Source organism: Zea mays, chromosome 8, assembly GCF_902167145.1.
Source record: "Zea mays cultivar B73 chromosome 8, Zm-B73-REFERENCE-NAM-5.0, whole genome shotgun sequence".
NCBI lineage: Eukaryota > Viridiplantae > Streptophyta > Magnoliopsida > Poales > Poaceae > Zea > Zea mays.
Genome location: NC_050103.1, coordinates 180324482 through 180395825, shown reverse-complemented (window position 1 = coordinate 180395825; position 71344 = coordinate 180324482). Strand labels below are relative to the sequence as shown.

General features: G+C 46.1%; 4 protein-coding genes, 2 long non-coding RNA genes and 1 pseudogene across 7 annotated transcripts; 5 read left to right on the top strand and 2 right to left on the bottom strand.

Annotated features, from left to right (window-relative positions):
- The first annotated feature begins 18144 nt into the window (after positions 1-18144).
- On the top strand, positions 18145-21727 carry LOC100276367 (uncharacterized). Its single transcript, NM_001150173.1, is given in 4 exon segments — positions 18145-18434; positions 20112-20279; positions 20358-20693; positions 20836-21727. Coding segments are annotated over 4 exon segments (1194 nt in total). The 5' UTR covers positions 18145-18337; the 3' UTR covers positions 21429-21727.
- Positions 21728-29158: 7431 nt separating this feature from the next.
- On the top strand, positions 29159-32073 carry LOC103636639 (potassium channel KAT3). The gene is made up of 9 exons (XM_008658995.3): positions 29159-29393; positions 29504-29719; positions 29805-29960; positions 30053-30110; positions 30242-30559; positions 30700-31038; positions 31149-31181; positions 31342-31527; positions 31623-32073. The coding sequence occupies exons 1-9, from the start codon at positions 29197-29199 to the stop codon at positions 31704-31706; spliced, it is 1587 nt and encodes a 528-aa protein (XP_008657217.1). The 5' UTR covers positions 29159-29196; the 3' UTR covers positions 31707-32073.
- Positions 32074-32295: 222 nt separating this feature from the next.
- LOC103636638 (protein kinase pseudogene) lies at positions 32296-35363 on the top strand (annotated as a pseudogene). Its single transcript, NR_161171.1, has 4 exons — positions 32296-33527; positions 33700-33836; positions 33942-34346; positions 34433-35363. The product of NR_161171.1 is annotated as a protein kinase pseudogene (transcript).
- A 5587-nt stretch (positions 35364-40950) lies between these two features.
- On the top strand, positions 40951-41565 carry LOC100278850 (uncharacterized). The gene has a single exon (NR_156751.1). It is a non-coding gene; the product is annotated as an uncharacterized lncRNA (long non-coding RNA).
- Positions 41566-43414: 1849 nt separating this feature from the next.
- LOC109941684 (uncharacterized) lies at positions 43415-44155 on the bottom strand. Its single transcript, XR_002264418.1, has 3 exons — positions 44058-44155; positions 43893-43974; positions 43415-43523 (listed from the first exon to the last, which is right to left on the bottom strand). It is a non-coding gene; the product is annotated as an uncharacterized lncRNA (long non-coding RNA).
- A 6589-nt stretch (positions 44156-50744) lies between these two features.
- LOC103636636 (gibberellin 2-beta-dioxygenase 3) lies at positions 50745-55512 on the top strand. Its single transcript, XM_008658994.4, has 3 exons — positions 50745-53718; positions 53814-54177; positions 54655-55512. Exons 1-3 carry the CDS (start codon positions 52937-52939, stop codon positions 54901-54903), a joined length of 1395 nt encoding a protein of 464 aa, XP_008657216.3. The 5' UTR covers positions 50745-52936; the 3' UTR covers positions 54904-55512.
- Positions 55513-65614: 10102 nt separating this feature from the next.
- LOC100193968 (uncharacterized) lies at positions 65615-68871 on the bottom strand. The gene is given in 5 exon segments (NM_001139036.1): positions 65615-65907; positions 65991-66050; positions 67445-67684; positions 68336-68467; positions 68614-68871. Coding segments are annotated over 5 exon segments (654 nt in total). The 5' UTR covers positions 68731-68871; the 3' UTR covers positions 65615-65802.
- Positions 68872-71344: the final 2473 nt, after the last annotated feature.

Sequence of the window (71344 nt, the reverse complement as noted above, 5' to 3'; positions counted from 1 at the left end):
AGCTCACTACGCAGCCTGCAAAAGGTCTTCTCATCTAGAGGCTTGGTAAAGATATCGGCTAGCTGGTTCTCGGTGCTAACATGAAACACTTCGATATCTCCCTTTTGCTGGTGGTCTCTCAAAAAGTGATGCCAGATGTCAATGTGCTTTGTGCGGCTGTGTTCAACAGGATTTTCCGCCATGCGGATAGCACTCTCATTGTCACATAGGAGTGGGACTTTGCTCAGATTGTAGCCAAAGTCCCGAAGGGTTTGCCTCATCCAAAGTAGTTGCGCGCAACACTGCCCTGCGGCAACATACTCGGCCTCAGCGATGGATAGGGCAACGGAGGTTTGTTTCTTAGAGTTCCACGACACCAGGGACCTTCCTAAGAATTGGCACATCCCTGATGTACTCTTTCTATCGACCTTACATCCAGCATAGTCGGAATCTGAGTATCCAACCAAGTCAAAGGTAGACCCCTTTGGATACCAGAGCCCGAAGCAAGGTGTAGCAACCAAATATCTAAGAATTCGCTTCACCGCCACTAAGTGACACTCCTTAGGATCGGATTGAAATCTAGCACACATGCATACGCTAAGCATAATATCCGGTCTACTAGCACATAAATAAAGTAAAGACCCTATCATTGACCGGTATGCTTTTTGATCAACGTACTTACCTCCTTTGTTGAGGTCGGTGTGTCCGTCGGTCCCCATCGGAGTCTTTGCGGGCTTGGCGTCCTTCATCCCAAACCGCTTCAGCAAGTCTTGCGTGTACTTTGTTTGGGAGATGAAGGTGCCGTCCTTGAGTTGCTTCACTTGAAACCGAAGGAAGTAGTTCAACTCGCCCATCATCGACATCTCGAATTTCTGCATCATAACCCTGCTAAACTCTTCACAAGACTTTTGGTTAGTAGAACCAAATATTATGTCATCGACATAAATTTGGCACACAAAAAGATCACCGTCGCAAGTCTTAGTAAAAAGAGTTGGATCGGCTTTCCCAACCTTGAAAGCATTAGCAATTAAGAAGTCTCTAAGGCATTCATACCATGCTCTTGGGGCTTGCTTAAGTCCATAGAGCGCCTTAGAGAGCTTACACACGTGGTTGGGGTACCGTTCGTCCTCGAAGCCAAGGGGTTGCTCCACGTACACCTCCTCCTTGATTGGCCCATTGAGGAAAGCGCTCTTCACATCCATTTGGTACAACCTGAAAGAATGGTGAGCGGCATATGCTAGCAAGATACGAATTGATTCTAGCCTAGCCACAGGAGCAAACGTCTCCTCAAAGTCCAAACCTGCGACTTGGGCATAACCTTTTGCCACAAGTCGAGCCTTGTTCCTCGTCACCACCCCGTGCTTGTCCTGTTTGTTGCGGAACACTCACTTGGTTCCCACAACATTTTGCTTGGGACGAGGCACCAGTGTCCAAACTTCATTGCGCTTGAAGTTGTTGAGTTCCTCCTGCATGGCCAATACCCAATCCGGATCTAGCAAGGCCTCCTCTACCCTGAAAGGCTCAATAGAAGAGACAAAGGAGTAATGCTCACAAAAATTAACTAATCGAGATCGAGTAGTTACTCCCTTGCTAATGTCACCCAAAATTTGGTCGACGGGATGATCCCTTTGAATCATCGCTCGAACTTGGGTTGGAGGTGCCGGTTGCGCTTCTTCCTCCATCACGTGATCATCTTGTGCTCCCCCTTGATCACACGCCTCCTTTTGATGAACCTGTTCATCGTCTTGAGTTAGGGGATGCACCGTTGTTGAGGAAGAAGGTTGATCTCGTTCATCTTGTTCCTGTGGCCGCACTTCTCCAATCGCCATGGTTCGTATAGCGGCCGTCGGAACATCTTCTTCATCTACATCATCACAATCAACAACTTGCTCTCTTGGAGAGCCATTAGTCTCATCAAATACAACGTCGCTAGAGACTTCAACCAAACCCGATGATTTGTTGAAGACTCTATACGCCTTTGTATTTGAGTCATAACCTAACAAAAACCCTTCTACAGCTTTGGTAGCAAATTTAGAATTTCTACCCTTCTTCACTAGAATGTAGCACCTGCTCCCAAATACACGAAAGTAAGATACATTGGGTTTGTTACCGGTTAGTAGCTCATACGAAGTCTTCTTGAGGAGGCGATGAAGGTAGACTCTGTTGATGGCGTGGCAAGCCGTGTTCACGGCTTCCGACCAAAAACGCTCGGGGGTCTTGAATTCTCCAAGCATCGTCCTCGCCATATCGATTAGCGTCCTGTTCTTCCTCTCTACCACACCATTTTGTTGTGGTGTGTAGGGAGCGGAGAACTCGTGCTTGATCCCTTCCTCCTCAAGGAACTCCTCCACTTGAAGGTTCTTGAACTCGGACCTGTTGTCGTCCTTATCTTCTTCACCTTGAGTTCAAACTCATTTTGAGCTCTCCTGAGGAAGCGCTTGAGGGTCCCTTGGGTTTCAGACTTATCCTGCAAAAAGAACACCCAAGTGAAGCGGGAAAAGTCATCAACAATAACTAAACCATACTTACTTCCTCCTATGTTTAGATAGGCGACGGGTCCGAAGAGGTCCATATGTAGCAGCTCGAGGGGTCTTGATGTGGTCATCACATTCTTGCTGTGATGCGCTCCTCCCACCTGTTTACCTGCCTGACAAGCTGCACAAGGTCTATCTTTTTCGAATTGTACGTTAGTCAAACCTATCACGTGTTCTCCCTTTAGAAGCTTGTGAAGGTTCTTCATCCCCACATGTGCTAAGCGGCGATGCCACAACCAGCCCATGCTAGTCTTAGCAATTAAGCATGCATCTAGACCGGCCTCTTCTTTTGCAAAATCAACTAAGTAAAGCTTGCTGTCTAATACACCCTTAAAGGCTAGTGAACCATCACTTCTTCTAAAGACAGACACATCTACATTTGTAAAAAGACAATTATATCCCATATTGCATAGTTGACTAACAGATAGCAAATTGTAACCAAGAGACTCAACTAAAAACACATTGGAGATAAAGTGCTCATTAGAAATTGCAATTTTACCTAACCCTTTTACCTTGCCTTGATTCCCATCACCGAATATAATTGAATCTTGGGAATCCTTATTCTTGACGTAGGAGGTGAACATCTTCTTCTCCCCCGTCATATGGTTTGTGCATCCGCTGTCGATAATCCAGCTTGAACCCCCGGATGCATAAACCTGCAAGGCAAATTTAGGCTTGGGTCTTAGGTACCCAACTCATGTTGGGTCCTACAAGGTTAGTGCAAATATCCTTAGGGACCCAAATGCAAGTTTTGTCTCCCTTGCATTTTGCCTCTAACTTCCTAGCAACTATTTTCCTATCCTTTCTACAAATAGCAAAGGAAGCATTTAAAGCATGATAAATTGTAGAGGGTTCATTCATTACTTTCCTAGGAACATTAACAACATTTCTCCTAGGCATATTATGAACAACATTTCTCCTACCAACATTTCTATCATGCACATAAGAAGAACTAGAAGCAAACATGTCATGAGAATCAAAAGCATCATATGCGTTACATCTCCTATAAGCATTTCTAGATTGTCTCCTATCATGGTACATAAAGGCATGGTTCTTTTGCACACTACTAGCCATAGGGGCCTTCCCTTTCTCCTTGGCGGAGATGGGAGCCTTATGGCTTGTCAAGTTCTTGGCTTCCTTCTTGTAGCCAAGTCCATCCTTAATTGAGGGGTGTCTACCAATTGTGTAGGCATCCCTTGCAAATTTTAGCTTATCAAAATTACTCTTGCTAGTCTTAAGTTGAGCATTAAGACTAGCCAATTCATCATTAAGTTTGGAAATTGAAACTAGGTGTTCACTACAAGCATCAATGTCAAAATCTTTACACTTATTGCAAGTTTCAACAATTTCTACACAAGATGTTGATTTACTAGCTATTTCTAACTTAGCATTCAAATCATCATTAACACTTTTTAATTTAGATATGGATTCATGACAAGTAAATAATTCACTAGAGAGCATTTCATTCCTTTTGATTTCTAGAGCAAGAGAATTTTGTGCACTAACAAATTTACCATGCTCCTCATATAAAAGATCCTCTTGTTCTTCTAGTAATCTATTCTTGTCATTCAAAGCATCAATCAACTCATTAATCTTATTAATTTTAGATCTATCTAATCCCTTGAATAAGCATGAGTAATCTATCTCATCATCATCACTAGACTCATCCTCACTTGAAGAAGCATAAGTACTAGTATCATGAGTGCTTACTTTCTTCTCCCTTGCCATGAGGCAAGTGTGACGCTCGTTGGGGAAGAGGGATGACTTGTTGAAGGCGGTGGCGGCGAGTCCTTCATTGTGTGAGTCGGAGGAGGAGCAATCCGAATCCCACTCCTTTCCGATATGTGCCTCGCCCTTGGCCTTCTTGTAATGCTTCTTCTTCTCCCTTTTGTTCCCCTTTTCCTGGTCACTTTCATTATCGGGACAGTTAGCAATGAAATGACCAATCTTACCACATTTGAAGCACGAGCGCTTCTCCTTTGTCTTGGTCTTGCTTGGCTGTCCCTTGCGACCTTTAAGCGCCGTCTTGAAGCGCTTAATGATGAGGGCCATCTCCTCATTATTTAGCCCGGCCGCCTCAACTTGCGCCACCTTGCTCGGTAGCGCCTCCTTGCTCCTCGTTGCCTTGAGAGCAATGGGTTGAGGCTCATGAATAGGACCGTTCAACGCGTCGTACACATATCTTGCCTCCTTGATCATCATTCGCCCGCTTACGAACTTCCCCAGAACTTCTTCGGGCGACATCTTGGTGTACCTAGGATTTTCACGAATATTGTTCACCAAATGAGGATCAAGAACAGTAAAGGACCTTAGCATTAGGCGGACGACGTCGTGATCCGTCCATCGCGTGCTTCCGTAGCTCCTTATTTTGTTGATAAGGGTCTTGAGCCGGTTGTATGTTTGAGTTGGCTCCTCGCCCCTTATCATTGCGAACCGTCCAAGCTCGCCCTCCACCAACTCCATCTTGGTGAGCAAGGTGACATCATTCCCCTCATTAGAGATCTTGAGGGTGTCCCAGATCTGCTTGGCATTGTCCAAGCCGCTCACCTTATGGTACTCGTCCCTGCACAAAGAGGCTAGCAACACAGTAGTAGCTTGTGCATTTTTATGAATCTGTTCATTAATAAACATGGGACTATCCGTACTATCAAAGTGCATTCCACTTTCTACAATCTCTCATATGCTAGGATGGAGAGAGAACAAGTGACTACGCATTTTGTGACTCCAAAATCCGTAGTCCTCTCCATCAAAATGAGGAGGTTTACCAAGTGGAATAGATAATAAATGAGCATTAGTACTTTGAGGAATACGAGAGTAATCAAAAGAAAAGTTCGAATTGACCGGTTTCTTTCTCTCGTATTCGTTGTGGTCGTCGTCCTTTTGGGAGAAAGTAGACTCATCGCTGTCGTAGTAGACGATCTCCTTGATGCGTCTTGTCTTCTTCTTCTTCCCATCTTTGCGTCTGTGGCCCGAGCCCGAGTCGTTGGACTTGTCATCCCTTGGCTCGTTGACGAAGAACTCCTTCTCCTTGTCGTTGATCACGATTCCCTTCCCTTTAGGATCCATCTCTTCGGGCGGTTAGTCCCTTTGTGAAGAGAACGGCTCCGATACCAATTGAGAGCACCTAGAGGGGGGGGTGAATAGGTGATCCTGTGAAACTTAAACTTATAACCACAAAAACTTGTTAAGTGTTAGCACAATAATCGCCAAGTGGCTAGAGAGGAGTCTCAACAAAACACAATACCACAAGAGATCAAACACAGAGATGACACAGTGGTTTATCCCGTGGTTTGGCCAAGACCAACGCTTGCCTACTCCACGTTGTGGCGTCCCAACGGACGAGGGTTGCAATCAACCCCTCTCAAGCGGTCCAAAGACCAACTTGAATACCACGGTGTTTTGCTTTGCCTTTCAATATTCCGTTTGCGATGAATCTCCACAACTTGGAGCCTCTCGCCCTTACACTTGAGATTCACAAAGAAATACAGAGTAAGGGAGGAACTAGCAACGCACACAAGACTCAAAATCAGAGCAACAGCACGCACACAAGTCGCAACAAGAGCTCGCAACACCACTCAATGAGTTCACAACTCAACAAGAGCTCTAGATGCTATCACAATGAACCAAATGCGCGAAATCGATGTCTTGGTGCTTAAGAATGTTGTAGGAATGCTTGGTATACTCCTCCATGCGCCTAGGGGTCCCTTTTATAGCCCCAAGGCAGCTAGGAGCCGTTGAGAGCAAATCTGGAAGGCTGATCTTGCCTTCTGTCGACTGGTGCACCGGACAGTCCGTTGCACACCGGACACTGTCCGGTGCCCGATTTCTTTCCTTAAACGGCACAGCCGACCGTTGGCCGCCAGAGAGCCGTTGGCGCACCGGACATGTCCGGTGCACACCGGACAGTCCGGTGCCCCCTTCTAGCCGTTGGCTCGGCCACGTGTCCCGCGCAGATCGCGCGGCCGATCGTTGGCCCGGTCGACCGTTGGCTCACCGGACAGTCCGGTGCACACCGGACAGTCCGGTGAATTATAGTCGTACGTCTCCGGTAAATTCCCGAGAGCGGCCAGTTCGCCCGAGTCAGTCTGGCGCACCGGACACTGTCCAGTGCACCACCGGACAGTCCGGTGCTCCAGACCGAACAGCCTTTTGGCTGTACACAGCCAACTTTTCTCTGACTCGATTTCTCCTCTTTCAAGCACTTAGACACAATACATTAGTCTTCAAAACAATGTACTAAGGCTTAGAAACATACCTTTACTCTTGATTTGCACTTTGTCCATCCATGGGTATAGATCACATTTAAGCACTTGTGTTGGCACTCAATCACCAAAATACTTAGAAATGGCCTAAGGGCACATTTCCCTTTCAACCCCACCACAAGGGCGGGGTTAGGAACACCGTGTGACAAGAGGAGATAAAACTCCCCAGGATGCATCGATAGGTCCTGACCTCCGCAGAGGAGCTCCGGACCTCTGTGCTAACGGGACCAGGGCTCGCAAAAGGGCATATCGGGTCCCTCGAATAGGTCTCAGGTCCCTCAGGGTAGGGACCAGGCCCTGGCAGGGCTCCGAGACCTAGGAGACCCCTTTGTGAATGGGGTCCAGTGCCGGCACGTGTCCACCTCTCGAGGGGGACTTTCTGCTCAGACGGAGCCCCTTGGCCTGAGGCCCGTGATGAGAGCCAATGGGCCAAGCCTGACGTAAGGCTGAAAGTTCCCTTTGACCCGGGAACAGGATCTGGATGTCGCCTAGAGGGGGGGGTGAATAGGCGAATAAAACTTATTACTTTAAAACTTAAATTCTTACTCTACTCGAAGACTTAGTACGCAGTGGAGTGAGAAGACTCTTCGAGTAGGTTGCAGCGGAATAGAAGATCCTGTCTAAAAATGTCCTGCACTTCAAATAAAGCTTATACCACAGATAAGTATTGAAGTGCAGATATAAAGACGAGTAAGACAGAGAGTCAGGATACAATACAGAACAGAGCACACAGACACAAGGATTTATCCCGAGGTTCGGCCAAGCTTGAAATGCTTGCCTAGTCCTCGTTGGAGTTAGCCACACCTGGGCTTGGAGTCTATTTCAACTCCTTCCTCCGTTTGCTCAGATCTGTCAGTATGACAGATAGAGCCTTTCACTATTGAGATAGGTTACAACAACACCGTGGCTGCTTACAACATCTTGGCAGCACCTCGGCAGAGTAACGATACGCTCAAGACTTTGCTCTAGCTCTTAGCAGCACTTCTCCTCTCTCTAAAGGCTTATAGTTGTGCCTTCTACACAAACTATAGAGTTACACACAAGAGGGAGAGTGAGAATTGATTCGAGTGAAGTCTACACTTGTTGGCTACGCTTGTATATTGCTTGAGGCGCCTAGGGGTCCCTTTTATAGGCACAAGGGGCCTAGGAGCCGTTGGAAGCAATCCAGGAAGGCAAATCTTGCCTTCTGTCGGGTGGCGCACCGGACAGTCCGGTGCACACCGGACGCTGTCCGGTGCCCGATTTCTTTCCTTCTATGACGAAGTCGACCGTTGGCCGACTTGGAGCCGTTGGCGCACCGGACATGTCCGGTGCACACCGGACAGTCCGGTGCACACCGAACAGTCCGGTGCCTCCATCTAGCCGTTGGCTCGACCACGTGTCCCGCGCAGATCGCGCGGCCGACCGTTGGCCTGGCCGACCGTTGGCTCACCGGACAGTCCGGTGAATTATAGCCGTACGTCGCCGGTGAATTCCCGAGAGCGGCTAGTTCGCTCGAGCTAGCCTGGCGCACCGGACACTGTCCGGTGCACCACCGGACAGTCCGGTGTGCCAGACTGAGCTGAGCCTTGGCTGTACACGGCCAAGCCTTTTGCACCTCTTTCCTTTTCTTCTTCTTTCTGTTTCTAACACTTAGACAAGTATATTAGTACACTAAACCCAATGTACTAAGTCTAGAAACATACCTTCTCTTAATTATTACATCTATAGCATTTCACACGCTTGAGCTTTGATGTTGGACTCATAAATCATCAAGTCGGCTTGACTTGATCTAGATTGACATTTCTTGGCTCCAACATCCTGCAAAGGTCACATAGAACATCTCCAAACATAGGAACAACCCAAACTAAAGATCAAGGTGAACTTAGCTCTTTTGGGTTGCTTCCAGTTCTGGTTTTGACACTTGTTCTCCTTCTAGTGACCTTGATCTCCTTCTTAGAGCTTGGTCTTGAGCCTTATGACTTACACCACATAACTGTAGCTGTTACCTCATTGGTTGTAAGTCACGTCCTTATGTAGTGATCCTTGATGTGCCGTAGCTGTTCTCAAATCGATCACCCTTGACTTTGCAAGCCTTCTTCTTCACCCTTGGCTTTGGGTTCCTCAGCCTCCTTGACCTTCTCCCGTGCACTTGGTACCTCGAAGCTTTTCTTGCCTCCGTCCTTGGCTTGATCAGTTGTCTTCGAGCTACGCACCCGAGTATCACTTTTGCAATGTCCATCTTACTTGTGATGTCCATTATGTATCCATAATCCAGTTTTTGGACCATCACACTTGTTCACTTGTGTTGAACCCTGTAGGCTTTACCTTAAGCACCTGTTCAATAATTAGTACACTTGTTAGTCCTTTAATTGAGTTGTCATCCAAACACCAAAACTCACAAGAGAGCTTTCAATCTCCCCCTTTTTGGTGATTGATGGCAACACAATTAAAGCTTACATAAGAATAAGATTTGAAGCACAAATTTTGAATTCTAAGTTTATAGAATGCTCCCCCTAAATATGTGCTTACTTCAAAAACATAATTTTGGCCTCAGATGCCAATTTGCACATACTTAGGCAATTTGAAGCATTTCTACACCTTAGCACTTTTAGGATGCATTGTGTCAAGAATCAAACCATGATGCTATAACACACAAATGCACATAATCAGAGTTAAACACCATTCAAATTAGTGGATATATCACAGGAATATCAACCTACCACTATTCACTTTTAAGATACCAATTTAAACTAAGATACCAATTTCCAATTTAAAGCAATCTTAAAGCACCATTAACCACATGACTATCTATTACACTATAGAAGCCAGTTAATTTATCGCAGCAGAAACACTAGTCCATATGATGCAACACATATAATACTGCAGGAAGCATATGAATACCACACTAGCAAAGCTTAAAACTAACACATCACCCCTTAGGATAAGCTTTCCTCTCAGGTTGAGATAAGCTTTAATACACAAATTCTCCCCCTTTGACATCAAACACCAAAAACCATACTCAAGCAAGAACATAGGATGATGTCAAGGGACAGCAGGGTGTTAAGGAGGAAAAACGACTATCAAAAACTCCCCCTTATTTATTGAACATATGCACTATCAACATTTAGGTAAGATACATATATGCAAAAAGATTAATACTTCCTTTTGTACCTTTACCATGTTGTAGTGTACTTCCCATCTTGAAAGTATTTAATCTCTCGAGAGCTTCTCCACACTTGTGCCTGATTCTTTCTCCTAACTTTTTCTTGTTGCTAAGACACCAAACTTATAACAAGTTATAGTATTGGGCACAAGAAGAAACTTCTATTCTAATGATTATCAAAAGATGTCAATTGAAGCAGACTATCACGGCTACCAATTGAAAGATACCAATTGCAAAAGTTCATTTATTATCATAGCTCCATGATATTTAAGAATAAGCATCTATTATCACCAGATATTATAGAGCATGAGCAATCTAAAAATATGTACTTACTCATGACTTGAAATACCAATTTCTTGACTTACAGAGGTACCCAAGTCCTGATTGCTCCATTTCTTGCTTATCTTCTCTTTTCCACCTAGAGACTATACAAGATTGCTCAAGAAACAGTTAGTCTCAAAAGACACAAGTTATGTGTGCTCCCCCTCAAGTTGTGCATCAAGTATTTGAATGACTTGCACTTTGCACATTCTAGCTTCCTTAGAACTAGAGGGAATCACAACATACCTTGGTCAAGGCATACTCTATCATTTTCATCACAAAAGATACCAATTTGAATATCAAATGAAAAACCACTTAATACCAATTGAAGGCTAAATGAAAGGTTGACTAAATACAACAATGCATGCCTCAGTGGCACCTAAGCCAATTGAATACTCACAGGAAGTATAACATTTACACGCAACTTAGACATGCTTCATAATTAGCTATCATTGCATCACATATACTAATTGAAAAACAACACGATCATGTCTAAGCACGTCATAGTTAAGAAGGTTCTTTAGGTACACCAAAAGAAACAACATTTTAAGGCATAAGTCTTCTAAGCCACGATGCTACCAATGAAATGCAAGAACACAGCTATGATCACTATCAATGGAACTTCAAGATATTCAATAAAATTGCACAGTTCCATTTTCCATACCTTTGCCTTTATGAGAGTACTTGTTATCACCAATTCAGGGCTCCTTTTGCTCATGCACCTCATAGCTCAAAAGGGCACGACATGGATTTGAAATTCACACAGTACCAAACTAGGGTAATCATGTGAACATGGACTAAACAAAATGTCATAATAGCACATAGCATGACTTACAAAAAGTTACAGGTTGATCCATATGCATCAAGAGAGTTAATCGTTGTGGATATAACAAATGAAAGAGCTACCCATGAATGATTCAAAAGATATACCCTATATAGCACCAGTCATGATTAAGCAAACATCATTATGATTCATTTAACACAGGCAATCATAAATCATAACTACTCCAAAGACAGGTAGCACAACAAGCCAACTTAAGAGCAATACTAAATTGCAATTATGTAATTAAAATACACGGGGTACCGTCCTTTGGAGAGCAAGTTGTAGATTCTCATCAAAGTCCTTTACTTGATTCACCAATAATGATTAAGGACCTATACACCTTATTTCACTTGAGATGAACATGGGATTAGTGTCTCACAATAATTCAACCTTGGGTCAATAAACATCACAACCATTAACAGCTTCAGCATATAGTTTTAGATAACCGTCTTAAGCTCTCCCATGGTCTCCAGTCTATCTCAAGGCACCTGCATGGTCTAGTTAGCACAGTTTGGTACCCATCTCGGGATGGGTCCATAATGATCATCTAAATTTGCCTTTGGTACCCAAATTGCCTTTGTGCTAGTTCTAGGTGATCTCGTCATAGATCTAGCACAAGTGTATGATTTGGGTCTCCTACGCGAATAAGATTGACACAAATTCACTTGCTTAGGATTCTTACCTTTATAACATACCTTGGATAGATGACCCTGCTCACCACACTTGTAGCAGAAGCGTCGCTCTACCTGACATGACGCTTGTTGTGTGTCTTTTTCCTTGGTGAGGGTCACTTTGGAGGATGCACATCCTTGATTCTTCATGACCGGACATGAAGTGATCGTGTGGTCCTTATTGTTGCATCCAAAGCAACTCCTTGTCCCTTCATTCTTGTCTTTGTACGGACAAGACGCGATGAGGTGGCCTAACTTCTTGCACTTGAAACACCTCCTTTTTTCTTTTCCCTTTTTGTACTTGAATGACATGGAGAGAAGGTCAGTGCAAACAACATGATTAATTGAATCTTTACCTTTTTCTAAGCTCATGTTGATTTCTTCATCTTTAGGAACATTTTTCTTATTGAGCTTGACACTTGCTGCAGTTTTTCCTTTCTCAAGCTTCTTCACCACGCGCCCGTGGATATCTTGAGAGAGTTGAGCAATGTGTCTTCTCCTCAGTTGTCTTTGCTTTTTGTTCCCACACAATTTCTTTTGTGACCCTGCAGCTTGATGCTTATTCAAACATTGGCTTTCTTTTGAACAACAGGGGTTAGCACATGGTGATGAATTATCTAAATGTGTACTTGTGCAAGAATGAAGTTCACATGAATTTAAGTTCGTAATTACGACCTCATGAGCAACTTCAAGCATGATATGTCTATCCAAGAGATTATCATGATAACAAGACAATAAGTCATATTTTTCAGTAAGAGCAAGGTTATCATGACTTAACAATTCTACTTGATTCCTAAGCATAGAATCTTCAATTTTAAGTTGAGCAACATTAGATAATACATCATGATTATTTCTTTGCTCAATTAAAATCGATTCATACCGTTGGACCAAATTCCCATGAGAGTACTTTAGCTCCTCATGTTCTTTGGTCATCTTCATCAGGCTGTCGTTGGTTTTGATGAGAGTCTCCTCTAGCCTGAGAAGCGTCTCGCCTTGTTCCTTGTTTCTTCTCAACAACTTAACCAAGAGAGCTTTGTCCGCTTTGTTGAGATGGTTGTAGAAACAACGAATCTCCTCTTCTTCCACATCATTGGTCTCATTTTCCCTGTCATTAAAGTCAGTGGAAGCAATACAGGAAAATGCACCTTGTGGTGATGGAGATTCATCCTTGCTATATTCCTCCTCATCATGGCTTTCATCTCCACCGTCATTGTTAGCAACAAAACATTTATTACTAGTGAAGGACAAACCTGTCGACGAGGTGGATTCATCGTTTGGTTGCCATTGTTCTTGTTCTTCTCCCTTTGAAAGGTTAGCATCACAAGCAATATAGGGAGTAGGAGCAGTACAATTTGCCACAAAATATTTTACCTTAATTTTATTCCATAAATCATGAGCATCAACAAATAAATCATTATCACTACTCATGATGGCAAAATAGGCATCTCTAGAAAGAGAATCAACTAAGATGTTGCAAGCATGGTGATTGAGAGATAAACATCTTAGTTCTTCATTAGAAGGATTTTTACTAAAATCAGAGGGAAAAATACTTCTACTAAAGATCTGTCTCAAATCAGAATCAACATTCATGAAAGCTTTGTAAATAGAGACAAACCAGGATTTGTAATTAGAACCATCGCCTAAAAGAAGTTCTACAGTTACCTCTTGTGACGACATCGTTATCTCCGGACGGCTAAGCCCACACTGGAGAGGCCTAGCTTTGATACCAATTGAAAGTTCCCTTTGACCCGGGAACAGGATCTGGATGTCGCCTAGAGGGGGGGTGAATAGGCGAATAAAACTTATTACTTTAAAACTTAAATTCTTACTCTACTCGAAGACTTAGTACGCAGTGGAGTGAGAAGACTCTTCGAGTAGGTTGCAGCGGAATAGAAAATCCTGTCTAAAAATGTCCTGCACTTCAAATAAAGCTTATACCACAGATAAGTATTGAAGTGCAGATATAAAGACGAGTAAGACAGAGAGTCAGGATACAATACAGAACAGAGCACACAGACGCAAGGATTTATCCCGAGGTTCGGCCAAGCCTGAAATGCTTGCCTAGTCCTCGTTGGAGTTAGCCACACCTGGGCTTGGAGTCTATTTCAACTCCTTCCTCCGTTTGCTCAGATCTGTCAATATGACAGATAGAGCCTTTCACTATTGAGATAGGTTACAACAACACCGTGACTGCTTACAACTTCTTGGCAACACCTCGGCAGAGTAACAATACGCTCAAGACTTTGCTCTAGCTCTTAGCAGCACTTCTCCTCTCTCTAAAGGCTTATAGTTGTGCCTTCTACACAAACTATAGAGTTACACACAAGAGGGAGAGTGAGAATTGATTCGAGTGAAGTCTACACTTGTTGGCTGCGCTTGTATATTGCTTGAGGCGCCTAGGGGTCCCTTTTATAGGCACAAGGGGCCTAGGAGCCGTTGGAAGCAATCTAGGAAGGCAAATCTTGCCTTCTGTCGGGTGGCGCACCGGACAGTCCGGTGCACACCGGACACTGTCCGGTGCCCGATTTCTTTCCTTCTATGACGAAGTCGACCGTTGGCCGACTTGGAGCCGTTGGCGCACCGGACATGTCCGGTGCACACCGGACAGTCCGGTGCCTCCATCTAGTCGTTGGCTCGGCCACGTGTCCCGCGCAGATCGCGCGGCCGACCGTTGGCTCACCGGACAGTCCGATGCACACCGGACAGTCCGGTGAATTATAGTCGTACGTCGTTAGTGAATTCCCGAGAGCGGCCAGTTCGCTCGAGCCAGCCTGGCGCACCGAACACTGTCCGGTGCACCACCGGACAGTCCGGTGTGCCAGACTGAGCTGAGCCTTGGCTGTACACGGCCAAGCCTTTTGCACCTCTTTCCTTTTCTTCTTCTTTCTGTTTCTAACACTTAGACAAGTATATTAGTACACTAAACCCAATGTACTAAGTCTAGAAACATACCTTCTCTTAATTATTACATCTATAGCATTTCACACGCTTGAGCTTTGATGTTGGACTCATAAATCATCAAGTCGGCTTGACTTGATCTAGATTGACATTTCTTGGCTCCAACATCCTGCAAAGGTCACATAGAACATCTCCAAACATAGGAACAACCCAAACTAAAGATCAAGGTGAACTTAGCTCTTTTGGGTTGCTTCCAGTTCTGGTTTTGACACTTGTTCTCCTTCTAGTGACCTTGATCTCCTTCTTAGAGCTTGGTCTTGAGCCTTATGACTTACACCACATAACTGTAGCTGTTACCTCATTGGTTGTAAGTCACGTCCTTATGTAGTGATCCTTGATGTGCCGTAGCTGTTCTCAAATCGATCACCGTTGACTTTGCAAGCCTTCTTCTTCACCCTTGGCTTTGGGTTCCTCAGCCTCCTTGACCTTCTCCCGTGCACTTGGTACCTCGAAGCTTTTCTTGCCTCCGTCCTTGGCTTGATCAGTTGTCTTCGAGCTACGCACCCGAGTATCACTTTTGCAATGTCCATCTTACTTGTGATGTCCATTATGTATCCATAATCCAGTTTTTGGACCATCACACTTGTTCACCTGTGTTGAACCATGTAGGCTTTACCTTAAGCACCTGTTCAACACTTAGTACACTTGTTAGTCCTTTAATTGAGTTGTCATCCAAACACCAAAACTCACAAGAGAGCTTTCAATCTCCCCCTTTTTGGTGATTGATGGCAACACAATTAAAGCTTACATAAGAATAAGATTTGAAGCACAAATTTTGAATCCTAAGTTTATAGAATGCTCCCCCTAAATATGTGCTTACTTCAAAAACATAATTTTGGCCTCAGATGCCAATTTGCACATACTTAGGCAATTCGAAGCATTTCTACACCTTAGCACTTTTAGGATGCATTGTGTCAAGAATCAAACCATGATGCTATAACACACAAATGCACATAATCAGAGTTTTGGAGATAGAATTGTACAGAGTTTTGGAGAAACTATGGGCACCATCATGCATGGACCCTTTATTAACCTGTTTGTGCACATATGCCTAGAGATGGCAACGGGTACAAACCCGCTGGGTTTTACCGTCCCAAACCCGTACCCATGAAAAATATCTATGCCCATTAAAAAACCCGTACCCATGACGGGTTTGAGATTTTGCCCAAACCCGTACCCATCGGGTTAACGGGTACCCATGGATTACCCGCGGGTTTCATCTCCAATATACTTGTTCTTCTCATAATCAATAAGTATCGTAATGATTAATGATATCATGATCCAAAATCTATGTAATGAACAACGAGTTCATGATTTGGTATAAAAATTATTAGTAGAGAGAATGAAATACAAATAATAAGTTGTATAATTAAGTGACCTTGCACTAAGTTATCCATCCACCACATATATAACGCTAGTAAAAACTATAATATCAAGCAAGCAACACTCTCACCGACTACTGATACATTCACCAATTGATAAAAAATATGAAATAAATAAGGAATAACAAGTTTGTTGTTCGTTTATAAAATAAAATGACAATATGCACTAGGTTTGGTCGGGTTTAAAAAACCCACGGGTTCACGGGTTTGGGTACTATAGGAACAAACCCGTACCCATAAACCCGCTGGGTACAGATTTATGCCCGTTAACAAACCCATGGGTATGAAAATTGACCCAAACCCGTACCCTAATGGGGTAAAAACCCATCGAGTTTTGGGTTTCGGGTACCCATTGCCATCTCTACATATGCCCCCGAAAGAAAGAAAAAAATGTTACTGTACGTAGTCCCGGGACTGAACAGTGAGTTTTGGAGATAGAATTGTACAGAGTAGTCACCTTTGGCAGCGGCTCTTTACGACTCCACACACTGGGGATAGAATAGAACCGTAGAAGTCAATACAACGCATGTGGTGTGGGGCGTCTCTGGCTCGCGTACGCCATGTCCTGGGATTCTGGGATCCATGATCAACGAATGCGAATCCTTGAGGCCGTAGAGCGAGTAGTACGCGCTTTCACCCTAAAACGCAGTGGCGCGGAGAGGTTTTTTTAGGGTGTGAACAGCAGGAAATCCGTGTTGGTGTCGGCGTGCCCCATGATTCTGTCTGGTCTCCGACTCTCTTCTCTTCGGTATCCGAACTGTAAGTACTTGGCCAGACTGTCGACTTGACCACAGTCCACAAGTGTCTACTAGTTAGTGGGTGTTTGAATGTACTGGAGATAATAGTTAGTGACTAAAATTAGTTGAGACACCCAAACACTATAGCTAATAGTTCAGCTATTAGCTATTTTTGGTAAATTAGTTAATAGTTAGGTAGTTATTTGTTAGCTAGCTAATTCTACTAACAAATTTTAGCCAACTAACTATTAGTTTTAGTGCATTCAAACACCCCCTTAGTGTGCAGCACAGCGGCATCATAATAAATGTCGATGGATGCCGTTGCATAATAAAGGCGGAATCGTCGGCATCTTCACTTGTTTGCTCTTAGAGCAACTCCAATAGTTCTCTAAACAACTCTCTAAATCTTAAATTTAAGAAGTAAACAGAAAAATGCTTCTCCAATGGTTCTCTAAATATACTTGCTAAATTTACTTAGTTGCTATTCAACTCTATTTACTCTCCACATTTAGCAACTCGGTAGGAACTCACTAAATACAGTTGACGTCAATTTCTTCACACTAGCGTGATTATTTTTCCTTTTCCCACAAAGTGAGATAGCCAGGTATAGCACGCTCTTTTTTCATTTTCTAGCATAATGAGGTAGCTAGGTCAAACACGTATGACGCAAGTTTCTCCTTCACCGTCGAACCCAACTTCCTCATAGGTTGAGCCATCGGATCACCACTCATCTATAGTTCATATCGACCGGTCTTTTTTCTTCCGCTCTCACATCATCTGCTTTCAATAGCTATTTAGCAACTTGCTAAACATGATTTTAGCAAGCTATTTTTTAGAGAACTACTGGAGTTGCTTTTAAATCGGTTTCGCTTTTGGAGGTGAGGATGGTTTTCAGCCGCTTTTGGCTAAAGTGAAAGCATTGCGCCCGCCATATACGGGACGGGGCCTTGCATTGCTCTGCTGCGTTTCTTAAGCTCGTCGTGTCCCACAATCAGAATTCCTACTACTATTACGTATTACAACATCTCATCCACACGGCCGCCGCCGCCGCGAAAGGAGGGTGAAAAAAAAAACACAGAGAGAGAGAGACCTCGCTAATTATATAGGAGAAAAGCCTACTGATACACAGTACTACCACCGTGCCCTTTTCCCGTGCTCGACAAAAAAAAAAAGCGAAAGGCAGCCCGCGGTAGGAGTGTTGACCGCTGTTGCCACAGTTCTCACCAAGGCAGGGGCTGGTGTCTGGGGAGAGTTGCCAGCAAAGTGCCAAAAGAAAGGGGAATCGCCATCATAAAAAAGCAGGGCGTGGGCGGGGGACGGGCATAGCAGAGCAGAGCTGAGCTGAGCTGCCTCCAACTCCGACTCCGACCCACACCCACGGCACGGCAGTCGGCAGCAGCCAGCGTCGAGCGCAGTGCCCTCTTGTCTGCTGCCCCGCGCCCAGTCTCACTCACACGCTCCCACTTCCGAGTCTCGCTCGCAGCCTGTGCTCCTGGGGTCCGATCGGAGGGGGCTGGCTGAGGAGATGGAGCCAGATTCGGCGACGACGAGGCTCGCATTGCTGGCGCTGCTTCTCCTGGCGGCGCCCGCCCGCCCGGCCTCAGCGGCTCCGGTGGAGGATGGTACGCTAGCTGAGCCGAGCCCTTCTCTCCTTTCATCTTTTGTTTGTTATTGCCACTGCTGAGCTTACACAGCACTCACTCACTGCAAAAGGTTTTAGGAAGTAGTAGTAGTCGTCGTAGTAGTGTTAGCACTAGTGTATGCCTGTTTTTGTTTGGTGCGACGTCTGATGTAGCACGAGAAAACGTAACTTTGCGCATTTGGTTGTTGGAGCCAAGAGAGGAGAAGGAGCTGTGCAAACTGCAAAGTGAGGCTCCTCCTCCTTGCTGGGTACTACACTTTCATCTCTCTAAAATATCTCTGCTCATGGGCAGGGAGGATCAGCCAGATACTAGGTAGCTTCAAACACTGTCTTTGTAGTTTGCGAACTGGTGAGCTGTAGTAAACATTTTCGGCGCCCTCTTGCTTGTGCCAGCCCTGCCCCCAAAACGGAAATGTACCAATCTTTGCTCTCGCTCTGTTATGATGCATGAGCTTCTTCTTGCAGCGCAGTCACTTACCAAGGCTCGCACTTGCTGCTGTTTGTGCATCATGATGGCGCATTTCGCGTTTGAAAATAACTAGTAACGGCCAAGTGAACTGCCTTGCGAGTTGAGAAAGACGTTCTGCTGGATGTGTAAAGCAATGCAATGCCAAAAAAAACCTGTCTTGACAAAACAGCATATACTCTCTCCGTTTCTTTTTTATTTGTCGCTGTTTAGTTAAAAAATGAATATTCAAGAACGGAGAGATAGTAGCTTACACGAATAAATCCTATGGGTTTTTATTCTAGTTCTAATTTTTAAAATTGAAACACGCACCTACTCAGCCTTGATAGGTGTTTTTTATGACACCACTGCCAGGACGAGGCAGTGGCGGTCTTAACATTTTAGGGGCCCAGGACAAAGTTTCAAATATAGGCCATTCAAATTATTTTTAATATATAAATGTTACTAATCAAACACTTAAAATATATTTAAAAATATTTATATCAAATAATAAGTAAATAAAAGGATATATATATTATAGTATCACTTTAAAATTTTCTTCTAACATGTTTAGATATTCATTAATTTATTGATGGACTATTGGATCACATAACTAAAATTGGGCCCTATGAATTTGGGGACCCGGGGCGATTGCCCCTCTGCCCCACCCTTAGGGCCACCACTGGGACGAGGTCAGAACAAAGTCAAAATGAAACCCGGGGGGGGGCTCGTCCGCTCGTGTAGTGAGCTTTAGATCTAGACAGAACAGCAAGGCACAGCTGACCTTGCATGCTGGAAGGAAAGTGCTCGTTGAACCTTTCTCGTGAGAGTCAAATAACTAACTTGTTGGGAGGGTGACCGGAGGTTCATGCAATCATGCCTATCTATTTATGTCCGTACCTTAGTCGCCTCCCCCAGATTCACGCCATGATCTTTGGTGCTCTGGACATTTAGGTCTGGAGTTTGGACCACCGCATTGGGGGGTACCCAGTGGGAGGACGGTTGGTAGATGTTTCGATTTAATTTCAAGGCCTTACCGTATAAGATCCATGAGAGCAATGGAGCATAGTAAATTATTACTCCCTCCGTTTCTTTTTATTTGTCGCTGGATAGTTCAATTTTGTACTATTCAGCGACAAATAAAACGAAACGGAGGGAGTACTAAATTTACATTTACACTGACTAGTGTTTTCTTGTCTTCTTGCATTACAGGCCTGCTCAGCAATGGTGACTTTGAGACGGCACCAGCCGGCGGTTTTGTAAGATCTGCGTCTGTTGCTGAGGGTGCATCGTCAATCCCTGGTTGGACAATCAATGGCACAGTCGAGCTCATTTCAGCAGGCCAGCACCAGGGTGGCATGATCCTGATTGTTCCACAGGGTATCTCCCTCTCAGAGTTATTGTCTCTTCTTTTTTTTCCCCAACAGTTGTGCTTAAACATATGTATTTCCATGGCAGGAGACCATGCTGTAAGGCTAGGGAATGATGCTAGCGTTGGGCAGGTGGTGGACGTCGAGAAGGGCTCGGACTACGCTGTCACATTCAGCGCTGCCCGGACATGTGCACAACTGGAGGCACTGAACGTCTCCGTGCTAGGTGGCGTGTCGCAGACAGTAGATTTACAGACGTTGTACAACATAGAAGGGTGGGACGCGTACGCGCTGGCTTTTCAGGCGACGGAAGAGCAGGCGCATCTTCAGTTCATGAACCCTGGCATGGAGGACGATCCAACTTGTGGCCCCATCCTAGACAACGTTGCTGTCAAGAAGCTCTTCACTCCGGACAAACCAAAGGGTACGCGACTTACTAGAAGTTAACACAGAAATGCAATTTCATTTCCAGATGTGTGTTGTGATTAGTTTCAGTAAGTCGTCCTGTACAATCTGGAGTGTTCTGGCTCATTTCTAAGGTTATGAGATGTTTCTGTTGTCGACAGATAACGTGGTGCTGAATGGAGACTTTGAGGAGGGCCCTTGGATGTTCCCGAACACCAGCTTTGGCGTGCTGCTCCCAACTAACCTTGATGAGCAGACATCTGCCATACCTGGCTGGATGATCGAGTCAAACCGCGCTGTCCGCTACATCGATTCTGATCAGTACAAGGTTCCCCAGGGGAAGCGTGCCATTGAGCTTCTGTCAGGCAAGGAGGGTATCATCTCCCAGATGGTCGAGACGACCCCTGAGAAGGTTTACAGCCTGACGGCCATGCTGGGCGCGGCGGGGGACTCGTGCCAACCACCAATGGCCATCATGGCGTTCGCCGGGGACCAGGCCCAGAACTTCCATTACTCACCATTGGGCAACGCCACGAGCCAGGCTGTGAACGTGACGTTCACTGCGCGTGCTGAGAGGACACGCGTGGCGTTCTACAGCGTGTACTACAACACGAGGAGTGACGACCACAGCTCGCTGTGCGGGCCGGTGATCGACGACGTCCGCGTATGGGGCTTGAACACCGCGGCTGGGTTGAAGGCGAGTGCTGGACTGGTTCTTGGCATTGTTGGCGTCGTTGGCATGGTGCTGTTCTGAAATCTGGATCTCTCAGTGGCTGTAGCCTGTAGTCTTGGGAAGCATGGATGTGTAATCTCATCTGTTAGTTCGAGGAGGGGCAGGGCTTACTGGTTTTGGTAGTAAGCTTGAAGTTTGTCGAGTAATATGAGCTTAGGCTAAAAAAAAAAGCTACCAGAACCCACATGTTATTGCCTGTGTTACTTCATTTGTGATTCCTGAAGTAACATGCAATTCTATGGGATTGTGTGGTTTGTTTGCCCTAGCTTGTACTGTAATATGAGATGTTAGAACTGTTACAAGTTCATCTCCTCACAATATGAAAATATTGTTATTGTAAAGTTAAAATCGTGCATTATGCCGTCTTAAAATTATGTCTTCTCATATTCTGAGCGAACAAGCCCCAGTCAGTGGACAGACGAGCAACCCAACTGAGACATACCTCGACAAGGACCAAAGCGTCCTGATGCAGTTGGGAAGGAAACTACCCTTAATTTCTCTACCTCCGCGTAGGCTAAAAGTAGCCCACAGGCCACAGCCCTAAGTTAACTCATAGATTGAGCCCATGTATCATTTTTTTTTTCATTTTTCCTCTGTTTGTTTTTCAATGCTCGCGTAAGAACCTAATGTTGGTGTCCAGCCTCCAGATTGGCACGGTTGGTAGCTGAGGCGATCGAACTCCTCGTCTCTTCCGGGTCCTCGTCGTCGTCTCCCTCTGAAAGCCGGCGGCTCGGTGCCGTCATTTCGTCGACATCGTCGCAGGTGGGCGCACCAATGCTAGAAGAGATGGATGTGTGTGTGTGGCTCAGCGGTCGTCACATGCGCTGCCGCGAGACGAGTGTGGGCAAATGGCCCGGCTGGCCGGTGAGTGGGATACATCGGACGGATCGAAGTGGGAGAGAGATATATATGCTGGTTACACGACAGCCACGCCATTATCTGCTAGCAGATGGATCGAGACAGGGCTGACATATAATGCGTTGTTGCATCATTGCGTATTTGCAGCTAATTAACCTGCTGCAGCTGCAGGTCCGAGACGCTGTCGCTCCTACTAAAAACCGCACCACCAACACCACCAGACGGCCGGCCGGCCAGTTGCTGTCTGTAAAAGCCGTGCCACCCGGTAAAAAAAACGAATGGATCGGCATTTATTTTTTTATCCTGCTGATCCAGGCGGCATGCAATGCAATGCAAGTGCCTCCAGTTGGTGGAAGGAGACGACAGGTCCTGACTGATTTGATCCATGGGAGGCTGTTGTGATGGACGGTGCATGATGCTAGCCAGCAGATGCCAAAGAAACACGCAGGGGTCCGCGCTGGGCTGCACCTGCACCTGCACGGCACGGCGATCATCGCACAACTCAACTTTCAGCGTTAGCCATAGCTAGCATGTCCGTCCGTAATGCACTCCAGGTCGACGGTGTCGTGTATCCAGTTCCAGACAGACAGGCACGAAGCTCAAGGGGTACGTATGTACAGCCGTTTTACGCGACGGCGATGGAACCGGACCGCCGTGCTCCTAGTAGGTACGGCAGTTTCTTTCTAGGAAACGTGTACATGTAGTAGGACCAATGCAAGGAGACAGCCGTGCTACTCCTCTTGCATTGCATTGTTGCCGTGCCAATATGCCATGAGCATAAGGTTCTTACGTACAGTCGAAATCAGCTCAAAAGGCGCAAGAGATCTATCTAGCCTCGATTAAACAAATCAACTCATCCAAAAATTGAGAGAGCCACAGCCAGTCACCAGAGCTCTCGCCGCTTTAGTTCCTCGCCTCAGACTCAGAGTCGAGCTCCAGGACTGAAAACACGCAGAGGGCCCGGCCGTGCATCTGAGCTTTTTTACGGAATGGCTGGCTGGAGAGGAACCAAAGCTCACTCTTTTTTGAAGAGATCCTGGTCATCCTATAACAAGCAATTCTTTTGCTGTGGGCAAAGCATTGGTTAAGCGACATCTAGCATGCATTTTAGGGCTTTTTTTATTACTTTGGTTATTATTCCTCCTCGCCCTTCCTTTTGTATAACAAGCCGATCCCTCGCCTTTGAACAACCTACTACTACTACTACTAGTTTATCTGAATTCCAACGCAATGATATTCTCGCCTCACTAACACGACTGCTAATTAATTTCCGCCTTTTGGCACCTGGGGTTATCCAGATCTTTTCGACTTTTCCCATCATGACAGTATGTATGGCACTGATAATAATATCTTTTAGGGCATCAAGCAAGAGCAGACCTGTGTCCTCACCTCAGGCGACCTTTTCTGACATCCAGTTTAGTGACTGCCGCATGATTGAACCGTAGAACACTCGACTAGTGCCGCGCTTTCGAATGTACAGCTGCTTCAGTCGCAGTTCATGTCTGTTCTTCTAACAAAAAAAAAATCATTCACGCCATTTCCCCCTCTATCTCTCTATCTCAAAGAATACATTCGCAGCGCTTATCGATAACGCGTGCATTGGGATAACGAGAATTCAGCCAAAAAGAAGAAACAGATAAGCGCATGGCGGCATCCACTTTGTGATCAGGTTATGGTTGCATATCGACATCATAACTGGCAACTGGTGTTGAGTTTGTGATCCAAATTCTGAAGAAGGCGGCCAAGTTGGCGAGCGAAGCGGAGGCCCGTCGCCGGGAGGCTTAGGGACGCCTGGGGGGTGCGGGGGGCGGAGCCCCCCCCGGTACGGATCGTTTTAGGGTTTCACCTCTATAAATATCTTTGTAAGCCGCAGGAGATATCTATCTCAATTGTAAATCTCCTGCGATCTGCAACCACCCAAAAATAGTGAGAAGTTGCCGGCCGGCGCCCGTGGTTTTTTCCCCTTCACTTTGGAGGGGTTTTCCACGTTAAATCCGTGTCTACTCTGTGATTGATCCTATTTGTGTCGCATTTATTTATAACAAGTGGTATCAGAGCTTTGGTTGTTTGGTGATCGGTGTGCTAGGGTTTCCTGCCGGCGCACGGATGTCGACGACAATGAAGTACGATCTTCCGCTGCTGGATCTCGACACGCGTTTCTCGCTGTGGCAGGTGAAGATGCGAGCAATTCTCTCGCAATCTGATCGCGACCTGGATGATGCCCTAGATGGATTTGGCAACAAGGATGCCAGGACGTGGACAGATGAGGAGAGGCGCAAGGATCGTAAGGCGCTCGCACATATTCACCTTCATCTGTCTAACAATATTCTGCAGGAGGTTCTGGCAGAGAAGACTGCCGCTGCTCTCTGGTTGAAGCTGGAGTCGATCTGTATGTCAAAGGATCTGACCAGCAAGATGCATGTCAAAATGAAGTTGTTCTCCCACAAGTTGCAGGAAGGAGGATCCGTTCTGACGCACATATCGGTGTTTAAGGAGATCGTGGCCGATCTGACGTCTATGGAGGTAAAGTTTGATGATGAAGACCTAGCTCTTCTTCTCCTGTGTTCCCTCCCTGCATCGTTTAGCAATTTTCGAGATACCATCCTATACAGTCGTGATACTCTAACCGTGGCTGAAGTGTATGAAGCTTTGACTGCGAAAGAAAAAATGAGACAGATGGTTAACTCGGAAGATGCTGCTGGCTCGAGTGGAGAAGCTTTGTATGTCCGTGGCCGCACTGATCAGAAAAAGTCCAACTCAGGTGGCAAAGGAAAGGGGAAGAACCAGAGGGGTCGCTCCAAGTCAAGGGGGCCATCCGATGAATTATTTTGCAAATACTGCAAGAAGACGAACCATGTAATTGAGAACTGTTACAAACTGCAGAACAAGGAGAAGAGGAACAAGGAGAAGGGTAAGACTGGAGGTACTGTCTCTGTTGCATCCGAAAATAATTCTGATAATGGTGATGTTCTTATTGCCTTTGCTGGTTGTGCTGCTGATGATGCCCAATGGATCCTCGATTCTGCTTGCTCATATCATGTTTGCACTAAAAAATCTCTGTTTAGTACCTATGAAGCTGTGCAGAACGGAGGTACTCTTCGGATGGGTGATAATTCCCCTTGCACTGTTGTTGGCATGGGCACCGTGCAGATCAAGATGTTCGATGGGATTGTACGCACATTGACTGAAGTACGACATGTTCCATCCATGTCTAGGAACCTCATCTCTCTGAGTACTCTGGACACAAAGGGCTACAAGTATACCGCCGGTGACGGTGTCATGAAGGTAACAAAAGGCTCTCTTGTGGTTATTAAAGGTGATTTGAAAGCTGAAAACTTATATGTGCTTCGAGGTAGTTCTGGCTCTGCTAATGCTGTTGTTGCATCTGATTCTGAGACTACTAAAATTTGGCATATGCGCCTTGGCCATATGAGTGCACCTGGTTTGGCAGAATTGAGCAAGAGAGGCCTTCTTGATGGCTGCCATGCTGATACTCTTGATTTCTGTGAGCACTGTGTTTTCGGTAAGCATAAAAGGGTAAAATTCAGTTCTGCTGTTCATAATACCGAAAATATTCTTGATTATGTTCATGCTGATTTGTGGGGGCCGTCACGTATACCTTCACATGGTGGTGCTCGTTACATGTTGACTATCATTGATGATAATTCACGCAGAGTTTGGCCTTATTTTCTTAAGCAAAAATCAGATGCCTTTGAGTCTTTCAAGGTTTGGAAGACTATGGTTGAGAAGCAGACTGAGAGGAAGCTGAAGGTTCTGAGAACTGACAATGGTATGGAGTTTTGTTCTGGTGATTTTAACTCTTTCTGCAGGAAGGAGGGCATTGTGAGGCACCACACTATACCATATACACCTCAGCAGAACGGTGTGGCAGAGCGTATGAATAGAACAATAATCTCCAAGGCTCGGTGTATGCTGTCCAACTCAGGTTTGAGCCGCAAGTTTTGGGCTGAGGCCGCTTCCACTGCTTGTCATTTGATCAATTGTTCACCATCCACTGCTATCGATAAGAAAACTCCAATTGAGGTTTGGTCTGGTTTCCCCTATGATTATTCTCAGTTGAGAGTGTTTGGTTGTACTGCATATGCACATGTTGATAATGGTAAACTTGAGCCTAGAGCAATTAAGTGTGTTTTCTTGGGTTATGGATCTGGTGTTAAAGCATATAAATTGTGGAATCCTGATACACAGAAGGCATTTTTTAGTAGAAACGTTGTGTTCAATGAATCTGCCATGTTTCCTTCGGTTGTATCTACCAGTGCTACTAACCAGAATTCTGAGTCTATCAGTGTGCAGGTGGAGCACGGAGGGGATGTTGATGATCATGCTCCACCATCTGCTGAACCTGCTGAAAATTCTGTTTCTGAAATTTCATCACCTGTTGTGGAGTCTCATCCCCAGTCTCTTGCTGAAGGCCGAACTAGGAGGCAGATAGTTCGGCCCCAAAGACTGATTCAAGAGTGCAATGTTGCTTTTGCTTTAGCTGTTGCTGAAGAAGTTGATAATGTTCAGGAACCATTGAATTATTCAGAAGCTATATTGTGTACTGATAGTGAAAAGTGGATGGGTGCTATGCATGAAGAAATGGAGTCTCTTGATAAGAATGGCACTTGGGAACTAGCTCGGCTGCCTTCTGGTAAAAAGGCAATTAAGTGCAAATGGATCTTCAAAAGAAAAGAAGGTATGACTCCAAAAGAGCCTCCGCGCTTTAAAGCAAGGCTAGTTGCAAAAGGTTTTAGTCAGATTCCAGGAATTGATTACTCTGATGTCTATTCTCCTGTTGTCAAGCATAGTTCAATTCGTACCTTTCTTAGTCTTGTTGCTGTACATGACTATGAGCTTGAACAGTTAGATGTGAAAACTGCTTTCTTACATGGTGATTTGGAGGAGGACATTTATATGGACCAGCCAGAGGGGTTCATTGTTCCTGGAAAAGAAGACTATGTGTGCAGGTTGAAGAAGTCCTTATATGGTCTGAAACAATCTCCCAGACAATGGTATAAGAGGTTTGATTCATTTATGCTTTCTAAGGGCTTTCAGAGGTCTCAATATGATAGTTGTGTTTATCTAAAATTTGTTAATGGATCACCTACATATTTGCTGCTATATGTTGATGATATGTTGATTGCTGCCAAGAGCATGAAGGAAATCACTGCTTTAAAGGCACAACTTAGTAGCGAATTTGATATGAAGGATCTGGGTGCTGCAAAGAAAATCCTTGGCATAGAGATAGTCAGGGATAGGAAGTCTGGACTGCTGTACTTGAGCCAGAAGAATTATATTGAGAAGGTCCTTCGTCGTTTCAACATGCAAAATACTAAACCTGTGAGTACTCCGTTGGCTCCTCATTTTAAACTGTCTGCTAAACAGTGTGCTGAAACTGATGCTGAGCTTGAATATATGTCAAAAGTTCCATACTCTAGTGCTGTTGGGTCACTCATGTATGCTATGGTTTGTTCTCGTCCTGATTTGTCTCATGCTATGAGCGTTGTTGCTAGATACATGTCTAATCCTGGTAAAGAGCATTGGAAAGCTGTTCAGTGGATTTTCAGATATCTACGTGGTTCTTCTAGTGCTTGTTTATGTTTTGGTAAATCTGGAGATGGTCTGATTGGCTATGTTGATTCAGATTATGGTGGTGATTTAGACAGGAGGAGATCTCTTTCAGGTTATGTCTTTACTATTGGAGATTGTGCTGTGAGTTGGAAAGCTCGTTTACAGGATACTGTTGCTTTGTCTACCACAGAAGCTGAGTATATGGCAATTGCAGAAGTTACTAAGGAAGCCTTATGGTTGAAAGGTATATATTCAGAGCTATGTGGAATTAAGTCTTGCATTACCATCTATTGTGATAGCCAGAGTGCCATTCATCTCACCAAAGATCAGATGATTACTGAGAAATCCAAACATATTGATATCCGTTATCACTTCATTCGTGATATCATTGAAAAAGGGTTGGTGAAGGTATGCAAGATCAGTACTGATAATAATCCAGCTGATATGATGACAAAGCATGTTTCTGTTGCTAAGTTTGAGCTATGCTCAAACTTAGTTGGTATTATAAATTAGCCCTTAGTGGCTGTTGGCGTCGGCAAGATAATGATGCATTTGTTTAAGGTGGAGCTTGCTATTATGATGCTACAAGGAATTTGTCTCAAGGTGGAGTTTGTTGAGTTTGTGATCCAAATTCTGAAGAAGGCGGCCAAGTTGGCGAGCGAAGCGGAGGCCCGTCGCCGGGAGGCTTAGGGACGCCTGGGGGGTGCGGGGGGCGGAGCCCCCCGCGGTACGGATCGTTTTAGGGTTTCACCTCTATAAATATCTTTGTAAGCCGCAGGAGATATCTATCTCAATTGTAAATCTCCTGCGATCTGCAACCACCCAAAAATAGTGAGAAGTTGCCGGCCGGCGCCCGTGTTTTTTTCCCCTTCACTTTGGAGGGGTTTTCCACGTTAAATCCGTGTCTACTCTGTGATTGATCCTATTTGTGTCGCATTTATTTATAACAACTGGCATGCAAATGCGATGCAACTGAACTGGAAGATTCTGGTCCTCAAGGGAGTGAAGGCCTCTCGATTCGCGAAGAAGAACACCCCCAACCCAGCCTCTGCGTGGAGGAGAGACCCTGCACTTCACCTCAGAGATGGCCGCCGCACCACCGATGCAATCGGGCATCGACAACTCCGGCCTCTGCGAATCAGGAAGCACCCGACAATTCCAATTCACCATCAGCGTGTCTCTGCTACGTGACAGGACCAAAAGTAAAGCGTACCGTTCCGCAGTAGTTATCAGAGCCCGGGGGGGGGGGGGGGGGGGGGGGGCTCCTTCATCAGTTCATCACCCTCCACCTCCAGTATAAATAGTCCATGCTGCCGCGGCGTTCCTCTGCACGCACAGAACGCAGCCAGCAGCGAAGATGGCACGCTCTTCCTCCGCCACAGGCTCGTGGGCGCGACGCTTCCCGTGCTGCTGCGACGGTGACCGTAGGAACAGGTTCGGCGGCCGCAGCCTCTCCGGCGATCTCCTGCCGCCGCCGTCGGTTGGCGCAATGGCACAGCAGCCTCCCAGGCTCAGGAAGAAAAACCTCGTGTCGCCCTACGATCCGCGTTACAAGTATGCGTTCTAGCTGGCATCATCCGTGTGTGTGTGTGGTCGTTTGCATGCTGCAGACTGTTAGATCAAGAAGCGTCTTAGTATATCTGTTCTTGCCCGAGCCCACGCAGGGTCTGGGAGACGTTTCTGATCCTCCTGGTGGTGTACTCGGCGTGGATATGCCCGCTGGAGTTCGCGTTCCTGAGGTACCTGCCCCGGGCCCCTTTCGTCGTGGACGACGTCGTCAACGGCTTCTTCGCCGTCGACATCGTGCTCACTTTCTTCGTCCCGTACGTCGACAGCAAGTCCTGCCTCGTCGTCGACGATCACAGGAAAATAGCAGCCAGGTAGGCGGTTCCTGATGAACAATGAAAACTGATCGATGCACTGTTTCTGTACTTGTTATCTTCCTACTCAACCTGTCTGCGGCAGGTACCTGTCGACTTGGTTTGCCTTCGATGTCTGCTCGACGTTCCCGTTCCAGTCCATCAGCCTGCTGTTCGACGAGCACGAGCACAGCCTGGGCCTCAAGTTCCTCAACGTTCTCAGGCTTTGGCGGCTGCGCAGGGTCAGCTCCTTGTTTGCAAGGTACGTACGGAGGGTTTTTTTTTTCTAAAAAAAAGCTAGCACACCGGTCAAACTGAAACTCACAGTGAGCGCCACCAATGATGATGCCATAGGCTCGAGAAGGACATCCGGTTCAACTACGCAGTGATCCGCTGCACGAAGCTCATCTCCGTACGTCGAAACACTCGTCGTCCTCCGTACATGTCATGTCAGCATGGTCCTCCAGCCACGAGAGCCGTTGCCATGGTCACTGCTGACCAGCCTCGTTCTCTCTTCTCTGCTCCGAAACGGGCTTTCTGCAGGTGACCCTGTTCGCCATCCACTGCGCCGGGTGCATCAACTACCTGATCGCGGACCGGTACCCGGACCCGAGGCGGACGTGGATCGGCGCCGCCATGCCGGACTTCCGCGAGGCCGGCCTGTGGATCCGCTACGTGACGTCCATGTACTGGTCCATCACCACGATGACCACCACGGGGTACGGCGACCTGCACGCCGAGAACAGCCGGGAGATGCTGTTCGGGATCGCCTTCATGCTCTTCAACCTCTGGCTCACCGCCTACCTCATCGGCAACATGACAAACCTCGTCGTCCACAGCACCGGCCGCACCAGGGACTTTGTATGTCGTCGTGCTCATTCGCACCCCCAGCTAGCTAGCACCCACACCACACACACACACACACACACACACACACACGAAGAGACGAATGTGGTGATGGTGAGTGAGTGACCCGTGGCTGGCGATTTCATGGAACGCAGAGGGATATGGTCCAGGTCGCCTCGGAGTTCGCGGCGAGGAACCAACTGCCGCAGCAGATCGAGGAGCAGATGCTGAACCACATATGCCTGAGGTTCAGGACGGAGGGCCTCAAGCAGCAGGAGACGCTGGATATGCTTCCCAAGGCGATGCGGTCCAGCATCTCCCTCTACCTCTTCTTCCCCGTCGTGCAGGGCTCCTACCTGTTCAAGGGAGTTTCCTCAGGCTTCATCCAGCAGCTGGCGACGGAGATGCAGCCCGAGTACTTCGCCCCGAAGGAGGATATCATGCTGCAGAATGACAAGCCGTCAGACATGTACCTTCTCGTATCAGGAGCCGTGGTACGCTGTTGCGTCCGATTGCTTCACGTTGCCTTCGGTGAACGTACGTGCAAATCTATCCCGAACTCCGACTACCTGATGACCAATTGCTTTTCTTGTTTCGTTCGCAGGACATTCTGACGTTCCTAGATGGAACAGAGCAGGTAATGCGGGGTATCCTTCCTCAGTTCCTCGCTTGCAACGAAAGACACTACTCCAGCAGCGCATACTCCTGAAGAACTCCTACCGAGGATGACCTCTCCAACTCTGAACTCCTACCGAGCTACTACTGCTAACGACGGCCTGCTGCTCTTCATGTTCCAGGTCTACGGAAAAGCGGCAGAGGGAGAGCTGTTGGGAGAGGTTGGGGTCATGTCCAACAAGCCACAGCCATTCACCTTCCGGACCACAAGACTGTCTCAGATTCTGAGGATTGCCAGGTCCAAGCTGATGGACATCATGCGAGAGAACGGAGAGGACGGCCAGATCATCAGAAGCAACTTTCAGCAGGTAGGTGCTTAAGAGCACGATCATGTCTAGTGTTCTGTAAGTTAGGAGCTTCGAATACTCTACGAACAGCTTCTCGATCTGCTTCAAACGTGCAGAGACTCCGCGTGGAGCAAAGACTGTACATCGCAATGCATCAAGACGGTCCGGTCCCTGCATTTGAGCGGAGGATGGATCCCTGAGACCCCTCGGCTGTCAAAGCACGCACGCAGCGTGGTGAATTATTTGCTCGGCTATACTGACAATATGTATTGGGTGAAATCGACAAATAAGTTTAAGTAGGGGAGAAGAAGGATTTTGCTGTATCCTTTTTGGCGCACAATCTGAAGAGTGAAGTAGCCTTCGGTAGCAGTGTAGCAGGAGAACATGGAAGGAAGGGCCGAAATTATTGTCAGCTCCGGCTTCTCAGCCCTGGAATATCGAACGGGCTCGATTTGTCAGATATTGGGCCTCTCGCAGTTTGTTTTCGTAAAGCAGGCTCGTTGCCCTTCTGTCCTGGCTGCTTCTGGCCTTGGCCCATGAGTATGAGTACATTCTAAATTTATCTTATATCTACTACTCTTTAAGATGTTAGTGTAGGCGTCCACAGGTTACGTTGGTGCACGGTTCTGCCATGCCCCCTCCTCCGCGATTCGCGTCTCTACCGCCATCCTCGCCCCCGCCCCGCTCTCCATCGAAGAAGGAAGGACGCCATTCCAGGGATTACCCCACCATTCTCGCCCTCGTCCGCTCTCCGGCATCCTCGCCCCCACCCGCCCCCGCCATCCTTGCCCTCCTACGCGCAAGTCCTCGGCGCCCCTTACCCTGCCAACGTCGTCTCGCAAGGGCGCCCCTTCCCCTGCTCCCGTCGTCTCCGCGCCATCCTTGGATCCGTGGTTCACGGCGCCATCCTTGGATCCGGGGTCCGCGCAAGGGCCCGTCGTCTCCGCGCCATCCTTGGATTCGGGGATCCGGGGTCGCAAGACGGAGGCTATTCCGGAGGCGTCTCGCATGCGCTCCGCACGGGCCTCCTCGTCGCCGGTGCCACGCTCCTCCTCATCGCCGCGGCCATCGCCTTCTTCGTGGCCCGCGACATCAGGAAACGGCGCCGCGTCGCGGCGCGGGGCGACTGGAAGATGACGCCTTTCGTCGTGGATCTTGGTTTCGGGGAGGAGTCCATACTCCGGGGCCTGACGGAGGCCAACATCGCCGGCCGCGGCGGGTCCGGCCGCGTGTACCGCGTCACCTTCACCAACCGGCTCAACGGGGCCGCAGGCGCGGTGGCCGTGAAGCAGATACGGACCGCCAGGAAACTGGACGGGAAGCTGGAGCGCGAGTTCGAGTCGGAGGCTGGCATCCTCGGCAACGTCCGGCACAATAACATCGTCAGGCTGCTGTGCTGCCTCTCCGGCGCCGAGGCCAAGCTTCTCGTGTACGACTACATGGACAACGGGAGCCTGGACAATTGGCTCCACGGCGACGCTCTCGCCGCCGGCGGGCACCCAATGGCGATGAGGGTGCGGTCCGCACGCCGCGCGCGGCTAGCTGGCCGACCAGGCTCAAGGTGGCCATCGGCGCCGCGCAGGGGCTGTGTTACATGCACCACGAATGCGTGCCGCCCATCGTTCACCGCGACGTCAAGACGAGCAACATCCTGCTGGACTCGGAGTTCCGGGCCAAGGTCGTCGACTTTGGCCTTGCCAGGATGCTGGCGCAGGCTGGGGCGCCAGAGACCATGTCCGCCTTGGCCGGCTCGTTCGGCTACACGGCTCCCGTTGATTTCATCCCTGCTCACTTTCTTTCTGTTCGATTTTGGCCCCTGCAGATTGCAAGAACGGGACTGCTAAGCAAGCTAAGATTTCATTTTTTTTCTGGATCAATCTCAAATTAGGATCGCGGGCGGTTCATATCGTGGGTGGTTCCAGACGTGGGCACCGGGCGTGAGATTTTTAATGCCTACTGCTCGCTCCACATGATCATTTATCACTGGCTCCAGCATGTCATGCTGCTCATGCTGCTGCAAGGTAGGATTGTGCTCTAAACCTATATTGATTTCACCTTTTGATGATTGTAGTTGTCCAACCCTGACTCAAGATCATCCGCCCTCTTCCCGTTTGATGGAATGCGTAACCCATACCTTTTTATATACATAAAACTGATCAGACTAATATGGAATCTGTCTTTCCTCTTGGGTAGCATCCGTCCTCTTCCGCTTGTGCCCAAGGACGGTTACACCATTTGTTGCTAGGAACTGGAGCTACCAAATGGCTTATCCTCGTTTCTATTTCCCAAAGAATCTGGAATTTGTCACTATGCGAGTGTTTCAGGATCAGGTCAGTAATAGTGATTACTTCCTTATATACTCTTGACTTAAATTAACTTTGGCAAAGTTACCTGTAAATCTTCCTTCTGCTCATTCCAGCTTCTACTATGTCAAGGCCTTGCCTGCAGCACGTAAATGAAAAGCACCAGTACACAAGTGACTTACAATATTGAAACGCTCAATCAGCATCACGAGGAGTACGACCAAACTGCTCGTGGTATCCTAGTTGGCAGTTTTTCTGAAGCTGTAGGGATTGAACAGTCAGGTCTGACCCCTGCTGCAGAAGCATCTATGTTGCCAGTGCCAGATGGGCAGCCTAACAACAAGCTGGAGGGCAACGAAGTGGATGAGCACAACTGTAGCTATGATGCCAAGTTCCTGAACAGAGAAGCGTCAAACCTTCACAAAGATGTTTGCGTGGATCCGTGCAGTGAAGATAGTCATCGGAGTCATCTACCTCCTCTGATATCTCCTCAACGATCTGCATATTTTCACAACGAAAATGATTCGGGTTCAATAGGTACCATATTGCTTTTGATTTGTTCACATCTTTCGACATGATGCGCTGCCCAATTTTTTCATTGACGTGCTCTGCTTTCCCATTAGGAATCTGTCAAAGCAGCAGGCGAGGATGTGTAGACGAACTCTGCGCTAAGCGGCAGAGTTTCAAAGTTTCAAAGCAGCAGGCAAGTTCTATATTGGGCCTTCCAATCGATCAACATATAAGTTGCAGGTTTTAATTCTGCCTTTTCCCTAAATTTTGCTTAAGATAAAAGAATACCGATGACATGACTTAGATAAAAGGTATGGTTTCCCTGCCTGCTGCTCTATCTCTCTCTTTTATCAGTTCTCTTCTCATGATGACTGTTGCTTGTTACTATGGTGCTTTGGCGAGAGCTTGGCTGTCGGGCTAGGATTAAGTGTTGCGTTGAGGGGCATACACTGTTCACAAAGTAGTGGTCTGCTCGATCCCCTGTAGAACAGATTCATTGTTCGCAAGTAGCATTATGCTCGATCTCTTGTAGTATGATTCATAGGTCCTAAAAAATTTCATTTTGTTAAATTTAGTGTAGGGTGGATTGGGTGTGTGGAGAACTGCTCTCCATGCTTTACCTGTGTTATTACAAAACTCTTTAGTGTAGCATTACAAAAAAGTAGAGAACTGCTCTCCATGCTTTACCTGTGTTATTACAAAACTCTTATATAGAGGCCTGAAATACAATGAACTTAATCCCCTTTTGTTTGATAAATTTAGTGTAGGGTGGATTGGGTGTGTGGTTCAGTGTTTGGTGATGGAATTGCTATTCTTTTTTATCAAATGCAGGTTAGGCTGTCTTGGATCATCAGACAGATCAGCATGACCTGCAAGCAGCAAGCTACTGTTTACAGTTTACAGATGTCCTCTACTTGCCAAAAAATAACAAAGGGCTTCTCGTTCTTGAAAGTTGGGTGTGATGGAATTTCTGGACCAATAATATCTTTTCTCTAACAGTGATAGCTTTTTTACCTTGTAGATTCAAGTCTCATTTTGAAGAGGGTAAGAATTACAAGTTTTTGGGCAAAATAGTTGTGTTTGTAGGTAACCTCATTTTAAGTGTTCTTTTTAGTGAATATGCATAAACAAATGATCATAAAATTCTGCAAGCTGAAAATTTTCTATATGCTAAGAAAAATAGAGACAAGGAAGGTTGACTACACAATCATTAAAAATGCAAAGTAAAGAAGAGGAAATTGAAACATAAAGATTAAAATTGCTGGCGCTAAGAAACAGAACAGGAAGAACTATAATAAGCTCACCTGAGTTTCAATTGACATGGAGCTTTACACGTCCGCATCTTTCCTACATTATAACACTTTAAGCTGCAATTTTTTATCCTCTCTAAGGCAAAGCTCAATTGAAAATTCAGTTTTTATTCTTCCAAAATCTATTGGTTGCTAATGATGAATTAGTCCACTGATCGAATGCTTCGTTTTCTCATGAGAACTTTAAAATTTCTATATTTTGCTAGCATGACTTGCCTGAGGATTAATGAGAAGACAGCAAAGTCAAAGACTTGATTCAATAATAATAATAAGAGTTTTTATGGAGTCAAAACGAGGAGCACAACAAACCTAATCCCTTGTTCAGTGACAAATTTTGTGATCTAGGATGAACAGAATATGTTTGAAACGTTCAACGACAATAATCCACAGTGTCATTGATGTGCTGCATTTTGAGAGAGAATTTTTAGGCCTTACAATTCTCTTCCTCCCTATGGACTCTCTACCTCATGTAATCTTTGTATTGCAGTGTAATTTGATATGTAACAATTTAGTTCTGTATTGGTTGTGGGTAAAAGAATTTGTGAGATATTGAGGTCGATGATATGCCGTTCATTTTCATTTAGTCGTTATGCTGCAATATTGTATCGAATAATTTGTGTTCCGTCGCAACGCACGGGCATCGTACTAGTTATATTTATAATTCCTATTAGTACTAGTAGCGATGTGCTTGCGCCACGCACGCGTTTATAGTTATAACATGCGGCATCCTATTATATTAGTCTCACAAAAACATTACCATCTAATCAGTGGCCACACTTTGCTAAATAAATAGATATTAAGTACTGTGATGAGTTGATACATGCATCAGTTAAATTCGCTTGATAACAAACAATATTAACTAAAAACAGAACACGTTCATATCTCTACTACTCTATATGTTAGCAGTGTAGGCGTGCACACTGGCTGTTTTGCCATCGCGCGCTCCGCCTCCCTCCCGCGCCCGCACTCCCCGCCGCAGTCCCCGCATCCGCGCCCGCAGTCCCGCCGCGCCCGCAGCCGAGCACTCCACGCAGCCGAGCAGTCCCACCGCGCCCGCAGTCCCGCCGCGCCGCCGCGCTCGCGCTTCCCCGCGACAGCCGCCATGCGCCCTATCTCCGTCGTGCCTACGCCTCCTCCCCCGCCCGCCCGAGACCCGCCAAGTTTCCCTTACACGACGAGGTCCACCATCAGCGCCCTCTTCCCTGGTGAGCCACAGCCGTCCACGTTCCTGGCCATCGGCGACCTCCCTTCTCTAGCCCTTGGCGGCGAGCCAACACCTCCTCCCCATGGCTGCCCCCCAGACCCCAGTCCCGTCCGCGCATCCGCTCCCCCGTCAGCGACGCACCTATTCTCCCCGACGTCGCCCATGGCGTGGACAGCGACCTCCCTCACCCTGCACTCTGGTATGTTGCCGTGTTGCCCGCCTCCTTTCCCTGCGCCGGCGCAGCCCCCTGTCGCCGCGGCCCCTTCCCCAAACAGCACGGCACCATGATGCCTGCACTCTCCTTCCCCGGCTCCGCTCCATTGCACGCGGCGCCCCCTAGGAGATCCCCTTCCATCTTCAGCGCCAAACCCTACACATCCTCCATAGTAGGCGTCCGCCCTTCCTTACGGGCGCAATCTGATGGAAGGAGTCAGCGCCAAATCCACGCTGGATGAGGTGGTGGGGAGATCCCCCAATCTGCTGCCCCCCCCTCTACACGCCTACCCATCCTCCATAGAAGGAGCCCTCCTACTAACCACTAAAAAACCCCTTCCACACGCCAACAACTCCATATATATTAGTCCAAAGGGAGAACACGATCAAGGCCACGCCCACCAGCTTCACCCTCCTCGCGTTTGTAAGTTCAATTTTCAGATTTATGATTTCAGATGTTGAGTTGATTTTGCAAACTGATAAGTGTTGTGTTTCATACGGCAACTCTGCACGTGGACATAATCACAGCTCTGTTAGCGTTGTTTTATCAAGGTACGTCCAATTCCTTCTATTTAGTTGACTGTGATTCAATATGCTTGTTGTTCGGTTTTACTTGCGACATGTTGTTGGGGCGTGTGTTTGGTTGTTGCCCTGCCAGTGCTAGGTAGCTTACCTTCCATTTCTATTTGCAGGTGAGCGATTGGATTAGAGTCAAAGCGATAGTTCCTTCACCCAAACATGGATGGGAGAATGGGACTCGTAATAGTATTGTGATAGTTCATAGTCTATAAGATGAGAAAATGTTATGTAATTCTGACCAGCAGGTAAAGATTGATGTGTAGCTAATTATAACCATTCTGTTACATTTGAATATCTGACTAACGAGAACTTAGAGATATTTTCCATGGAGCTGCAAAATGCATAACATCTTTTTGTGGGCATTTTGATCTATATTAATGTTGTAAAAAGGTATGTTTGACAATTCTTTGAACTGGAAACAATCTTCATTCAATTGGCGACCTGTAGTACAACTATATGCCTACATTATTATTATTTTACATAATCTTTTTTTTGGACTAATATGGCCTTGAATGTCAGGTCCAACCAACTGAGAGCCTCACTGTTTTGTAGGTGATGTCAGCCATTGATGAGGGGGCATGTTGAAGCAGCAGAATGTCCGTGCCAATAGGTAATCAGATAAATAGATGGTATTTCCCTGATCCTTTGTTTGTAGAACATGAATGAACGTGGGGACAAACATAAATCTGGGTATTTTATTCTATCTAAAACTGGTTTCAGATACTATGGGCCTCTTTGGTTTTGCTCCAAAAATCAATCTTTCGTTGATGTGTGTAGAACACTTGCTACTAGAATCAGTCTTTTGTCGATGTGTGTAGAAAACTTGCAGGCACAATATACTGACACATTATTTGGTTCTTTTGCATGTCTATACAGAATGCAACCTGTCTTAATTCATCATCTACTGATACCAGCCTGTTTTATTAGTATGCACAATTCAAACAAGTTTGCAGTGTTTATATGATCACAATGGATAGTTGATCAATTGATTATACAATAATCAATTCTTTCGTTGCTTGATATGTTAGTGAATTTGTCGCTAAACATAAAATGAAAAGACTTCTTTCATTGCTTGTGTGTATTGGGGTTTTTTATTGGGGTATAAAGTTTATATGCATTCTTCCGGTATATATCGGTTGATGCTAATTTTTAGATAAAATTGTGTGTGGGAGGCATCTACCTTCTCTCTGTAGAGTCGAAGGCCTTATTTTGCTGCTCGTCTCCAAATAAAATCTCCGCTGAAGTAGTTCGGTTTCTGTTGCCCCAAATGTGAGTGGTGTTGTCACTAAGAGGAATGTAACAGTATTGTTCGGTTTCTGTTGCCCCAAATGTGAGAGGAGGGAGATTACTTCTCTGCGGATTCTGTTGTTTCAGCAGGCTTCTCATCCTTGGGAGGAGCAGATGGTGCCGGCTTCGCTGCTGTCTGTGCTGCAACTTCAGCAGCAAAATCCTCATTAGTTTATACCTAACGGATTAACCCCAATCAAGTTGTAACTATTATTTACTACAGGTTGCTGATGTTAATTTGGATGGAGCTAATGCTTCTGTATCATCTCTAGCCTTTTGTCCATTAAGCGTGACTTTGGCTGTTGGGACAACAAGTGGTCTGGTTAGATCTTGTCAGTCTTACGAATTGGTCGAAAGGGTGGTCATTTGTATCATTTTAGAATCTGTTTTTATACCATTTTTTGTAGGTGCGCATCTATAAACTCCGAGAACACACTGGGGGTTCAAACTTCATTTTTGTGAGTGAATTTAAGCAAGGTAAATATTTCATACGAAACTTGATGATAGATGCCTAAAGCTTCACCTGCTACCTATTCTCCAATATTACTGTCATCTTTGTTAAGACAATTTTATGCCAATTTCACTTCTTCTCACCAGCACATACAAGATGTCTGTCGTGACTGGTAGTCTAACAAGCAGAATCCATAACATGCTTCTTTGGTAGAGAGAGACAGTAAATTGGTATTGTCACTTACGTGAATGTTTATTAATGAAATGAAAATACATTTGATTATGATCGGGCACTGTTTTTATTTAGTGTTTAGTAAACTGAACAAACTGACCATGTGGTAGATTGTATGCCTTTTTTTGTTTTCAGTTCATTCCTGAACAAATGACTCAATTTTAGGAATGGTATGGGACTACTGTTGTATAGAGGCAACTGACTTAGCTTTTTTATCTGATTTCTGAAGCTGCTCGTACTGTGCTTCGTAGTCAATTACTTTCCATGGATTCTTGCATATGTGAAACTGAGGAACATTTACCTCGAATATCATTATTGGCTTGGCTCTGATTATTCCTGTTTCCTGGTTCTCATTAGGACCAATGAATGTTCTCTCTTTTAAGAATATTAATAAGCCACGGGAGCAAAGCTGGATGGTGTACATAAGTCTGTTCACCGTAACCAACAACAGTGGCCTCACCGTCACGCACCGCCAACTGAAGAGCAAGGTGTGAGGATGTGTCATCCTGGAAATGTCGGTTGCTCCCATTAGAAAATTAGAATATATTCTCTCTGTTCTTTTTTATTTGTCGCGGTTTAGTTCAAAAATAAACTAGCGGACGACAAATATTCGAGAATGTAGGTAGAAACCTTTAGTACTGATGTTTTAAAAAGAACCCTTACATGAGTGGTGAGTTCAAACAACTTCAGATCTAGCTCTGAACAACCGTGCACAACCGCTCGCCCGTCGCTCTGCATCACCGGAGGCCATCGCCAGCGATCCATCATAGATTTTGTCGTCACCATTATACTCACGTCATCTATCTCCAAGGCCCCGAGCCGTTGAAGGCTCGACAATTTATGTTCCGTAGCATCGCACGGGCACGTACCTAGTTGACGTATATGTAAGCAAAATTATAGAATTAAGAAAAAAATATAAGAATCATGGAATTCATGGGGACATAGATTGTTTTTCAATTTTATATTCCATAACATGTTACAAATGCTTGTTTACGACTCTTGTCATATTCTTTCAAAAAACAAGCTTAGCTTTGTCATGTACATGTACATCAGCTAAAATTCAATTTCCAAGATCGAGCGGACACACACACACACACACACCTAAACGGCTAGCTGCTGCTGCTGACCCCTGGCCCGGCCATGCACGCGCCTTTTATCTTTTATAACGGCTACTCCACTCAACGAGACAACGACCAGCCGAACAACGTTGGGCGTGACAGGGTGCCCCCACCGAATTCGAACGTTTCCGAAGCTGCCCTCGCCTCACCTGAGCCCCCCACCCCACGGCCCACCTCCAACGGCTACATTCCTCTCGTCCCACCTATATAAATTCGCAGCTCCACCTACACTTCCGTCACCACACGTCCACATACTCCCAAATCTCCCTCCAGCGCCGCAGCTAGCCCGAGAAGCCGACGAGGAGGAAACCGACCGCCGACGCCGAGCACCCTCGGTTCCTGGCTTTCCCGGCGCCCAATCTAGACAGCTCTTTCTCGTTCGTCTGTATCCATGGCCGCCGCCTCGAGCAAGACCATCGCTGTCCTCCTCGCCGCGCTGCTCCTCGCGCTGGTCGCGTCCGCGGTGGCCAGCAGGAAGCTGGAGGAGGAGGACGCTTTCCTGGGAAGCCTTTCGCCGGCGCCTGCCCCCGCCGAGGGCGGAGCCGCGGGGCTCGCTAGCGGCACGCCGGGGGCGTGGGCCGTCGCCGCTCTGGTCTCTCTCATCGCCTTCCTCGCGAACTGAGCGGGTCCTGCGATCTGGATTGCTGCGGGCGGAGGGGAACATTTATGCTCGCCCTGTTTGTTCTAGGCTATCGGTTCCAGTGCTGCTGTCCTCACTTTTGGCTGTATAAGAGAGGATTACGCACCGTTTCATTTTATACTACTACTTATCTGTTACTAGTGTATTGCGCGCGCCTATGCGCGCGTGCTGAATAGCAACTTGAAATGTTTTATGAGGATATCGAATTGGATGTTGCAGTGTGATCACATTTAAACTGGAAACCATAGCTAAAAAGCAGGTAAGTAAATAAGTACAAAACCAAGATGAAGCAGACGCCAAGGCTTACAATAGTTGTAGAGTAACTGAGACAATAATACACATGAAGTAGCACTTGAGTAGACTACATCAAGCGTAAATTAGAGTTCACTGATAGGGTTCACATAAACATATACAAAGCTGGAGACGTTGTAGCAGTTTCGTTATATGTACATAAAAGTATATGCGTTTCAGCAGCATGGACGTCCTTTGTAGGTGCGCAAAACAGTTATCTATAAACAAACAAGAGAACATCAGTTGCATCTAAAGTGCTTGTCTGTTATTATGTTGGTACAATGCTTATAAGGGAGATTGGAAAGCATTATACAAACTTTTTTTTGGTACGGGTTATAGAATGAAGGTGTATGGGTACTGTCGTACCTTGCAATTCATGACGATCTAGTGGCTTTGATCTCCAGGTTGTGTAGAATCAGGCTGGTGTATGCGAAGTTGGCTGGTTCTGATCCTATATATGTTGTGCTATTAGTATATATTATAGCTTGGAATCAGTAAAAGAAAACTTATTGTTTTAATGTTCCTTTGTAGGGCATACTTTTGGTGGCGATGGCAGACCGTCTTTGTTAAGCTGACTTGTACCCTGTTCAGCATCATGTGATTAGGCGGATAAGAACCATTAGATCATTCTATTAGTTTGAAGTAGAAGTATGATTACTCTTTCTTTTTTCTCATAAAACATGTACCTTGGGAGAATGGGTTACAATTTTTTTTCTCCCACAAAAGATGTATCAGAGTTGAAGTATGGTAACTCTTTTTATTTTTCTCGTTACAAAATATGTACCAAATTTACTTCACTGTATACTGGCTGGAAATATGCAACACTGTGATGTGGCTGTTAAATAGATGTGATCAGATTCTATGCATATAAGACACTATGAAATAGCTGGTACTAAACAAGATTTGCTTACCACCTTTTTTGATTGGTAGATATGGATAGTTTGCCAAAAGATGCTGCTGGAGAGTCTTGTATGCTTGTACAACCAAATACATCGTTATGTGTGAGCAGTTCTTCTTAGGCAGGAGGTGTGCTCCTGGTGTGTGTGATGTGTGATCCTTGTTCTGTAACTCTTTTCTCTCTTAATTGAAAGGCGAGCTCTGCAATTTGCTTTCAAAAAAATTGTTAGTGATGCATGTCTCCCATGATTTGTTAGTCCAGAGAGAACATAAAAGATTGTTGGTGACAGAGAATGCCGACATGTTAATGGTAACTGCAAAGGTAAACTTAAACGACACAATGGCAGCCAGGTCCGCTGGAGGACCACGAGAATCATCTGCTATTCTGACAAGGGTTTCATAGCACTTTCCTACTATTCATCTGGCTATATTATCAAAACAAAAGAATTCTGCTTTAGAAGTTCCATCAGTAGCAATAATCTGAGTTTGTACCTGCAAATGAATAATGTTAGTATAGTATAGCAGTGGATAAATAATTTGAAAACCAAAGAGCTATTTCTGAATGAAACACAGCGATCTTAGTGCTTGGTTGGAGTGTTACCTAAATCTAGTTTGTCTAGTCGCACGTTGTGCATCGGTATCTAGTAGAGGTCTGAGTTGGAGACCTCTTGCATTTGGTGCAAGATGGAAACCACCATCTATTGTCTTGTAGCAGACATGAAACAGTAATAGTGCACTTGTAACCTTGTGGCTGCATTAGAGAATAGATGGTTGTTGTAAATAGGCTAAGCCTATGTTTGATGGACGAAATATTTTGAATACACAAGGATATGACAGTGATTACATGAAACATATCTAGATCTATCTCAAGTAGCTCTTCCACAATCTTGTCTTCAATTTCAGAGGGTTGAGAAACCTGGATTTCCTCTTTTGTGACAGGATGTCGTAGTAGCTGGAACTCAGCTGTTGGTAACCTTTACAAACTGTGGTAATTACAATGAGCTATCAGCAAACCTATGTGCAATCACGTAAGCATGAAATCTGTAGGTGTGTTAGTCCTTTTCTTTTGTTTTCATATGTTACCATAATGTTATTCGATGGGACAACATTGAGTATGTATTGTTTGGAAAAGGAGAAACATAAATCATTTTGTCAAGATATGTGAGGAGGGCAGGAGGGATTTTAGAATTGTAGCCTAAGTGCTAACATTATTGTTTCTAGAGAATTTGATAATTGAAGAAACTGTTAACACAGGATTGAAGGAAATAGATCTAAGGCCAAAGTAAATAAACAAGCTACTATTAAAGGTATTGTGATCAAGGTAGAGAACAGGTTTTAATTCCTTTTGGTACCTGTTGTAGAACACATGTATTTCACGGATGTCTGGATTGAAGTACCATGCGCATACCACATTTCCGCATAAATATACTTGGCCTAATTTGGAAGTAGAACATCCATTGTCATGTTTACAGAGCCAGATAATGCAGATGTCAGCTGGAAGGTGTTTGGAGCATAACCTTTGGATCGTTTAGGAAGGCATCCGATGAACAATATGATTAGGAGTTTCTTCTCGTTCTCATTGTAAACATTATCGACAGAAAAAATCAGATGCTTGGTCTCCCCAAAGCATCGTTTTTAAAGGTATATCACTGAAGGAACAAAAGTAGTGAAAGTTAATGTACACAGATAAGGTGTTGGAAGGAACATTGTCGAAGAGGTTCATTGGAATTGCTACATTGGTTATTTGGCACGATGAGAGCAGAAGTACACAGTAAAACTCTTTGTACCTTGTATTTGTTATGAAGATGTCTCTAGTAAGGCTTGAGCTGTTGAAACCAACTAGATGTAGCGGATCAATTTGTGTCAAGACGCCAATGACATCTGTATTGTTTGAAAAACAGATTTGTTTGAGTCAAATATAGCGCAGAATTTTGCAAGGAAAATGATGGCATAGTTTTTTACCAAAACATTTCCTACCAATCAAATAGGTTTTGCTATGATCATTGTCTTCAATGTTTTCAAAAGATGTGAGTTTGTATATATACCTTGGAAAGGCAGGTGTTGGATCCTTGACTACTTTCACTTGAGTGTAAAGAGTAAATTGTATCATGAAGTTACCATCAACAGGTTTGAAATATGTTTTGGAAGATGCTCTCTCATACTCACACATTTATTATGTTTACCTAGATCAGTTATAAAGTGATAATATAAAGAAATCATAAAGCACATAAAAAACTGCACATTTATATGTCGCCCACATCATCTATAAAGTGATCTTATACATCTTTATATAAACAAATCATGAAGCACATGAAAAACTTATATACATACACACATATTTATATGTTTACCCAGATCAGTTATAAAGTGATCCGATGCTATATATGCAAAGTTATATAAACAAACCATGAAGCACATAGAAAGCACAAACCCAGTTTTAAAAAAGGAGGTCCAGGGATGAATCAGAAATTTAATCATCGCGTACCATGCAGCGGACAAATCATGAAATAAACACAGGTTAACGTACATGCTAATTACCTCGTTGCTGAAGTTTTTTAGGCCCAGAGGAACTATTCAACGTGTTTGAAGAAAAGATTACTGCCACAAAGTATAAAAAACACAAATTTAGTCCTTTTACATACCAATGATGCAGTAATCTTGAAAAGTATGTTGGTGCTGAGGCTCTGACAATGCTTACCTCTATGTATTAATCAATTGTTCGCACGCTGCATTTCATGCGCTTTGTCCACAGGAACTGATCTAAAGAAACTATAAAACACGAAGGGAAAAGGGGTGAAAATCTGGGAAAACTAATAGAAATACGAGCAAATCGGCTAGAAATGAAATGGGGGTAGCAATACGAGCACTACAACTTTTTTTGGCTGTTATTATCTAATTAAGCGAACACAGTGATCTTCAAAGCATTAGAGTATGGTAAAATAATCAAACTTACTTCTTGTGTTTTTTATATACTACATCTTTGTTACAGCAAGAACCCTTGCTCGTTGTTTTCAATCTGAAGTAATATTTAAACTGCGTAATTTCAATCGGTAAGAAATTGATTTGAGTAATATTGATGGTTAAAGAAGCTGGAAGTTTTAAACCTGAAGAACAGAACTTCATACATTGAAAATGCTAAGTAGGCTGAAGGGTATGAAGATCGTGGTATAATGTTATTCTGCTAGACAATAATTTATTAAGAGCCTGTTTAGTTTATGTGGCTGCTCACTGCAGCGTGTATGAGGCAATGAAAAATGATGTTATAGCTGTGATAACTTTTGGTGGTGGAAAAAAAAATGGGTAGACTGTAGCAACCTGTGGCGTGGTGGAGTTTACCGCTAATCCAAATGGTCTGGCGTGCCACCTATATAGCGAGGCAGTTGAGATAGCGAACCAAACAGCCCCTAAATTATTAGATAATGAATGGAAGTGGCTGAAGTAATCTGCTTATACAATTTCTGATATAGATATCATATGGCATACCTTGCTGGCATTTAAACAAACACCTTGAGGGGATGGACACACTACGTCAGGTGCACTTGTGATCTCACCACCTTTTCTTCTTCCAGTAAGACAGAATCACCAAATGTGGTAGTAGTGGAGTATGGATGAGAGAGGGGGGGAGCGGCTCACCTGAAGGACAAGCGGCGTGTGGCTGTGATGGCCGAGCGACGAGCGCGCTCGTGTGGCAAAGCGGGGAGGAGGAGGCACGCGACGGAGATGAGCGTGGAGGAGACGCACTGGGTGGTTCGAGCGGCGCTTCCTCCTGAGGAAGCGAGAGAGCGACTAGGCAAACCTGGACGCACCGGTGGCTGACAGGACGGTCAGCTTCCAGCACCAGCTGCTCCGGGGCAGGTAGTTCGTGGGTATGAGCTTCCTCAGCCACCCGCGCCGGCGTGCCGGGCCTGGGCCCACCGCCACTGCCGTCTCGACGGTGTCGCTAGAGCAAATGGGAAGGAGAAGCCCCTGGCCGAGCAGGTAACGGCTGTGCGCACGGGTTGCGGACGGGAGGACGGGGACAAAGCAGCGCCGAGCGAGCATGGAGAATGTAACACCTCTTGTGTCATTGGAGAGAGCTGGCGAGATTTTTGAGCAGGTGACAGAAGCCTAGAATCATCCACACACGCGATAGGCACGGGAACCATCGAACGGCCAAAGAGAATGATCGAACGGCGAAAGATTTCTTGCCGACGTGGACTAACGTGAGAGCGACAATCCTTCCTGCTTTCATATTAAGGAAATTCTTTTACCATATGTGTTCTTTGCCATGATCCCCGTATATGGTTTGCCTAAGCAACTTTAGCCAGGGGCAGAATTTGATAATGGCACTTGTCATCATACTGAATTTCTGCCAACCGTGCGGGCTTGCTGCAATGTAGCCCAACAAAAAGCCCAATTCGGATTCCTTTTGATATGAGCCCAACTGGCAGCTGATTCGTCTCTCTTTAGGCCCCAAATTGACTTGTAAGCTTCCGCATTCGGTCCCTTGTCCTCGATTCGGCCTGCCAGGAGCGCGAAGCAGTGGGGGGAAATTGATTTTACGAGAAAGCAATGCGCCAATTCTGTAGCTGGTTTTCTGCAGTTTTCTCACGCATGGTCGCCGGCCTCCAATCAGATAGCAACAAGCGTCCGTTACGGCATTGGCCAGAAGCAACTTAGCGAGCACATTGTGTTGTAATGGGAACGGCACATTATTTGACATGACGGCCGAATGACGTTGGTTCCATCGAGCTTTATCTAATTATCTTTGATCACCATTAACTTGGTGGATCTGCGCGTGATTCCGCCATTCGATCGGGCGCCGAAAAGGAGCTACACTTGCACTTCTCATCCGAGAGGGACATGGTTGTGCAGTAATAATACTGTCTCACAAGATAACATCACATATCCCAAGGGGATCAGAAGCGCTGTTACGGCGTCTGCTGCTCCTCCACAAGTAGCATGGAGCGTGGATCCATCCAAGGAGCTATCAAAAGCGACGGCTCCGTGCCTCCATCAAGGAGCTAGCCGCTTTTCCATCAGACGGATTTTGCATAGGAATCGGCTGCCTCTCCGGACACCACACAAGTACAGCACCAGTACTGCTCGCTCGTACCCAAAATTAAAGCGGCCGCTCTGTCGATCATGAGACGTCAAGTCTACAAATCCAAGTAGGATCCGCTTTTAGGAGATCTCGGGCAAGATATTTTCCATGTCTAAACAGGAACAGAGATGAGAGATCCGTGTATAACAGCCGCTGAAAACAGTCACCCAGTGCGTCATCCCAACTCCCAAGACAACTAGGCCAGCATCATACAGCATTCCAGTCGTACGAATCTGCAGGTACTGATGGTAGTTCTTGCGAATTTAGATTTTTTTTTATCATAGTCAATCAACTTAAGTTTCACTATATTTACAAAAAATATAACATCAACTTAAGTTTCTCGTCAAGGTCGTTCTTAGGGTTTGATCCTGATCCCTGATCTTCAATTTGATGGTGCTTTAAGGCTAAGAAGGTGTTTCTACATTTTTTTTATCTACATCGTCCTAGGACACTGGTAAATAGCATAGGCATAGTTGAGTTTAAACTTTATTTTACTTTGATTTCATAGCCTTCTCCGACAGTTGTTAATCCGCTGCTTAAAATCTGTACTTCAAATTTTTCATATGGGTTTGTTCACGTGTTCTCTAGACGTTATAGATCTTTTCAGTAAACTTTTTTTTTTCCAAATGAGCGACTGTTTCCATCTATCATAACCCCGTCATGTCACATGTGAGTATGTGACGATATATAGCCAGGACACCTAGTATAGATTACTCAGAAATATATAGACGCAGCTCGATCAGCTAGCTCTACTACTCGCAGTCAAAAAGTAACCTGGATAATTAATTAGTGCCTCGCGCGCGCCACTTGTTTCTCGAGAACACGCAGACGTTTTGCGTGTCTTCGGTTCTTATTGGATCGCTTTCTATGGAAGAAAAGCGTCATTTCCACCCATTAGTGGCGTGCAGAGTTGCCCAGGCCACTGAGATCAATTATGCATGGTGAGAGTTGGTGACCAACTGACCACGTGTAAAGATTTGACCCATCGTCAACAAATTAACCCCGTCAATCCGTTCTTCTTTCTTTTTTTTATTTTTTTGGCAGGCTTTCTCGAGCCCCATATCGCTAGCTGGTCTCTATTACTAGATGATTTGGACGCGCAATCGTATACAGTAGGACCGCGGCGCTGTGGCTGCATCGATCAGTTGCATGGTTCATGGCTTCATCCACCGCCTTTGCATCTCCGGCCGGCCCCTAGCTTTACTTGCTAGCCGTCCATTCCCGTTCCGCCGCCATTCGAGCCGGTGCCAGTTGCGTTGCTGGCCGGCCAGATATGGACCATGTTTATTTGTTTCAGTTTCTTTTAGTTTCTGATCACCAGAACATGTTGCATACTGTCAAACGCTCAACATTATATTCCGATAATCACTTTATCAAAACCATCTACGTGAAAATAGAATCGATTGAGTCGGACGATAGTAGAAAACCACCGCTTTATACATTCTAAATCCTATAGACCGTTTTATCTTTATATGCATGTAATCTTCACGATACTTAGATTTTTCTTCACAACGACATTCTCTCTATTTACATATTCTCCAAAAATCTCCTCAGAAATAAGTTGAACCAAATAGGTCCATGTCGTCTATAGGTGTACATTCGGGTCGCCCGGCCCGGCCCGGCCCAAGACAGAAAAGGTCCATATTGTTTGAATTTCGAGCCGGCCCGGCCCTTTTGAATTTCGGGCTGTGCCGGCCCGGCCCATGGGCCTAGCCCTCGGCCCACAGCTCGGCCCGTAATTGCTTAAACGTGCCGGGCTTATTTCGGGCGGACCGAAATTCACATTAGAGCCCTAAATTCAAAAAAATAATAAAACAAATAAAAGATAAGACAAATAAATTTGAACAAAATCAAACTTAATATTTGTATTAAAGTTACCACAGCTATGCAATGACTACCCCGTTTATAAATCATTTTGTTAGAAGGAAAAAGAGTATAATGAGCTATATACAAAGTTCGTCAGTTCAGTTTATTGTCTAATGTTCACAACAAAAGTAAAATTACATCACACACTCTATTCAAAGCTAAAAAAACATCTAACTAACATTATCTCTAGTTTGTGTTCTTTATCAATTATATGAATGTGTGGAATGAAGTGTGGTTTTAATAAATATATGAGCCTTTTCGTGCCTCTATATGAGTCATTTCGTGTCTGCCTTAAACGGGCCATGCTCGTGCCCGTCCATGGGCCGTGACCTCGGGTTTGGCCTCGGCCCGATATAACGGACCGTGCCGGCCCGGCACTAAATTATTTCGGGACGTGACATGTCTGGGCCGTGCTTTTTTTTCGTGCTTCGGGCCGGTCCATCAGACGCTGCCACTAGAGATGGCAATGGGTAAAAACCCGCTGGGTATTACTTGCCCAAACCCGTACCCGCGAAGAAAAAATACGCCCGCTAAAAAACCCATACCCATGACGGGTATAAAATTTTGCCCAAACCCATACCCATACGGGTTTCGGGTACCCAACGGGTTTCCCATACCCACTAACATCAACATAAAAAATAATTTATCATGTAAATGACAATCAATACATTAATAAGCTAGCATAAAAGGAACAAGTGATAACTAATTTTAGCCTAAAATTTGTTACATGAAGTTTATTTCAATTAGAACATATTCAATTAATAATACTATGAGACATATTTATAAGGAATGTTGATTTTAAGGGGGTTTTAAAAACCCATGGGTTTGCGGGTATGGGTAGTGGAAGAACAAACCCATGCCCACGTACCCGTTGGGTTTCCATTCGAACCCATTAACAAACCCATGGGTAGAGAAATTGACCCAAACCCATACCCTAATAGAGCAAAAACCCACCGGGTTTCGGGTAGCGGGTACCCATTGCCATCTCTAGCTGCCACCCTCGCCGGTACGCGGTGTGCTTACGGCTTTTATTCTCACGCACGTTGCCTATCTTGGATTCGGCCATGCACGTCACGGCCGGGCCGGCCGGCCAGGCACTTCCAGGGAATTATTTTATTTTTTTAGCAACGCAAGCCAGAGCACGCGTGAGTTGAGTAGTTGCCGTGGTGAGCGGTGTGCCATCGCGTGCGCTCGCCGCCTCACCACGCTCAGGTGATGTATGCTACCACCACTGTACGTCTGTACCTAGCAGAGAACACCGGCAGTGCTGCGGTGTTCATAGTGGACCGGTCGTAAAAGCGAAGCGCGATGCAAATCGGCCGGTGTCTCGTGTTTCGGTGCATGCATGGCACCACAGCGTGTGTGAACGCGCAAACGGTATCTGCACTAGTGTGAATCATTATCATTATTATTTACGTTACTAGGTCGTTTGTTACCGTCGTTATTCAAGTGTGAATCATTACCATTATTATGTATCTCACATTTAATCTTTTGGTGGATAAAAGCACAGGGGAGGGCGCACCCCCAGTTTGCGCAGGGAAAAAAAATCCATGGAGCAGATAAGCATCACATTCACATGCACGCGATCACTTGGTCTCCACGCACGTCTGACGAACAAGCAAGTACATACCGTAGTATATTACAGGGATGCCGGTCCAGCTAATCCACTCAGCAAAAGGTGAGATCTACTACTAATCCTAGCCCTTCCTGGGGACACACGGTCAATGTGCATGGCCGTCTGGCCGGGAGGTCAGCCTCTCTTTCACCCTGGGAATCGCAGAGGATTGCAGCTCCTGGATCATATCAGAATGTCTGTCGCTCGCCACCCCGGGCGCACTGCATTATATTTCTGGCAGGTGCGCAATACAATATGGCATGGGGGGCACGTAGTACGGTACTGCCGTACAGCTGCGTCAGCAAATGCCAACTTGTGTGGTACAGCTATAATCTATAGAAAAAAGAATATTATAGAAGTAGTAGAAGTTGGCGCGTATGGATTAAGGAAGGTTTGGTTTCTAGTGACTAATTTAGTCTCTCTATTTTATTCAATTTTGTTCCTAAATTATCAAACTAAAATGAAGTTTTGTTTTTTTTATATAGGATAATTTAGAGACTAAAATAGAATAAAAATGAATGGATGAAAAATTAGTTCCTACCAACCAAACACCCCTTAAGAGCTACTTCGAGAACCTCAAATCTCCTTCGAGACTGGAGGAGATGAAGGTAAAAATAAACTAATTTTCCCTTCAATCCTTTTAATTCACAAGGGGGTGCGGGTACGGAAATGTTTACTACTATACTGGAAAGGTGTCTGAAACCGGGAGAAAAGCTTTGACCAGGGTGGACCTGTTTATGGGATCGAAGCGGCCGTTGCCCCAACTGGCGACTGGCGAGCCACCATTGCGCGGACCCGAGATTAACTATACTACAGGAGTACTGTCGGGTTGGTACCAATACGTGGCTTGGGCAAAAAGTCTGGCAGGCGCCGCTGCTTGTCTGCGGTTTCTATGTGCCGATGCCATCGCACCGGACCGGATCGGGATGGGATCAGCGGAACATGCGAGAGCGAGCCTGCACTGCACTGCATGGCCGCGACCGCGTCGTCCATCGAGCCGCCTATCATTAGTTGGTTCCACTGTCTCGCCGCCGAAGCAAGGCAGCACAGCACACATCAGCATTGCTTCCCAGTTCCCAATGCCCCGTCGTCCTAGCCGAGGCGGGCTCAGTACCAACCCAGCTGAAACTACGAGAGATGCGCTGTGGGCAGGACAGTGGTCGAGCGAGGAGTGTACCTGTAGTTAACGAGGATTTTATTTTACTAGTGCGTACGTACGTACTGTACGTACTATGATCTCTCACGTGCTCTGGTCTTATCACTCGCTTGATTATACTATGATCTTTTTTTCCCTCCACCTGCTCTGGTCTTATCGCTGGCACGTGCTTTTACACGGCCACTTAGGACTACTCACCTCGTCTCGTCATGCTTATCTACTTCAGAGCGTCACGGACACAGCAAGGAGGAGTACGCACACGCAGCATGGACTGCCTGGAGCGGGGTGTGGTGCACTAACGCCCGCCTAATTCCCGGAGCTGCCTGTGCCTTGGACGCCCATCTCTGGTTTCGCGGGGAGAATAATAATAATTTAGGCGAAACACGGGAACGGGTCGTGAGGAAAAGCCTGACATGCTGCATTACGGCCGGTGCCGTTCGGACCCCAGTTATTGATGAGCCGAGTCACCGACCTGCCAAGAAAAGGATGCCGGATCAAGGGCAGGTTCACCTCATCTTAGCGCATGCAAGCGTCGTCCCTAACCAAAACATCATCTTCATGTCTGGCCGCCCGCGCAGCGGTCCCAGTGCCGGCGTGGTTAACGGGAGGGACTGGGACTGGCAGGGCCGGCTAATGGCCGACGTGCAGTCGCCTCGTATGCGTTTCCCGTTGAGCCATGCATGCAGCAGAGCAGCGCGGGCGGCCGGTCCTGCCACCGGTGGATCGCGGCCGGGCACGTCACGGCCCGGTCCCCGACTGCTCTGGCTCCATCGCCGCCACCATGCACCCAAAGCGATCCACCCCCGATGCATCCCTTTTCTCTCCCTGTCAGCTGGGCCCATCTCGCGTCACCGTAGCCAGGTGCCGCCCCGTCGCCCCGCCCCCCGATCTATATATGCTGCCCACGGGCTCTCCCACTTCTCCCCCACATGCACTTGCTGCAGCAGCCGTAGGACACACGCACACCGCCTCGACCTCGAGTCCACCACTGACTCCACCACCTCCCCCTGTTTTTTTTCGACCTCGCTCTGCTCATCCGCACGGCCAGACAGCCATGGTGGTGGTGCTCGCCAACCCGCCTGTCGTGGACCAGATCCCGCTCCTGCGGTCCCCGGGCCCCAGGGACAGCTTCTCGTGCGTGCCGGTCGTCGACCTGTCCGGCCCCGGCGCGGCGCGCGCGATCGTCGACGCCTGCGAGCGCTTCGGCTTCTTCAAGGTCGTCAACCACGGCGTGCCCGCGGCCACCATGGACGTGGCCGAGTCCGAGGCCGTCGGCTTCTTCGCGCAGGCGCAGGCCGACAAGGACCGCGCGGGCCCCCGCGCGTCGTACCCGTTCGGCTACGGCAGCAAGCGGATCGGCCTCAATGGCGACATGGGGTGGCTCGAGTACCTCCTCCTCGCCGTCGACTCCGCGTCGCTCTCCGACGCCTGCCCCGTCCCATCCGGCGCCGCGTTCCGGTGAGTATACCGTACCGTACCGTACACGTACGAGCCAGCGAGCGAGCGTCTCGCCTAGCCAGCCAGCCGATTACTGACCGCTGTCGTTCCTGCAGGAGCGCGCTGAACGAGTACGTCGCGGCCGTGCGGGACGTCGCGGCGCGCGTGCTGGAGGCGATGGCGGAGGGCCTGGGCATCGCGGACGCGGCCGCGCTCAGCTCGATGGTGACCGGCGCCGGCAGCGACCAGGTGTTCCGCGTCAACCACTACCCGCCCTGCCCCGCGCTGCAGGGCCTGGGCTGCACCGCCACCGCCACGGGCTTCGGCGAGCACACCGACCCGCAGATCATCTCCGTGCTCCGCTCCAACGGCACGTCCGGCCTGCAGGTCGCGCTCCGCGACGCCGCGCAGGCGCAGCAGTGGGTGTCCGTGCCCTCCGACCGCGACGCCTTCTTCGTTAACGTCGGCGACTCGTTGCAGGTGGGCGTGCGCTTTAGTTTTGACACGTGACGCCAATTGCCTATCGATCCGATCGTTCGTTCGTGGGCCGGTCGGCTGTGTTTCTTTTTTTTATTATTATTGTTATTTTACCTGCCGCTCGACTACAGTGCTGCACCAGCGAGCTAGCTAGATTCTGTGGTGATATGATATGTGCATACTATACTAAAATAAAACCTAGTGGCTAGTGCCGCGCGCGCGCATTCGCGAACAAGTCAAACTGGAAAAAGGCCGCGATCTGCCGGCCAGGCAGTCAACTCAGGGCATTCGGCTCTCATCAGTCATCACGCACCAGCATTAAAATAAGTGAACCATACACGTACGTACGTCCACGCCACGCCACGCGACGGCAAGGACGCGTTAATTAGCATAGCTTTGCAGCTGCAGGTCGAGCAAGATCCGCACCGCACGCATGTCTCACAGGCACAGGGGTGTTTTTGTGTGTGTGTGTGTGTGCAGGTGCTGACCAACGGGAGGTTCGAGAGCGTGAAGCACCGGGTGGTGACCAACAGCCTCAAGTCCAGGGTTTCCTTCATCTACTTCGCGGGACCGGCGCTGGAGCAGCGGATCGCGCCGCTGGCGCAGCTGCTGGCGGAGGGCGAGGAGAGCCTGTACAGGGAGTTCACGTGGGGCGAGTACAAGACGGCCGCGTACAAGACGAGGCTCGGCGACAACAGGCTGGCCCAGTTTCAGAGGTGTAGCATCTAAGCTAGCTGCTTAGCTAGCACTCTAGCAGGGCGGCCCCCGGCCGGTCAAGCACACACCAGCTTTACAGGACGACAACAGCAACAACCATGACGAACGAGGACGAGCGAGTCTGCTTGCGAGAAATGATGGCGAAGAAGAAGAAGAAGAACAAGGTAGAGACGAGACGATGATGATGTGTACAGCTGGGGAGCGACCACTCTAGTAGCTAGATTTTTTTTTGTGGTGGTGGTGGGTAGCTGGGTGCAGGGAGCAGGGTTTCCGCAAGTTGCTAATATGGCCTGTTTTGGTGCATGCGGTGGGGTTACTTGCCTATTTCGGTAATGCTGGAGCTGGACGGGCAATGAGCCGCGCGCCACTAGTTAGCGTTAACCGAAGTGGGAGGAGTACTTAGCTTAGCAGCGAAGGGCCGATCGATCCTCTCTGGCTCCTCCCCAGCAGCTTCCCAAGTTAGCTTGCTTCTGCTTCGCCTTCCTAGTTTTTTTTTGGTGTGTGTGTGTGTGTTTTTAAGCACCAAGTCGCGTGTATGTATTATCGTCGTGTACATGGAGGTTTGTGTGTGCGCTAATGTAGACCTCCTGTTTACCTTTTACTCGACCTGCCAATGTTCCATCCACTGATCCACAGGCCACGGCCATTCCTTTCTCTTTATCTCTCTGTCGAGCCATCGCTTTCGGGCACTGGACTTCCGTGCGCACTTTTTGGCCGTTTAAATGCACTGCACTGATGACAAGATCTCTGTATTCAATGGACGCCTTTTTAATTCGAAGGCCCGGCCGCTTCCCTTCTTTTCACTCGGCGGTTTCGTTCCCTGAGTGGTCTTCGTCCATAGGTTTGCAATCGAGCGCATCTTTATCTATATGCAGTATTCAAATTTTTTATACTATATCTATATCTACATACAGTATATAGCTAGACTTCTAAATCGATACAAGTCATAATAAAATCGATCTATGATTTCTGTCATACAACAAATGGAACCCTTCTCAGTCATAGCTTTTCAAGTTGAGGTTATACATAAAATTTTCTAGCTAACGCATAAAAAAACTTTGTTCTGATTCCATACCAAAAACTAGAGGTGTCTCAAAGCGTTATACTAGCTCTGTATAGGGCCAACGTCGTCTCTGTATTTTTTTATATATATATAGAGTCCAACAACTTATATGATGCAATACAGCTAGGACCCCTAAATTGATGTATATTGCTACAAAATTAATGTATGACTTGTTTTATAAAAAAGTTGTATAATGAAATAATTGATCTAACTTAACGTAACCTAGGCAAAATTGCAATCATTTAACAGTTCGAAGGGCGTGTCCAACTAGAGTGGAAATCGCTACTAGTTAGAAGGAACAGGCTATCGAGGTATTGGGCCCTATTTGTTTCATCTTCTAAGTAGCTTTCTCAGTGTGAAAAACTAGAAGCGAGAACAAACGGCTAGCTTTCTTGGTTTAGCTTCTGAAAAGCCAAGTTTATATGGGAAGATGAGAAATCTAGGTTTTATAGGCTTACTGTGGCCTTTTGAATTTAGGAAAACTAAAATCATCATCGAAAGTTATTATCGGCTTCCTACAATCAAAAGCCCAAGAGTCCTTTAAACCGCTTGCTCACAAAGCATACAATGTCATTTGTGTTGTCACTGCTATCCTCTCCGTTTTACTACCATGTTATGGTGGTTAATATTTTCTTTCTTCGTATTTTATTTTCTCTCCCTTTGATTTGAGCTGCTGATTTAGTGCTAGTTTGGTGAACAGAGAAATAAAGGGGACCTATGGGTAGGGGGCCGAATTGTCGATTTATTCGAATTTTTTCGGGTTCAGGTTCGGTTCCTATACGTGCTATATTTTAGCGTATGAGTTCGGTTCCTAACCTTTAAAACTCGAATAGACCGAATACTTCGAAATATAAAAAAAAACTCTTAATATATGATGATATTATTATATGATTTATGAACTTATTAGCTAAAATTTATGATGCCATATATCTCTGTATGCTATTTTTATAGTCAGTTGTTGTAAGAATAAGCTCTTCAAATTAATTATTCACTGTATATATTTTAATAATGATACTAGTCTCTTTACTACTTCCAAGTTCATGCACACTATGTGCTGTCATGTTGCCTATGGGAACAAATTACCATGAAACATGAAGCATTTCTTACTTCCAAGATGATAATAACAATGAAGGTACTACCATCCTCAAAATAACAACATTACGACACCAAGCAGATGCATTGTGAATATATATTTTTATAGTCTGTCATTCGCGCACGTGCCAAAGGCTCGGTACAGCGAGACGTACGTGCTACTGTACTGCAGATCTACAACGTTACGGGTCCCTCTCCCTCGCGACGGAAGACGAGAGCGGCGGCCTGCGCCTGCGGCGGGACTGAGCCTGAGGGACCGCCTGGCGCCTGGACCCGGACAGCGGCGCTGTGCCCGGCCAGGCCAATCGGGAACTCCGGCGAACGGGCACGCGCATGTGGCGGCACTGGAGCCAGCCCAATCGCTGCCGCCTGCCTGCCGTGCCCGTGCCCTCGAGGGTCGGTCGACGCCGATTTCAATTCACCAACGTACTGTACGTGCCGGCCGTGCTCCACGCCGTTTAATAATTTTACTACGACGCGCTGCCAGGAGCGTGCAGTGCCGTTGTGGCGTGCAGGTACTAGCGGTGTGCGCCGTGCGTGTGGCAGTGCAGTGCAGCAGCCATAAGACACGTCCGACCTAGAGAGCGATCGATCGATCGAGACCGAGGGCTCTAGCCTCTAGCTCGGCGCTGTCACGTCCTGCTGTGTGTGCCGTGGCAGGCGGCGCTGGGCAGTAGGGCTAGGGCATTGCTGTTGCTACTGATGGCTGCTGCGGCCGGGCCGGGCCCCTGTGCTGTGCCTGTGCGTGCACTGCGGAGTTTCTGGATTCGGAGGGGGCCACGGGGACATCGCCGCTGGCGCTAGGAGCGCACCACCGGACCGGACCGGACCGCGCTAGGCGCGCGGGGGTGGCCTGTCACATGCTGTGTTGTCTTCTTATCTACTAGGTGTGTGCCCGTGCGTTGCCACGAATGTCAAAAATTAGTACTCCCTTTGTTCCAAAATAGTAATTATTTTAGAAAATTAGTGGATTCGGATGTATATGTTATATATATATATATATATATATATATATATATATATATATATATATATATATATATATATATATATATATATCTAAATTTACCATCATCTATTTGAATAATACAATGCATGTGCGTTGCAAACGAGTTAGGCCTGGTACAATCCGATTTTATTATTTTTTCTATTTATTATAAAATATTAATATGGGCTAGTCGAATGTGAACGTGGAACCAATAACTAAGATTCAAACTTGTGCATAATTTTACATTATTTTTACAAAAATATGAAGGTCCGTGAGCCGCCAGAAATATGGACTGGATTGGGCTAGTCGACATGAGCCTTCACTACCAGTACCAAGCCATAATCTTGCTCCCGTTAGTCGCCAGAAATGTGGGCTCGATTGGACGAGTTGACCTAGGCCTTTCACTACTGGTACCAGGCCATGACCTCGCCTTCTGGTACTATTTTTACGAGTTAAAATAGACATGGTAAACCATAATGGTTCACTCACAAAGCCACCATACCATTTCATTTCACTATAAAGAACAAGAGAAACTCATGTGCAGTGATTTATGAAATGCAACATTACCGGAGTAGATAGATTCATACAACCACCACACGACTTCCAGAAGATCAAACGCCCACAACGCTTGTTGCTGCTACTGCTAACACATTTTTTCATTTCTAGCAGCCAGTGTGGGCAGACTTCACAAGTAAAAATCTGGAAGCTTACACCCCGCGACTATGAAAAGGAACAAACAAACTATACACACAAAGAATAGTGAAGAACTGCACGTGAATAAAGGAAGTGGCGATCACCACATTTCATCTCTCGGATGAGACCAAGGGCATGCCATCATATCCCTATATTGCCTATGGCATCAGTGATGTCAGAAGCCTTGGCTTGTCAGCGGTCCTGACCTCCGCGAAGTCTTCCATGCTTGAAACCAGTAGTGTCTCCTTGGAGATCCTTGTTTGCAGCTAGGGCCAACAGTTCTGATTCTAGTCCCCAAGTTGGGCCAAGGCTACATTTATCTGCTTTGTGCTTTGCAAGTGCATCCCTGAACTTCTTAATCTGCATACCACAGTCACCAACCGTATAAGTAAAATCAATTGGTAGCCATTAACGGGAAACATTGGATCTTATCTAGATGCTAATGGAAGTCAGATTGCACATCAAAGACAAGTACCAGATGTCCAGATCATGGAATTATCATTGCTGAAATCAACCTGAAATGTGCCTTTTGAATCTGAGAAATGTGCCTTTTGAATCTACCCAAGTATAATCAAATCTGAGAAAGAAAAGCTACCAAGACCATTCCAACAATGGAAGGTCCTATAGCAAGTAGGAACAAAAATCCACCCAAAATCAACCTGAAATGTGCCTTTTGAATCTAATTATCCACTTGCCACCATTCTGATTTGCAGGATCCTGGCCAATTGAAAACCATTAGCAATAGGAACATACATACTACACATAGACATAGAGATGATAGAGAATGTAGACTCTAAATATGCATCAAGGAAACTACCACCAAAGAGGCTACAGAGATTTTATTTACTGCATATGGAGGCTGCAAAGATTCCTGGTGGACCAACACATGGAGCCAAGGTGTATTCTCCAGCCAAGATTTAGGGTTATTGTGCCTTAATATATAAATTGTAACATTAGCATGATCTCACAACATTTTATTTCCACATGCAGCAGAAATATCAACAGTTATTCATACTATCGATCATGCTTGGTTGATCCTATGTCAGTCCTCCACAAAAGCACAAACAGATAGAAAAATAGCTAATGGAATTATATTATAAAAAACATAAAATGGCTGCAAGAGAAGGTACTACAAAAGGGTAACAAACATAACAAAAGTGTTTTATTCATGACTAACCATTTCATCAAATTGATTAGACTGCACAGAATTCCCAAGTCGGAGTTCACGATACTTGGGACCAGGCCTAAGGCCAAGGGCAGCAGCCTTAGATGGATCAAAATTTCCCTTAATTTTTAGCAACTCACATGCATATACTATAGCAGTATCACCAGGGTTCATGTCACTAACGTTTGAACTACCAGTTCCATTATTGCACCTTGGTTTGGCAAACATTGCAGATACCCAAACTACTTAATCATCAAGAACAATATCAGAGTCTGTAGATTGTGGTGAATATGCATTTCGATCAGCACCAAAGCTATGTGTGTGAAGCATTGCTCTGTTGGGATAAAAGATCTCATTGCCCCAGTTAATAACTCAAGGTCAGAAGGCCCCCATATGTTCACTTGATTTCAAGTTAGCAGGAAGAAGACTACAATTAGTTGGTTGAAACACTATTAATAGAGAATGCATAATTGCATCTGTTGATAGCAAAAACACAGAAAAAGAAACCATGTCAACTCACTGACATGCCCTCATCTCCAATTCTTGCTAGAGTTATTTGGTTGTGTACTACATTATCAAAACAGTTGACACTGCCCTTGTCGAGGGCGCTTGTCGAGGGCGCGTCACTGCGATGTCGACGGAGTTGACCTAGGCCTGCATGACTCTGTCAGAAACCAAAATATAAGTATTAGCTAACAACGCTCAATCAGCTAGATGGTAAAACAATATTTTCTGATGAAACAGCACCAAGAAAACACCAAAAGTTGAAGCGAAATTAGAGGGAAAAACAGCATAGTCACAGGAATTGCATAGGAATCACCACAGGTTCACCGATGATTCTCTGCCCTGGATAGGAGTTGCTTTATGTAACAATTTTTTGTCTAATTCCTTAAGAAAATGTTTAACAGTAGAGAAAAATCAAAATGTATACACTGACCATGTTCCTTGACCATCACTTCCATTTCCCTTGCAACCTCATCATCCCACTTTGTAATGGCCATGTGAAAGCCATAATCCATGGAAGCTTTTGCTGCTTTGTGCTTGTCGGACTCCGACCATGCAGTCAAGTTGCTGTTCACATGAATGATAAAGTCAATATGCATCGTCGTCCCACCCGCCAGTGCCATAGCATGGCCACCGAAGAAGTCGAAGAAGTCATCTATGGTCACAGTGCCCATGAACTCCATCTCTAGGTGCCGTAGCATGTCATGATGTCAGTTCCACCTGCAACATTCACCGGAAGGCTTATAAAATGTGCAACAAGTAACACTCCTAGCAGATTGTTCAACTATTCAGCACAAGACAGTATGGAGATTTTTGCCATTATAAAACACGTCATATTTGGCTTCGTCGAAACGGAGGCGTTGGGGAGGGATTCGAACGATATGAAAATACATAGGACGCGCAGCCGACGAAATAGACTCAAAATCTTGATTAGCAGCTGTCGAGAACTATTAAGCCTCCTCCGTCCGAATCAGTCGACGTCAGTGCTGGTTGTCGCTGCCGCCCGCTCGTGAGGTGTTCCGGTGAGCTCTCTCCTCTCTTCTTCCTCCCCATTCTCCATTCGCCATGTGCCGATGGTGTCATGGTGATGCGACAGCGAAACACCAGCTTGGCAAGGCGACGGCTTGTTGACGAGAACAGACCAACTGTTAGTGTTGGACAGATCGATCGGCTCTGATCTGGACTGAATGCTTCAAATTACATATCTCATGTAAAAAGGGATAAGAAATAAGTTCATAGTGCTTTTCGAAAGAAAAATAATAATGATGATGCTTTTGGAAGAAATCAGCTCACAGAGAGAAATGTAAAAGCTGGTGACACTGACATCGACTCCTTCAGCCTAGTATTTTGCAGAGCATTTTTAACTGCATCATAGCAGTGCTTCTTACGTTTTAGTTTACTCAATTTCTTTGCACTACAGATTTATAGTTCTGAAATAGCAAAGTCATGTTCCTCGTCCTCCATAACAAGAAGCATGCAGTAACAACTGAAATTCAGACATCAGAACATTATCATGAGTAGTACAGGATCATTTGTGTGATCCCTCGCTACATACACACAAAAGGGTGCTTTCTAAGCTATACTGCTACCAGCCTCCACTCGCAGACAAAACCATAAACCTCTCTGAGCGACACAACACAAAATATTTAGGATATTAGAAATTACATGTCACCATAGGAGCACCGGATTAACTGGCATGCCCACAACAGCCAATTTTACAACAGTGAAACTTCATGGTGGTTATAAGCTTATTCTGAACTAAGGGTTTGTCGTCAGGACACGCGCTTGTTAGGACACCGGATTATTCTGAACTAAAAGTTTGCAGTATAGCACCAGGAAGCCGCTCATTTGTCCTGAACATCATCCTATCAAGTCCGTTCCTCCGACCTACAGAATCCCCAACTTGGATTTCTAATAGCGTCACTATAGGAGGAGGAGTGACGCCAAGGTCACGGCGTGACATCCACCTGGATGAATTCACCTGGCATGACATATTTGCCTGCTACGTCGATTACTCTGACATTATCAACATCAACCTAGAATGATATCAAGACATAAAAATTACTGTACCAGATAAAGATCCTAAGGTAACCCAAGTGGAACACACACAGTGAGGATCTAAAATAATTGGGAACTAACAAGTCAATCTCGCGAAGGCATAAGCCATCAAGCACTCACCAGGATGTTTGGGCGGACGGCGATGACGATGTCGTCCTCGATGTAGACGTCGGCCTCCTCCGCGAGGTGCGCGTTGACAACTGTCTGGTCCTTGATTCGGGGGCGCAACGATGCCGCGAAGCCTTAGGCAGCACAAAGAACATCTGCCTCAGCACGACGACGATCCCTCTCAAGTTTGCCACCATCTGCAGCTGCTGACTCAGGTCGGGGCGGCTCGTGGCCTAGGTGGCAGGTCGGGGACGTCGGCGGGACTGGAGTTCCCTTCTTCACGGCCTCTCACAAATATCGGGCCCTTTAAATAGACGCATCGGCGAGTGGGGCGGGCGCGACAGTCTCGCCATAGAGAACGGAGCAGGGGTGAAGGATGGCGAAAATTTCGGCAGTCTTGTCGAGGGGCGGAGGGGGCGGCAGTGTGACGAGGGGGCGGGAAGGGCGACAATCTCGTGGGGGAGGAGGCTAGGCACGGTCGTCCGGTCACGACGGGCGCTGGCGTCGCGCAACGAGGGAGGCGCGGGGAGGGGCACGGTATCCACAGGCGAGATCAGCTGGCGTGGGTGTCGGGGGCTGGGTCCATGCGCGGTTGAGGGAGCGAGATAGAGGGTGTGGCCGTGGGCGGCGGCGGGGGCTGAGTGCCTTGCGCGGGCGTGGGAGGAGGACAGAGGCGGGGGCACGACGGGGGCACACAGGTTGTGGACGCCCTCTTTAGGGTCTTAATAGAGTTGTATAGATATCCACGATTAATGAACAACCACTGCTGTTGCAGTCCTCTGGATTTTTCTAATTGGTACAAGAAGCAGTGACCCGGCAACCACACGTTGTCACTCCTGTTCTCCATGTTCATCATATATGTTTTTGCATTTGGTTTTTATTTTTTATTTTTTTAAAGCAGTCGTATACTGTAACTGGGAAGGATAGGCGCCGTTCATGTTCACAGGTTGCGCACAGTTTATGGGCCGTCGCTGCTGGGGGGTATGTGGATTGCTCTTCTCGGAGGGAGGATGCACATGCATATACCCGGCTGACGAGCACAGAGCATACCAACTGTTGCGGCTCCTCCGTCTCCGTGCACCGTGTCAGGCTGGGCCCGGGCCACGCATGAACAGGCTGTCGTCTTGGGCCCTGCACGTTCCGTGCGATCCAGGACCTGGGCCTCCAGCGAGAACCGAGTTGTCAAATCCGGGCAAAGACCGACCGGGCCAGGCCAGGCCAGCCCGTCTCCGACGAGGGCCCAGGGCGCACGGAGGCTTTTGTTCCTTCCCCCCTGGCCTCCCCCCGATCCAACCAACAACAACAGGCTGAAACGGCAAGGGGACGGTTTCCTTTCCTCCGCCCCCATCCCCATCCTTCTCTTTCTAATCAATCAGGTTCATGCACCCTAATCGAGCTCGTAGTCGTAATCACGTACACACGTCTCGGCGGTGCTGTCGCTAGGTTGCCTCGTCAGCTGGGGCCTGGTTTCGCAGCAGGTATGTTCAGTTTCTGAAATCGCGTCTTGGGTAGAATGATGCAGGTGCATGCATTCTCCGAAGCTTAGCTTTGGGGGGGGAAGGCTAGGCATGAGCGGCGACAATGCTGCAGAGACATGATCGACCTGGATCGGAACAGAGAATATCTGGTTAATTATTCCACCCCCTGGCCTGCCAGGGAACCTGCACAGTAAACTGCTTCTTTGTGGCCCAAACTAAACTGTTCATTGGCAACTGTAGAGTGTAGTGAAACTAGACAGGTAGCTGCACAAGAACCCAGGCCAAGCTAGACGGGTGCATGCAAAGTCAGAGTCTGGGGTGGCATGAGACCATGATAATTTCAGACTTCAGAGGCCGGACAATGGCACAGTGGTTCCTTCAAGTCTGTCGGTCTGAGCCATGTGAAGCTGAACAGGAACGACTGCATGCGCTCGCACTGGGGTTGGGCGGCTCACAACCGCGACGGGAATTACCGCGCGCGGATGAGCCCGTGCATGCTTTTTTTTAGGATTACGTTTCCATCTCGTTGATGGGCAAGTAATGCATTTCGAACATGCTAATCGGCAGGCTGCCTGCCTTCCATTCCATGCCAGAATGAATCGAGGCGCCACACAATAGTCAATAGCAGAAGGGCATGTTTCATGGTTGTTTCTGATTATATTCCGTCCAGATTATATAATCTAACTCGTTTTTAGAATATGATTCCAAAGAAACAGTATCTAAGTTTGTTTTGATTGTTGGTGCAAATATCCAACTTGTTAAACCAAGCTCTGACAACACAAGCTTGCATGACATGGTGCGGGTGGGGGCGCACGAAGGCAACGGAAGCTGGTCAGTGTGGCTTGTTGCTCCGAGACTCATTTAGTCATTTTTCTCAACACCCCTCCAGTAGCCTTCTTCCCAGCTCCAGGAGCTGAGAGCCTCGCTTTCCCGGAGTTTTGCTCATTCGCAACCGAGGTCAGGTATCATATCAACCACCAGGCAGACTGGCAGAGCGTCGCTTCGTTACGGCCTGGTGCAGCTTGTGCACGCCACCTTTTTTGCATTTACGTATGCGAGCACTAGTGCGCTAGCGAATTCCGGCAGCCAGCGTCGATATGAAGCGTATTTTTAAGCAGTCACAAATACGGTATTGCTGACCTGAAGCTCAAACTCTCATGGTTTTGCCTCCACTGTTAACAGAAAGGCCTCAGTCATACACTGTTGAGCACTATTGGGACACTAGACACCATTTGTGACACTGGACACGGCCAAACGGTCCACGAATAGATCGAATCGGGCAGCTAAAGCCCTCTAATCTCCCGCTGTTGAAAAACGTCTAGTGTACGACCCACCAATCAATATACCTTTAGTTTTTACATTTTAGTTTGAGCATGCGGACAAACCATAGAATTTCTTCACCCCAACGGGATCTCTCCAGGAGTGTGCTATTCGACGAACCCCACCACCTCTACACACTCACGTATCATTCGGCTCACCAGACAGAAACCATAGCCAATACACCAGAACGCGGACGGTCCGGCCCGTGTCCGCGGACCATCCGCGCCTCCGCCTCCGCAAAGGAGGCAAGTACAATACCATAAAACGTCTTAGACTTATGGTTTTTATTTCTTTGGTTTCAAGAAGAGAATTCAATATTCCTCGCACGTCCAGCTTCACTACAAATGTAAGATAAACAAGCATTAACAGTCTAACACCAACAAGACACTGTAAAGACCGTTTGAACCATCAGTAACATAAGTCCGTAGGCCGATATGCCAGCTCAACGTAATCCGCTCAACGAATCGGTCGTCTTCCCAGACCTGGCATCAGACCAAGCTTTGGCTATTGTGCGTTTCATATCCTCGTCGCCGTCCTCATACATGTTCTGTACAAAATGCATGTAACGAGCTCATAGAACGATCAGAAGAACTTGTTCATTAATCCATGTGGACAAAAATATTTGTTTACCTTCATTAAGTCCATAATTCCTGACATCGGATCCTTTTCCTTGTCCATGCTTGGCTTGAACTGTCAACATAAACATACTTTAGTCTGACAAGTAGCGATCAGTGTCGGGTAACAAACTCAGCAGTATTCAGACCGGTGCTACGACACACTACTTGTATATATGCTTTAGGATTTGCACAGATGGTTTAAGTTGTTGCAACCTCCATCCCCCAAAGACTGTAAATTTAGGTTTCAAAATTTCTAGACTTGACCAAGATTAGACAAAATAATATCCATATTTATTACTTCAAATAGGTATAAAAGTATATCCCACATATACACAGGATTGCTCATTCGCTATAAGCACTAGCCCTACAACTGAATAGGGATTAATCTAATGATAAGTCATTCGGTATAAAAATAATTATTTTTTATATAAATTTAGTCAACTTGAGATGAATTGACTTATAAAAGAAAGCTAGAATTTTATTCTTTCTTGGCCGGAGGAGGTACCTACTTCCATGAAATAACTGAGAAAATGGTCAGTAAAAGCCCGACATGTTTTTACTAGTAACAACAGAAGAACTACTACGATATTACCAAATGTAGAAACAGACTTTCCAAAAAGACCAGGTGATAAAGGTTGGGAATGGGGTACAAATTCAAAAAAACATAGGACAAAAATCTAGTTAAAACTAAGTATATTTAAAAAACAAAGTTTAGGGACAATATAGGGCAAAATTGTCTGAAATTCGGATCTTTATTTATAAGCATGATTTGAGTTTAAGCCTGAAATTTTGCATGAATGCACATCATAACCCCACTTAGAGCTAATTTTTTTTTCAAACCTCCTTTAAATTTAAGGTATATTTTTATGAACTTACACCATTTCTAACATTGTGCCATTTTCACCAGAAATGCACACCAAAAATTACCACAACAAATAGAAGGCAAAAATTAAAAGATAGCACAGTGTCCAACAATGTCGATATATGGAACTTGAGTACTTGACGAGTAGTTTCCAGCAATCAAGATAACAGCAGAAATTGCCCACACAGAGAAGTGTTTACCAGTCCCTACTGATAAATCAGTGCAGTGAGCTCTTGCTAACCTATTCAATGCAAAAAGGGTCATCAGATAGTAATGCCCCCCCCCCCTCTTGCTTCAATACAACAGTATGTTCCATTCAGGAGTGGAAGTAAACCCAACCAACTGAATTGACTGGACTATATGTCCATGCAATTCCCACTAGGCACTAGAATGCAGAAACTAACTAACGTACTGTAGCTATGAAATTTTAGTGTGCGGTTGACAAATTCAATAAAAAATAGCCTCCTACAGACAAACTTTAGCCATCCATGGCAATCCAATTTCAGACATCCAGGGCAATCCAATATCAAAGAATTTAGACCAATTTGAACATTTGAAAATAAAAAAGACAATTATATTAGCTCAGCATGGTGAGTACAGAGTACCTTGTCTTCCTTGAAGTGCAAGTCTAACCAGTTGCCTTTAGAAGCCTTGAAAAGGGTAACAATAACCTTTGTTGGCTTCACCACAACCTTACATTTATCAGGAACAGTTTCCTTGTTCAGCTTTGGTATGGCACACCGATAATTCTTGCCTTTGACATCATGAAACTTTACATCTACTGATGTTGGCTTGAAAGTAGCCTCCACCTTCCCTTGTTCGACTCCCTCAAGGGGAATATATATCTGGACATGGGGCAGTGAAGTCAATCAAGAGCAAAATATTATCAAAATATATACCCAATGACACCTCTGGCTATATGTTGGCTGGTGAACTAACAAAATGAAGCCACATATGAACTATAATCATTAACTAAGCTGGAAAACAAAATAGATTTGGCATTTTCAGTGCACCATATGAATTCATCTTAATCATTATGGTGCATCAAGAAATACTATGAGGTCGTAGCTTCATGACAACCAGGGTCTCAGCAGTGGTTTCTAACTCTAGTTGCACATAATTCTTAAAACTACCGGAGACATACTAATCGTGAACAAGGTCAACAAATTTCTTTCTTGAGGATACAAACTTCTGGTACAAAATGAATGATATATCAATATTAATATCCAATCCGTGTCTGATGCCAGAAAAGGCTGGCTGGCAATTTATTCACATGGCGCCATGCCTCCATCCAATAGCTCCAACATAGTCTTCACCTAATTCATATTTTAATTAACATAGTCTTCACTAAATGAAAATGTTGCTTGCCAAACATAGTGGCGATAGTATACTTTTCAGAACTTAGGACTGTCATCCGCATTGACTAATGCCCTAGGAGACTAGACGATTGGTAAAAATGAAATGCTGGGTTCTAATAAAAACGAGTAACAACGTACCCTGATCTTCTCGTTGTCCTGTTCCCAGCTGAACGAGCCCAACGTGGCGTAGCTCAAATCAGAACGCGCCGCCGCCGTGGGCGCGGAAGCCGCCGCTAGTGGCTCCGGTGACGGTTCAGTTGCCTTCGCCATCTGCCATCGTAAACTCTATCAGACAGCGCAAAGAGAGGATCGGAAGAAACGGATCGTAGTCAACCCAGGCGCTGAATGAGATCGGCGGGGAGAACAATAAAATGGAGAGAATGGCAAAAACAGAAGAGATGAAGAAATGGCGCAACCTTAGCTTCAATGTTGCGGATCTCGTTGGCGAGGAGGGTCTGGACGCGGGGGCGCTTGGCGAGGCCCTCCAGCCGCCGCAGCTCGTCCAGCTCCAATCGCAACTCATCCGACGACATCTCTGGAGCGCTCTCGGTGCTTCCAGCCCTTCTCGAGGCCTCTGGGTTATCGTGGGCAGGCGCGGTGGAGGCGGGTGTATGATTCTGCCGGCTTTTGAAGAGGGTTTGTATATGCACAAATGGAAGGAGATAGAAGGTTCTAGAGCCGTGGACCGTGGTGGTAGTACCAATGTTTTCAGATCGGCGATCAGCTTCTGATCGCCAGAGGACCGATCAGAGCGATTAGAGCGATTAATCGGACGATCAGTCCGATTAATCGGCTTCTGATCGGTTGATCAGAGCTCCTGATCGTCCAGGGCTGGGAAAACCGACCAGAGGTCCAGGCATCAGAAATTCAGCATTCAGCATTCAGATTCAGCAGTTCAGCACTTCAGCTAAACACTAGAAATAATGGGTATAGGCTTAAAGGCAAAGACCCTAGAAATAAAATAGTCTGCTACTGTTATGCTACTAAACTGACAAGGCTCATTGGCTCAATGTAGCCTGCTCTCTTACCATGCCACAGCCACACATTATATATGTTATATAAAGAACCAAAATGAAAAAGTAGCACGAAAGAAATGGGACAGCTTCACAGTTCACAGAAGATGCATGCAGTGAGTGGGCCGAAATGAAGTAACGAAGCAGGCCAAACTGATCGTCCGCGATCTAGTCGGACGACTAATCGCGATTAGTCGTCGACTAATCGGACGATCAGGTTTCTGATCGCCCTGATCGCGTCGGTACTCCTTATCGGATGCGTGATGACGATCAGTCGATTAATCGCCGATTAATCGCGATTAATCGGACGATCAGAAAACACTGGGTGGTACGATAATAAGGAAAACAAAAGAACGGTTCTGTACGGGAGAAATGGGCCGCATGCGGGGAAGACGGTTTACAGTGATGGGCCAAGACCTGTTGTTCCTTTACGGCCCAACTTTATAATTCTATGGGGACCTGTTGTCCCCATAGAACAGTTCAGCATCTGAAACTGATGTGTCCAGAAGGTTGGTCCTTTTATGTAGGAAGTTTGATGTAGTATCAAAAGGAATCACCTGAAACATAACAATCCTCCTGCACAACAAAATGTTCCTGCTACTCATGAAAATGTTGGATCTTTTATGGACTTGGCCCATTTATTGAATAAACTCTATGGTGTGTAATGGTGGAGAATACCAATAGTACTACATTGGAAGTCCAAGGGTCTTTTGCCTTGACTTATATGGTGTGATTTATTCCACTTAACTTGAGAAGTCAAGAAATGGACAAGGGCGTGCCACGCGCGCGCGCGCCGCCGCCGCCGCCGGCCGGGCCGGGCGTGGCGTGGCGTGGCGAGGCAGGCAGGCAGGCAGGCAAGAGCTGGCCGACTCATGGCATAACTCGGCTAGAGCTGGCCGACTCTTGGCGTGACTCGGCGACCTTTCTCCTTCAGCTTCCCTCTGCGAGAGGTTAAATAGAGGAGCACCCCTGTCACTCGGTACACACGAGAAACACTTCCAGAATCACAGTTCAGCCGCCGAGTGAGGGTATTTCCATCTCGTGGCTCTGCGCGCACAGAGAAGCGAGAGGGCAGGTGCCTCCGAAGCCGGTGCCGTTCGAGACCTTGCACGGGGAATCGGCAATTAGGTTTTTGGGGAGCGTCTACGCGACTGCCCAAAACATCTCCAACATGTCAAAAGAAGCTGGCCAAGGATCTGGATCATCAGAGCGCATTGGAGGGTATGATCGTTTTATTTACTTACTGTTTTATGTTCTGGATATTATATATGTTTCATATATTCATCTATGATGCTTCATATGTAGGAATGATTTCATCTTATCTGTTCTGTCTTATTGTAATATGATAGATCTGTCTGTTTTAATCTTACAGTCATGCTGTTGTTCAGTCAGTTTACATGTTTATCGTATTTATATGATTTATATAATTCATATGCTTTATGTTCTCACGATCCATATTGTTATGGATATATTTGATGTCATGGTTAATTATCTTTTATATGTCATCATCATAATATTAATTTATGGAATTAAAATGATACGGAAAATGCCTATAATTCTAACAATCCAAAAACCTAATGTTAGGCATTTTTCTATCAGAGGTTTTGCTGCTGTGCTAAAGCCTGATCCTTTTGATGGTAAAAACTTCTTGATATGGAAAGCTAAGATGGAATTGTGGCTAACTGCAATGTCTTGTTTTCATGCCGCTGAGGGCAAGCCTGCCAACTTACCTCCTGAGGATGAGGCTAAGTTTAAGGCTGAAGACAACCTCTTTCGAGGAGCAGTAATTAGCGCACTGGATACTAAATTCCAGAAAAGCTATATCATCCTTCCCACAGGGAAAGAGCTGTGGGATGCACTTGTCGGAAAGTTTGGAGTAACTGATGCTGGTAGCGAGCTGTACCTCATGGAGCAGCTGTATGACTACAATATGGTTGAGAACCGATCTGTAGTGGAACAGGCTCATGAGTTTCAGGCACTAGCTAAGGAACTCAAACTTTTTCCTTGTCCTTTGCCTGACAAGTTTGTGGCTGGCGGTATAATCGCCAAGTTACCACCTTCTTGGAAGGACTTTGCTACCTCTCTCAAACATAGGAGACAAGAGTTCAATGTAGAGGAGCTCATTGGTACTCTT

What these genes read in the sequence shown, in the direction of transcription:
- LOC103636639 (XM_008658995.3), top strand. Translation starts at nt 29,197, where the DNA reads ATGGCACGCTCTTCCTCCGCCACAGGCTCGTGGGCGCGACGCTTCCCG. An exon ending in GTCAGCTCCTTGTTTGCAAG is followed by an intron (nt 29,961 to 30,052) that starts GTACGTACGGAG and finishes ATGATGCCATAG; the next exon opens with GCTCGAGAAGGACATCCGGT. An exon ending in CCGGCCGCACCAGGGACTTT is followed by an intron (nt 30,560 to 30,699) that starts GTATGTCGTCGT and finishes CATGGAACGCAG; the next exon opens with AGGGATATGGTCCAGGTCGC.
- LOC103636636 (XM_008658994.4), top strand. Translation starts at nt 52,937, where the DNA reads ATGCATGCAGCAGAGCAGCGCGGGCGGCCGGTCCTGCCACCGGTGGAT. An exon ending in CCATCCGGCGCCGCGTTCCG is followed by an intron (nt 53,719 to 53,813) that starts GTGAGTATACCG and finishes TCGTTCCTGCAG; the next exon opens with GAGCGCGCTGAACGAGTACG. An exon ending in ACGTCGGCGACTCGTTGCAG is followed by an intron (nt 54,178 to 54,654) that starts GTGGGCGTGCGC and finishes GTGTGTGTGCAG; the next exon opens with GTGCTGACCAACGGGAGGTT.